This window comes from Coenobita brevimanus, chromosome 33, assembly GCF_032717465.1.
Source record: "Coenobita brevimanus isolate Jiangsu-jjx chromosome 33, ASM3271746v2, whole genome shotgun sequence".
Classification (NCBI taxonomy): domain Eukaryota; kingdom Metazoa; phylum Arthropoda; class Malacostraca; order Decapoda; family Coenobitidae; genus Coenobita; species Coenobita brevimanus.
In genome coordinates this window covers 32608612-32680700 of record NC_136986.1, presented here as the reverse complement: position 1 = coordinate 32680700, position 72089 = coordinate 32608612, and positions in this window count along the sequence as shown.

Here is a 72089-nt window from a genome sequence, read left to right as displayed (position 1 = left end):
TCTTTGAGTATAACAGGTCTTTGAAGAATTTTAAATACCTACCCTTTACGTAGCCGGTCTCTTCGTTGAAGGTACAACAGAAATGGGTTAATAATGGCAAGCTAAAAGAAAAAGTTAGAAGTTATTATTTCTTGCAAAATCCTGTAGCAATCGGAGACATATCATCGAAGCTTCGCCAAAATTATCAACAAACAAACGATATATCCCGGGATAATGCTCAGAAAGTTTGGATACAATTTGCCCATTAGATTTTAGGATATTTTGGGAACACACACACACACACACACACACACAATTACATTATTGCTTCACTAGGCTGGTGATAATGAGATTTAACTTTTACATGGATTTAGTTCGTTTCATATGTCTAAAAACAAAATAGTATCACCATCAGCAGCAGCACCACCACCATCACCACCACCAGCAACAGCACTACATCACACCTAAAAAGTCATCTATTTACCAACTTCACTGCCATAACTACGACCATCTTCATCACTATTGCCAAAATGAGTACTAGTATCATAACAAGTCCCATAACTAGTACCATTCACAACACTTTTATCACAGCATGATTAACATGAATACTATTACTGTTAGTAGTACTGCTAATACTACCTACTACTACAACAACACACACTGCATCCCTAACAATACCAAAACTGCTACATTTACCATTATCACTACCCCCTGGGGGTAGGGGCTATATCAAGAATACTCCCCCAGTATCCCTGCTTGTCGTATGAGGCGACTAAATGGGTTTGCGGAGGGTTAGTTGCCCCTCCCCGGAAAACTAACTTAAAAGACGAACAAGGAAGCCTTGGACAAGGACTGACCAAAAAGATGACGACCAAGGACCATTGGACAAAGGACATGGTACAGATCGCAACATGGAATGTAAGGGGTGCGTAATGATGAGGTGAAAGAGAGAGAGATTGTCCAGGTGCTTGAGAGAGCGAAAGTGGATGTATGTAGAGTAACTAAAACTAAATGGAGAGGTGACAGTGTGAGAGAATGGGAGTATGGATGGAGTATATGTACAGGAGTAGGTGAGAATGAGAGGGCAAAAGGAGTGTGTATTGTTGTGAGTAAAAGATGGAAGAAGAACATAAGAGAGTATGGATGAGTTGAGTCAAGGATTGTGTGGGTAAGATTGAAAGTTGGAATATAAATGTGGGCGATTGTGTGCATGTATGCGCCAATGCATGATCATGCAAGCAGAGTGAGAATAGAGTTCTAGACAAATGTGCAAGTGTGCATGGAAAAGTTTGGAAGGAATGAGAGAGTGTTTTTGATCGGTGATATGAATGGTAAAGAAGGGAATGTGAAGGTGGATGGAATAGTTGGTGAGTGGGGTGTGCCTGCTGGAAATAAATGAGAATGGCAGTGCGTGTGGACATTTGTGCTGGGAGGGGGTTGAAGTAATAGCCAATACCTCTTCAGGCACTAATGATCCACAGGTATACATGGCGAGTGATGAGGAAGGGTGGGTAAGTGTGAAATGAATGAAAGGAGAGGCAAATGATTGATTATGTGTGTGTGGATGAAAGGATGCGCCAGATGTTTAATGGATGCAAGAGCTTACAGAGAATTTGGGAGAGAGTGGACTTTCCTGACCACTACTTGAGTGGTGGCCAGAAGCAAGATCCAAGTAAGATGGAGAAATAGAGAAAAGAATGGAAGGACGGGAAGAAGGAGTAGTTGCAAGGAGAGTGGAAAGGTTACAAGAGAGGATGAGAAAAAGGCAGAATATAAGAGAGAAGTGGAGGAACTGACTGGGTAAATATGCATTGGAGCAGATGGGGGGACGTGGAAGGTGTGTGCAGGATATTCACAGAACAAATATGTGCAGCATGTGATGTGGTGTGTGTGGGGTGAAGAGAGAAGACAGAGGAGGGTGCAAGGAACAGCGTGGTGGAATTAAGAGGTGAGACGGGCTGTGGCACAAAAAAAAAAAAAAAAAAAAAAGAAGAAAGCATATAGTGAATGTGGATGAGAAGCATGGCCATGTGGAAGAAGTTGAGAGGCAGAAGAGAGAGCTGTATATAGAAAGGAAGGGAGAGGTGAAAGATTAGTAAGAGAGAGTAAAGAAGAGAGAGTGGATATGGAATTTAGGAAGGAATTTGAGTGTAAGGTAGAGGGACTGTAAGGAATTGTTCTGGATAGAGGTGAAGAGAGCAAGACAGGGTGGCAGTGAAGTTAGCAGGGAAGTGAAAGATAAAACTGGTAGATTACTAGTGGAGAAGGGAGAAAAAATTAGCAGATGGAGAGAACACTTAGAGGAATTGTTGAACATAGAGGATGGAAGAAATGTGAGTATAAGTGACTGCAGAATGGCTGGGAGAAGGAGGGAGGTGAGAAGACAGGAAGAAATCAGTAGGATAGAAGTTGTGGATGCAATGAAGAGAGTCAAATTGGGGAAAGCCCCTGGAATTGATGGAGTGTGTGGTGAAATGCTGAAGCATGGGGGAGAGGTAGTAGTAGAATGGATGTGGAAGATGTGCAGATTGGTCTGGGAGGAAGGTAGGGTCCCGGAGGATTGGAAGACAGGTATAATTATTCCCCTGTACAAAGGAAAAGGGGAAAAAGAAGTGCATGGTAGTCATAGGGGCATTTGTCTTCTTAGTGTAATAGGAAAAGTGCATGGTAGGATACTTATTGACAGAGTTAGGGAAAGAACAGAGAAATTAGTTGGAGAAGAACAGGGAGGCTTTAGGAAGGGAAGAGGTTGTGTAGATCAGATATTCATTCTTAGATCTTTCGTGGAAAAGTTTCTAGAGAAGAGAAAGAAGTTGTATGCGGCTTTCATGGATTTGGGGAAAGCATATGTGGATAGACATGGATTGTGGAAAGTATTAAGAATATATGGAGTAGATGGGAAGCTGTTGAATGCTGTGAAGAGTATGTATGATAGTGCTAAGGCTGCAGTGCACGTGGACGGTGAACTGAGTGAATTTTTCTCTTTGAAGGTTGAGTTGAAACAGGGATGTGTCACATCTCCATGGTTGTTCAATCTGTATATGGATGGGGTAATAAAAGAGGTACAAGGAAGGGTAGTGGATGTTGGAGTGGCCCTGGTGAGAGAGGGTAGTGTTTGGAAACTCTTTGTACTGCTGTTTGCAGATGACACTGTGTTGTTGAGTGAAGAGGAAGGGAAGCTACAAGGCTTGGTGGATGAGTTTGGGAGAGTGTGTAAGAAACGGAATCTAAAGGTGAATGTAGAGAAGAGTAAAGTGATGGTCTTTGAGAGAGGCGAAGTCAGTGAATGTACAGTGAGGTTGGATGGTGAGGAATTGGAAAATGTGAGTACGTTTTAGTACTTGGGTAATGTGATGAGTAAGGATGGAAGTTTGGAGGGTGAAGTGCTTGAAAGGGAACAACAAGGAAGAAAGGTTGCTGGTTCCTTGAAAACAGTGATAAGAAACAGGGAAGTGAGCATGGAAGTGAAAAAGTTACTTTTTTTTTTTTTTTTTTATGCGTTCGACTCTGGGCATAGGCCTCACAGCCTACTCCCAAGGCCCAGTAGTCCTCCTACATATCATACACCTCCTCATGTCACCACTTCGGTGCTAACACCCACTGTCCATATTGAATACAAGCTAGGGCTGTCTCATACAGGACTGGTGTATTGGTATTAGCGGGGGTATTTTTACGACATGTTGGCGGGTCTTCTGGTAGATCGGTAAAGTCTGCTGTACATGAAATTCAAATCCTTAAACTGTTCCCCGCCCCAGCGGGGATTTGAACCTGGGTCCTGTAGGACAGCAGGCCACCTCTCTACCTATTGAGCCACCACCTTCCGCAAAGGTACTACATGACAGTATTGTGATACCAACTCTAATACATGGAAGTGAAGCTTGGACGTTGTTGGATACAAGTCAATAGTGAGAGCAGTGGAAATGAGTTATTTAAGAGGAGCCTGTGGTGTCACATGGAGAGACAGGCTGACAAATGAGGATATAAAGGAGAGTTGTGGTGTGGATGTGGATGTGATGGGATGTGTTAGGAGGAACACATTGAGGTGGTTTGGCCATGTGGAGAGGATTGAGGGTGAAAGACTGACGAGGAGAGTGTATGTGAGTGAGGTGGAGGGGGGGAGAGGGATGGGGAGGCCGAGGATGAGATGGAGGGATGGGGTGGAGTGGTATATGAGGGAGGGGAGTGTGAGGTGGAAGCAGGGCAATGAAATGGCAAGGGACAGGGCCACGTGGAGGCGATTTGTTTGAGGCCACCCCATACGGGATTGAGGCACCTGGCAATAGATAGATAGATAGGGAGATAGATAGACTACCATAATTATCTGTATCATCATCTGCTACAATGTTACCATCTACCTGCTTATCTACAGCCAGATGCATTAATCCACGAGCGGTCCCCTCCTCAAAAAAAAAAGAAAAAGAAAAGTCATTGTGTCCTTTATCATCATGTTGCTCTACCTCCAACCCATATCTCCTTGATTCACATTCCTCTCCAACACATCCCTCCACCTCAGCTTTGGCATTCCTTTCCTGTTCTTTGCATCCAAGTCAAATATGAGCGGTGCAAATGGATCATAATCAAAATTTTAAGATAATGGCTGAGTGAGTAGATAACTCCTTCTGTAGGACCAATGAGTAAGTAGGAAGAATATGGCTAGGTGGTAGTTACACAGAAAGCACTATGGGTTGATACTTCATCTCTCTGATTATGATGGCTGGGAGGGGAAAATAAACAACTGATGTGGAATGATCACTGCTGTTTGGATTCATTGCTAGGGCTCCTTTCCTATGCCCACAGGGTAAGTGTGCGGAGTCCTTTCAGGCTACGATGGACTTGGTGCAGTCCAAGCTCAAGACACCCCCACCCCCCCATCCCAGGTGCGCATGCACCTGCCTCCACCACCCTGCCTTTCCCGATCCCTACCCTGCCTCAACCCTGCCAGCGGCCGATTGCTGCCTCACAGCAACCCCTCCCCCCAGGACAACATCCCAGGTGGAAGGGCATGCCTTCCCTCTCCCCCAGGAGGCCAAGCCCTCCCCCCTCCCCCCATCGCGCTCCCCACTCCTTCCCTCCGAATATTGCAGTGGAGCTGCCTAGGTGCAAGGAGCACACTTCCCCACCTCATAGAGGTGGCTGTCGGAGAGGATGTGCTTGTCATCCTCCTGTAGGAAATGCTTCTTCCCAAGGACTCCACTTTTAGGCTTGGAGGCTTCAGGGGTCACTTTCTTCCCCGAATCCAGGGTGCTACCAGGAGATGTGCCATCCTTCTTAGGGAACACATCCCTCACAGGGAAATCATCCCCCCCATACACTGTGGTGAGGGAGTCGAAGTGCAGGGCATTGTCCTGCAACTTGTGGACTTCCCTCTCAACATCTTCAACCTGTATGGGAATCATACAGGTCTTGATCCTTGGATGAGATCTTGATCCTTGCCACCGCTGAACTGACATTTGTGGGTGGCGACCTGAATGCCCATCACTCTATCCTCTCCTCACCCCACCCTGCCAACGAAGCTGGGCGGCACCTCGCTGTTGTCATCGAGGATAAAGCCGGTGTGTCTGTACTAAATGATCTGTCAGAGCCGACTCAAATCAGAGGCAGCAGACTTGACCTTTCCTTCGTTTCCTCTACTTTTGCCAGCAAGGCTATGTGGTTCCTGTATTCGCTTCTCACCAGTGAACACTTTGCCATGGTGGCAGAATTAAAAATTGCTGCAACCCCCCTCCTCCACCACCCCCTCTGCGCTGGAACTTATGTAAGGCTTGCTGGTCAGAGTACAAGAGAGCATTGGAGGCCTTTTTAGAACACAACACCCCTCCGCCACTCCTTGAGGATCATGCCGAGGCCATCACTCATGCCTTCAGGAGTGCCGCTGCAGGCAGTATTCCCCTCTCCAAACTCCCAACCTCCCTTGCCAGGGACCACTGGTTCTATGACGAGAGAGTGCAGGAGCTAAATTATAGGCTCAACACAGCTCATAAAGCCTTGAGGAGAGGATCTTCTGATATCACCATGCAATACTTGGCTGCAGTGGCGCGACATGTTATGCAAGAAAAGCGAAACCTGAGGGACGAGGCCTGGATAGGGTGGTGTAGATCTCTTGATTCATACTCCTCGCTCAAGGAGATGCTGACAAAGAACAGGCACGTCACCCACAATGTTCCACCGAAAGCCCCCCTTTCATCCTGACCCTGCAAATGAGGCAACCCATCTTACAGCCCAATTTGCCGACCGCACCTCCCCAGCCAACTTCCCCAGCCCGTCAGGGATGTACAGGTGGGCCTTGGAGGCCCCAGAAGGGAATCTATAGACGCCACCCGCTCACTCCATGATGACACAGACCACAGCTTCACTATGGAAGAGCTGGAGAGTGCCCTTCATGGTAAGAAAGACACCACCCCTGGCTCAGATGGGTTGACCTTCTCTCTCCTTGCAAGATCAGGATAGAGGGGTAGATCTTTGCTGCTTAACCTCATCAATCATTCGTGGGAAGAAGGACTCCTCCCCAGATCTTGGAAGAGTGCCATCATCCATCCCATTCCCAGACCGCAAGACTCTTTAGCCATGCAGCCTATATCCCTTCTCAGTTGTATTGCCAAAATAGCTGAGAGATTCGTCCTCCCTCGTGTCTCCTGGAGACTAGGTTCATCGCACCTGCAACTTTTCGCCTACCTCCCAAGGAAGAGTGCCCCACAGTGCCATGCCTCGTTTCTGGGAGAGCTGATGAGTTGATGAGGAATGGCAGTCTTCCTTGATCTGGAGAAGGCCTTCGAGCTAGCTGACCCTGAAGTCGTCCTGGCAGCACTAGTTGAGAGGAGTTCATGGCAAACTCCTCTCCTGGATACAAGAATTCTTCGTGGGCCATGCTGCCTGTGTCGGCTTTCAGGGTAGGCTCTCCCCTTCCTTTCCACACGTCAATGGCACACCACAAGGGAGTATCCTCAGTCCTCTCCTTTTTAACATGTTAGTTGAGAGCTTACTGACAATCAACTTCGGCTGGGGAATAACACTACTCTGCTATGCTAACGATCTGGCACTAGTGTTCTCCTGCAGGTCCTGCAACAATCAGGCCACAACTGCTCTAACCTGTCTCCATGGTCAATGCTGCAAACTAGGTCTGAAAATCAGCTGTGAAAAGGCCAAGGTCATGCATTTTGGCCTCTGTCCTCCTGAACACCCTTTTTATCTCGGAGGACATCAGCTCAACTTCGTTTGCAGACATCAATACCTGGGGGTGTGGTCTGACAGTCGGTTGACCTTCACCACTCATGTACGTTACCTGCAGGAGCATGCTGCCACCAGACTCTCAGCACTAAAAGCCCTCTCACGCCACAGTTCAGGTGCCTCGAGCCGTGTCCTCACTACCTTTTATACCCACGCCATGCGCTCTCTAGTTGACTACAGCACCATGTGTCTTGTAGGACTCTCAGAGGCGCAATCTCATTCCCTCGAAGTCCTGCAAAACTCTGCGGTCCGAGTCATATTAGGAGCTCCTCCATGGATGCAACTTGAGAACCTCAGAGCTGAGAGTGGCCTTCCCTCTTTCCAGCATAGAACCTGGGGTCGATCATCAGTAACCACCTCTCAGATTTGCCGACTTAGTCCTCAGCTCCCCGTTGCCACTCTCCTCTGCACCATCCTTTCCTGACTTCCACATCCACATCCCAGGAAGGTCTGGGCACTCTCCCTTACTTCCACCATAAGACAACTAGGGTTGGCTGAGGCCTTCCTAGAAGACCCTGACCTCCCTAGCCCCGACTTTTCTCCTCCCCCACCTTGGAAACCACATGCCTCCAGATGCCTCACCCTTGCCAACGATTGCCCCGCGCATAATTGCCCACTCTCCTCCATCAGGATGGCCTGGAGAGAATTTCATCCCTCCATAACCCTGGTTCAGTCACTTAATTCACTGATGGATCCGTCACACCAAAGTGATCAGCAGGTGCTGCATTTGTCTCTGGAGACCTTGTTGAGACTTGGAGGCTCCCCCCAGGGACCTCCACGTACAAGACAGAGCTCGTTGCCATCCTCGGCATCTTATGACAAGCTGAACTCCACCACCTTCATCAGCGTGTCGTCATACACACAGATTCACTCTTGTCTCTACACGGTCTCTGCACAAGAAACTTCAGAGACAGTGTTCACCTGCTGACCTCAATTCTGGCTGTGGCTAACTCCATCATGCAGGAAGGGGGTGAAATTCTCCTCCCCTGGCTTCCTAGTCTCGTTGGCATAGCAGGCAATGAACGAGCTAACCATGTTGCTCGGGCTGCCACCACCCTACCGGAAGACAGCTTTCCCCTCCCAATCAGCCTATTGCGCATAAAGTGCAAAGTTAAACGATCCACCCATGACATGACCAGAACTGACCACGAAAACCGAGTGGCTGAGGGTTCACTTTCCGCCACCTGGTTTGCCAGGGCTACGGCCTACAACCCTCTCCAAATGCCAGCAATCACTCCTAATTCACTCATAGTCTGTCTCTGCAGGCTCAGGGTGGGCTATCCCTGCCTTTCCCAGATCACGGAGACTGACCCCATCCCTTGCCAACACTGCCACCCATCTGATGAACATCCCCTCTTACACTACCTTCTTAATTGCCCTGCCACCGCCTCTCTTCGCTCCTCCCTTGGATCCAGCCTCATCAATCATCCATCACGAGCATTCCTAGCTGTTGAAATAGTACTCCTCACCCCCACATCTACTTTGCTTCAAGCTGTTTCCACGTACCCCCCTTCACCAAATAGCCCACTTCAGGTATAATCACACGCCACTACTCTGACGGGCTTCACTTGCCCGTTTCCACTCTGACCTACAGGTGGATAAATCTATAACAACAACAACAACAACAGCTATCCATTTCTGTTGCCTTTCATCATTGGCTGGAAACCGGCAGAAGTTTACCCCACTTCCACTTTTCTGCCATATCATACAGCCGAAGGCACAACAGTGGAATACCATTGTGGAATCTGCAATTCTCTCTCTCTAGACTTCCGACAATTTGCCGTCCAGTATGGCGTCGTAAGCAAATGTCACATGACCCGTGACATCACGTGGGAAAGATCTATACTTCGGTATAACTGCCAACTACTTCATCCTGTTGTAAAATGTTACGTGACATATCCACTACAAGTTGGACCTTGTGTTTCAAAGACATCTGGTTGTTATCGTTAACACAGGTTATGTGTTGTTTGGGGCATCCATTAAGTCATATTAACGTGGCAATTTAAGCCTTATTTTATAAACACGTAAGGTCTCTGTTCCTGCCATTATTGCATTAAGCAAACGAATGAGCGATCGGCTCTGATGAACCACAAACTCTGCTTTAACGAATATATTCTGACTTTTTGTCACAACAGTGACACAATATCACTATGTACACGACTGAATGGGGGTCAATTGTATACATAATGATATTGTGTCACTGTTGTGACAGGAGATCGAAATATTTTCGTTAGCGCGGAGTTTGTGGTTCATCAGAGCCAATCCCTGATTCGTTTGCATAATGCAGTTATGACAGGAACATAAACCTTACGTGTTTATAATATAAGGCTTAAATTGTCACGTTAATATGAATTAATGGATGCCCAATACCACACATAACCTGTGATAACGATGAACAATCGTATGTCCTTGTAACATAATGTCCAACTTGCAGTGCGTAAGTCACGTAACAGCTTGCAACAGGATGAAATAGTTGGCAGGCATAGCTAAGTATTGTATATTATTGATATGTTGGTGCTTTTTACAGAGGTGTATGATAATATAATATGATCAATACCTGACAGATCATTTCATCATTATCTTTGTGTATGTTGGTTAACGATTGGTGGGAGTGGGTGACGAGTTGGTATGGAAGGCATTTGGTGGAGAATGAAACCCAGAGAGAAGGGTGGTGGAGGTGAGAGCAAGAATGGATGAGAAAAGACATGATATCTTTACACAGATGATTTTTCACTACACTATACTTATTTGTAACATTATATGACATCAGTAAATGGAAAATAATACACAATACATTGTGGGTCTTCTTTTCATTTTTGTACCTTTCCCATATGTTGTGGATAACAGCTCAGTTTTAAACATTAAATATCTTTGTATACTTACCCCTACTGGTTCTGATTGTCTGTATAAGCAATCATGACACATTGTAACATCACCAGCTTTGGCCATTCTACAGTGTGTGTGTGTATTGATTCGTCCACCTTCCAAAGAAGAGTGGACACGGGCAGATGATGGAAGCCCGTCAGAGAAGTGGCGTTCAGATGCTGACGTATTCTGGGAGGAACTGGCTTGAGCCAGTTAACCTACAGTGACGGAGGATTCTTGAGACGATGTAATTTACAGCAGCCACATCTTCGGGGTGAGTCTGGCAGGTGGTGAGGAGGCAGTCTGCATGCAGGTGGTCAAAGTCAGAGGGCGTATGGAGACGGTAGAGGGTCTCGATGACATCGGCGAAGTTATCCTCTAAGTACCGGGACTGCTGCTCATGAACTTGGTCCATGGTAAGGGACTGGAGGAATTCGCGAGTCCCGGTACTTAGAGGCTAGAGAGCGGCCGTCACACGTTGCCGATGATCTGAAGGGGAAGAGGGAGAGGGTGGAAGACTTAGCTGCTCAGTCTCCATCTCTTCTGCAGGATGCAGCCTTGGTTTTTTCCCTTTCTTCTTCTTTTTCTTGAGTGGTGGAGGGGGTGAGGGAGAGGGACGAGCCTCCATGATGGCCTGGAGGTCTCCTGCTGGTGCCCGGTCAGTATAGAGATCGGCGGCTCCAACAACAGCAGCTGTTGGTGGTGAAGGAGAGGAGTGGTCGCCATCGACATTGTGGATGGAGGGGATGGGAGAGGCGGCCCTCCTCTCAGCTGCTGATGGCAGGCGGCTGTTGCTGAGGTTTGAGGCGTCCATGGGCGGGGCAGAGGTGGTGGTAGACGAGGAGGCACTCGCTCTGTTTAAAGGAGCATCGAGCTGCAGCCTTTTTCGCGGTGTTGTGCGAGGTTGGAGAGGCTGCAGCTTGGTGGGAAGACGCTTCTGACTAAGGGCTGGCCGAGCATCACGAGCGAAGCTCTGAGGGATGATAAGGCACGGCAGCCCGTTCTTCTCAAAGATCTGGGGGAGTAGAACGAGCAGTGCCGCCTTATCATCGCCACAGAAAGCCTTTGCCGTCGCGATGCACATAGCCACGATCGTTTACACATCTCCCGAACATCGAGGATCCTCTGGCCGGCTTCCTCGGGCCGAGGGGCGCCGCAGTGAATGGGCAACGCCCTTCACAGCAGCACCTCATGGCCCGGTGACGCCCTTAGCCTCGGGACCCTTCGGTGTCTAGATGATGTGGAAGACGACCGTCTCGCCTTGGCCTAACGAGAGCGAGGGGAACCGTGAAGAGGGCGCAGCGATCCCAGAGCGGTGCACAAATACATCGGCACCAGTGTCCTGGCGCCAAATGAACCCGTACCCCGCCCTCACGCTGTACCACTTCACGGTCCCTTTGATGGACTGCACTCCTTCTGGCTCAGTACTGCTGTCGTTAGCCCCCCTCAACGGGTCGTAGGCTGGAGCAGTAGTAGAAGAGGCCATGGTGAGGAGAGGAGGAGATGTTGCTGCCACCGCTGCTAGACGAGGAATGGCCGTTCTACATCTCTCCAGCATGTTTATACTGGTGCTGGGGTAGGGGAGGTGGGTGTAGGGTGTTCGATTGCCCGGTAGTCGCTGGCCACAACTGCAGCTGCCGGGTGTGTGTGGGGGAAGGAATTAGTGCTTTCGGGTGTACAGTGGAGCAAAAGCAGGTGTGAGGACAGAAAGTGTGTTGAGTGAAAGCTTTGACGTCAATCTGGATTGAAGCAGGACTGGGTCGTCACCATGGATGTTTTGTGTGTATGCAAATGGAATAATGTAAATGGAAGTGCGAATACACTTGGAAACAGTGGGGGAGAGGGAGTTCAGAACAGATGAAGGAATTTATGGCAGGCTGTCTTACTTGTGCATACAGATGATACAATGCTGACAGAATTTTCTTTTAGGCATTTGACGCTGCACATAGCTGTTTACTCCATTCCCAAGCCCACCATTCCTTAGAACAACGGTGGAACTACTTTGCACCTCCCTATGCCACCATTTAGATGTTTCTATCTCAAAGCATTTCTTAAGTCTGGGAAGGTCCTTGCATTACGATGTTCTACTAATAGCAAGGATATTTCCATTGCATGTTGGTGGAATGTGGAAGAATACTGAAACTTTTACCATCCCTTACCAGTATCACATCTCCACAGTAGGCCTATCTCCCTCAGAAACAATGGGATTCGAATATGTATTAAAATTATAATATAAAAATAATTGGTCCTGGAGTTAAGAGCAAAGCAATGATGCTTGAAAGGGCCACAGGTTTTAGCGTGTGACATAATAATACAGGAATGGAGAATTTGAAGGTGTTTGTGAATAACGATGGAAGAAGAGTAAACGATGTTGAAGTGGTGTAAGTTCAGAGGGAGAGCCTTCGGTGTAAATTACTTTAAAATTGCATGTGCCGTGACAAGATATTGTTAATGAGTCCAACTCAGGCCATAGACTTGATAGCCAGTTCCTCAAACCCCAGAAGGTCTTCTATGTACCGAACACCTTCGCGTGTCACCATTTTGGCGCTAATGTCCTCCATCCATATTTAATGAGTACTAGTGCTGTCTCATTTAAGACTGGTGCAGGAATATTTGCAGGGATAAATTAATGGCGTGGTGGTCAATCTTGTGGAAGATTCGGAAAGACTGTTACATCGAAATTCAAATCATCTGATGTCCCTGTTCTAGACTGAGACCGAATTTTTGTCCCGTCAAATAGCAGATCACGCTGTCGTGGAAAATGTTGAGTGGATATGAACGTGCTGTGAAAAACTAAGACAACATTGAGAACATCTGACCATGTGTAGGGCACAGAGAGTGAGAGACTGACGAAGAGACCATGAGAGTGAGATGTTTGGGAAAAAAATCAGAAGTAAAGCAGGAACAAGATGAAGAACTAAGAAGATTATGAGGGAGTGTGGCGTGTGTTAGCAGGTGGAAAATTAATAAGAACGGGCTGAAATATCCGAAGATATGTTTTACCAAGACCATTCCACACACAGGCAGAAGTCAAGCAATACAAAGTGTATTTAGTGAGATGGATAGATATTGTAGGTAGATACAGACAGATAGATGGAGGGGTAGGTAAGTAGACTGCTAGACAGAAAATGATAATGACGATGAAAAAATAATAACCACAGTAATAAATGCAATGACGCTGATAATAATGTTGATAGCGGTAGAGGAAAATAATAATAATAATGACGATAACGAGGATGATGATGGCGTACTTCTCCAAGGCAGGCATCCTCTGGAATGTGTGTGTGTGTGTGTGTGTGTGTGTGTGTGTGTGTGTGTGTGTGTGTGTGTGTGTGTGTGTGTGTGTGTGCCAGACGGAAGGTTTAAGCAGATGAAAGAGCAAGAGTCTGGCCCAGAAAACAAGGTCAGCTTCTCCAAATAACTCCTTTAGGGTGGCTCCACTCACGATTTGCCTTTTTTTTTTGGGGGGGGGGCAGGTAAATATTGAGGAAAAGAAAGGAAATAATGAAGATATAAAGGTAGCGAGCTGGAAAATGGAAGTGCTGAATACCAGGAGGGATTCTGAGGGATGGGAGGGAGTGGAAGAGGTAAACATGAACCTAAAGGGGCAAGGGAGAGTACACAGAGATAACAAGAAACTGGGAGATAATATAAGGAGGCAAGGAGGGTAGAGATGGAGGAGAGAAATAGGGAGAGGAGCTGGGAGGGAGAAGATTTATGAAGATGAAGATATCAGAATGTGGCAAAGGGAAGGGAGAGAAGTAGTGATGGAGGAATCGAAAAAGACGAACGATTAGCCTATATGGAGATGAAAAGCCAATTCTGTGAAGCAGTAAGAAGTACTCAATAGTTGCAGGACATATGGAACTTCATCAATATCAAGCACCATACGCGTTTCGCTTTGAAGAACCTTGCGTGTAACATTTCTTAGGCTGCCAAAGCCAAGCATCATGGGGAACTTCGCTAGAGCGAATCACCTCTGTATGAAAATCCTTGGGCGATTCTGACTAACCCAACCACTCTCAGAGACGCTCCGATATCGCAGAACGAAGGAAACGGAGTAGGGATGGGAGACTATGGGAATGTGGGGGTGTGGGGGAGCGGGGTTGGGGAGGGGAGAGGGGTAAAAATGAAAAATAGGAAGACAGAGAGAATATATGGAGACAGGATATGTTAAACTTGAAATATAAGGTCGGGGGAGGAAGAGACAAATAATTGAAGCAAGGTGGAAAAGGAAGGCAAGCGAGTTAAAAGAGTAAGAAACGGGAAGGGTAGAAATCAAAGGGCTGAAAGTAAGGAGGGAAGGAAGAGACTGAGGGAAGGAAGGCCAGGGAGGGAGGAGAGGGGAGAAGAGAGAGGTAGAGAGCTATGTAGAAAAGAGGCAGGAGAGGAGAGAAAACATGGAGGGTGCTGTGTGATGAATGTGATGGTCTTGAGAGAAATATGGTAGGATGGGTATAGATGTAGGGAAAGAAATTGTACACAAACGGATTTATAAAAAAAAAAAAGGAAGGATAGCCAGGGAAGGTAAAGATGGAAGGAGGGGAAAGAAGGAAGGAGAGGAGATACGGAAGGGTGGTTTGCAATGTGACGAATATTGGTCTGTGATGGAGGGAAGAGGAGGAGTCAGGGACAAAGAGATGGGAGGAAATGAAAGCAAAGAAAAATACAAAAGAAAGGTGGAAAAGAAAGAGGATTAGAATTTGAGGAAATGGATAGTAACAGAAAGGAGGATGCGACTCAGGAGAAGACAGTGTTTAGGTATCCTGTATAGTACACACAACGTGCATGGAATGGGTAGGAACGGAAAGGTATACAGGAAAGAGAGGAAGAAAATAGGATTGGGAAAAACAGAAGAAAGATAGAACAGGAAGTACCGGTATGGAATGAAAGGCAGAGAAGATGGTGTAGATGGAAAGCAATACAAAGGGAGTATGACAAGAACTGGAATAGGGGAAAACATACGTAGATAAGAAAGAAAGAAGTTGAAGAAAAGAAGGGAAAGGGAGAGGATAGGAAAGAGGTGTATGGAGGGTAGAGGTGAAAAAGAGGAAGGAGAGTGAAGGGAAAAGAGAGTTTGGAGGGTAGAAATGACAGGAGAGAGAGAGAGAGAGAGAGAGAGAGAGAGAGAGAATGGAGAGAAAATATAAATGCGGGGAGAGGAGAGAGGTAAGAGAGAAAGAGCAGAAGGAGAAAGCTGAACGAGAAGCAAGGAGAGGATATTGGAGTGGGGAGACGCGGGGGGTAAAAAAGATAGAATTGGAAGAAAAGTGAGGGGGGGGGGAGGAAGGGAGTAGAGGGAGAAAAGAGGCAAGATATTGGAGAGAGAGAGAGAGAGAAAGAGAGAGAGAGAGGGGGGGAGAGAGAAGAATGGAAAGGAAAGAAAAGGGAAGGGAACGAAGTAAACAGAAAACATATGGACCAACGTAGGGATAGTAGTGGAGCATGGTGGGGTGACAGAGTGTAGATGGGGAAGGGAAGGTAAGGGAGGGGAGGAGAGAGAGAGAGAGCTAATGACGTTGAAGAAATTATTATAAAGTAATGGAATGGAGGGAAGGAGAGAGGAAGGAGGGTAGGAGACAGATAAAGGGAAAAGGAATAACAGGCAATAAAAAGATATGGATGTAAGAAGGTGTGGAAGGTGAGGTGTGTAGGGAGGACGTAAACGGAGGCATGGAAGAAAGGAAGAGGAGGAGAGAGAAAGGAAAGAAGAGTAGGGGAGAGAAAGTAAAGGAAGTGATAGATAGAATGAAAGGAAGGAGCAGGAAGGAAGAATATATGGAGGTATGAGGGTGCAGGAAGTAGGGAGGGTAGAAGTAGAGAAATGTAAAGGAAGGAAGGGAGGCTGAGGGACAAGATATGGGGAAGTGTCCAATGTTTCTAATGACCTGAAAGCTGATGTGGTTGGAGGGGGGAAATGGGTTAGAGAATGGAAAGGAGGGGAGGGGAGGAGGAATGATATGGTGTGATGTCTTGCTAAACCATTTTAAGGGGTGGAAAGAGGGGAGTGACAGAAACCGGAGTAGAAATAAAGGAAACGTAGGAAAGGACTAAATATAATAACTGAGTCGAGAGGAGACAGGTGCCTTGTGAAGAATGAGAAAAAACGCAGTGTTGTGGAAGCAGGGATGGGAAACGGTGGAAGAAACAAGAGTAGAGACACTGGAAATGAAGAGAGCAAAGGAAAAATAGACCAGCGAGAGTAGGAAAAACAAAAGAAGTGAAGAAAGAGAAAATGAGGTTAAGATAGGTTAGGAGGGAGAAAAGATAGGAGAGTGGAAATGGAGGGAATAAAGGGATATAAGGAAGTAATATAATTATTATTTCGAGAGATTAGAAATGAAAGGCAAGAAGTGAAGAAATACAGAAAGGGAGAGAAACTGAAATAGACTGAACTGAAAGAAACAAGGGGAAAAAGGATTTAAAGAACGCACATGTATAATTTTAAAATGAGAGATGACGGGGAGAAAGAGAACATGTGAAATTCGGAGAAAGAGGGAAACTAAAGGTACAGGGGTAGAAATAAAGGGAAGAGGGAGAACTAAGGAGGGATCCATTGAAGCACAGATAACATGGAGAGACATGAGGGAGAGAAGGAAGGAAGTCGGAGAAAAAAGACATGGATGAAAATATGGAAGAAAAAGGAGGCGCAGAGAAAATAGAAATGGTGGAAAAAAAAAAAAAAGAGATAGGAAAGGCTGAAGCAGTAGGAATGAAAGTTCAGGTGATGACGAACGTATATATATATCGTCACCTTCATAAAGAAAAACTGCCTAAGTCATTCTTCGGCGATTTCTGTTTTTTTGCCTAAATCAATCCTTCATCACGTGGCGCACCTATTGGTATAGCTGCCTTTGCCAGGTCTAGGGTGTGAGTGGTCTAAAATGCGCCTCAAGTTTCTGCCAAAGTCACTGAAAGTTAAGAAAATGAGACTGGTTTTTCTCGATTTCCCGAAAAGTAGAGAAAATTACAGTTTCTTTATGAGGGTGACGATATATATATATATATATATATATATATATATATATATATATATAATGTAATGTAATGTAATGAATATAAAGAGAGAGAGAGAGAGAGAGAGAGAGAGAGAGAGAGAGAGAGAGAGAGGGAGGGAGAGAGAGAGAGAGAGAGAGAGAGAGAGAGAGAGAGAGAGAGTGTGTGTGTGTGTGTGTGTGTGTGTGTGTGTACAAAGTACAAAGGAGTACAGAGGAAAGCAAACAGCAACAGACCTTTTGGTCCTCTCGTAGGGAAGGTTATAACTAACAAAACTAACTTATCAGATAAATACAAGGAAAGAAGAGCAGGAAGGTTCCCCCTCTGGCCACCAAACTTTCCAGCTGCAGCCGGCAGGAAATAGTGCGAAGGCCCACCACGCACCATAGTAAACCTGTCGTGGGAATTTCATAGGAGGGAGGGAAATGAAAAATTATTCAACAGTGTCTCCCTAAAAGTATGGATAACATTAAGTCACCAGTGCTCATCGATGTTGTTCTGCGATCGCATCTGCCAGGCTCTGAAAAGGAAGAAGAAAAAAACAACATACACAATAATGTGTTGTTCAGGAGTCAACATACTTAGCTGGGAGTTAGATGACATATACTTATCCAAACGATTTTCAAAGGTTAGTACTGCATCACAGTTTACTACATTTGATGGCAGTTTGTTCCATATATGTACAGTTCAGTTCTATCAAGGGAAAAATACTTAGCTTCATGTAACTAAAATCGTTTGCCAATAATTTTATGCCCATTACATCTAGTATAGCTTGAGGAAGCAGCTGTGAAGTATTAATCAATGGCCATATTATCGTGTCTTTTGAATATTTTAATACTTGAATTAAACCTCCTTGTAACCTCCGTTTAGTTAAAGAGATTCTGGGCATCGCTCCTCGTATGGTGTATTTCTCAGTCTAGGTATGATCTTTGTCACTCTTTGCTGTACTCTCTCAAGTTTCTCCATATCTATATCTACATTATAATGATCTGATTTCTGTTTGTTTGTTTGTTGGTTTGTTAACGTAACACAGCAAAACGGGCGCAACGTAGCACATTTTTTGTTAGAGCAAGGTACTGTTAAAATGCTTTAACTTGAAGAATAAAACAATTTCCAGTCCAATCGGGTCACTGGTTCCCCAGTTATGACTCATTTCTGGCCTTTTGACATAGAGCAGAGGTCGCCAAAGGCAATAATTAAGCGAATACTACTAATATTCCCATTCTGTTAACCTTTTTGTCTGTTTGTACCCTCAGATTAGACGAAACGGTGCATTACAGCGCAAGAAATTTAGAATCAACGTACCTAAAATGCGCCAACTTAAATAATGCGTTAGGAAACCGGGTACAATCGGCCTACGGTTACAAAAATGTTGTAAACTAACACACGTCCATATCGTATATGACACTAAATGCTGTGGTGCATTTCCGTGGAGTTTCATATCTGCACAGAGAGAGAGAGAGAGAGAGAGAGAGTTTGTCTGCCTGTCTGTCTGTCCTCTATGGAAATCAAGGGGGATGCATATAGAACTCTTTCAACAGCTGTGACTAGTGTCACTTCCCACAATGAATTTAAACGTTTTAAACATGTACAGTACATTACTTAAGCTAAAGTGGCTCCTCTGATGGCCAAGATTATAATTAATCAGAAATACCCAAGTCAACACGGTGAAAAGATGGTAGCCAATCACCGTAGAATATTGTTACTTCTATAGCCATATTATTTGCTGCAGCAGGGCAGATGGGTAGATGGAATGGTGGGATGGGTGGGCAGGGTTGGTGGGTGGTGAGAATATAGGTCCACGGTAAGAATAGGTCCATGGCGAATATAATCCTTGGGAAATGGGCCCAAGGATAAAATGGGAACCTGAGGGTCTTCTCCCACAAGGAGTGGCCATCTAGGGTCATAGGTAATGCACGATCATAGTGTTTTACCAAGGCAATGCCGGGTACCCCTTCTACTTTTTTTTCATCATACAGTGACCAGAAATGAATTCAATACCCCAAATACGGGCTTAATAAGGAATTATAGCCTGCAAAGCAAGGACGACTTTTTCAGATTTATATTCAAATGCTCTACCTATAATACAGTCAGTTAACTGGGTTTTTAAACAACTTCTGTACATTGCATGCTTGGTTTCCAATTATTTGTTATTATAAGTCATAAGGCTTTTTCATGGTTTACCCTAACAAGTAGGACATAATTCACATTATAACTGGTCCTTACGTTTTTACTGCTTGTGTTTAGCATTATACATTTGTCAATACTGAAATCCATTTGCCATGTTTGGGCCCAATTAAACAGTTGATCAAGATAACTCTCGACTGCCTGCCCCTGCAGCGCTGTATCTGCCCTGTTACCGACATTAGTATCATCTGGAAATTTTGAAATCTTACAAAATAATCCTTCATCAATATCATTAATATAAAAAGAATAAGACCTAACTCTGAACCCTGTGGCACTCAAACTGTAATGTTTATCCAGGCTGATTATTTTCCATTCATAACAGCTCTTTGCTTTCACCCGGTGAGCAAATTTTCGTTCCACCTGAGCACACTGCCACTGAAATCACATGCCTATAACTTCTGAAGGAGTCATTTGTGTGGAACTCTGCCAGAAGCCTTTAGAAAATTGAGGCAGACTACGTCAACAGATTTAGTCTCGCGTTCATGTTCAATGTATCGTTCAAAAAGTCCAACAGATTCGTGAGGCAAGAGCGATTATTCCGAGAACTACGTTACGAATCTTTGATGAGATTTTTTGTTTCTAAGTGTCTCACAAACTTGTATCTGATAATAGTTTCAAACAAATTGCAAACCACTGATGTTAAACTAACTGGGCAGTATTCTGGCTATGCTTTGTTACCCTTTTTTGAAAATCAGGGTTATGTTTGGAAGCTTCCATTCCTGTGACACCTTACTGCTCTTTAGTGGTAAGTTAAAAAGTTCCGATAAAACTTTGATAACCCCTTAATACTCAAAGATATATTTTGTCCGGTCCCGGTGTTTTATTCTACTTTAATTTGCTAATTACAGGTAGTACATTGCAATCACTAACTGTAATAGAGTTGATTATGTTGCCCTCTACTATAAGAACTGGGGAAACTGCGGGAACCATATGTTTATTTTCTATTGCAAATACTGACGTGAAGAAAGTATTAAGAATGTTCATCAACTTAGTTTCATCATCACTGTGCTCTCTGTTATCTGTGATTGAGAGTCCGCTTGTTGGCGTTGTCTTTTTTCTTATATAACTGAAAAATTCTTTGAGATTTGATATACTGATACTGGCAATATAAGCCTCAAGGTTTTTCTTACTGATTTATTTAATTATTTAGCTTTCCACTGAAGAGCATTATATTTGTTTTACTGGTTTTGACTCTGTGGTATTATAATTATTGTATGCAAGATTTTTTTTGCTATCAGACAATGTGTAATATTGGAGTTCCACCATCTTGGTTTAGAATTTTGGGCAGGCCTTCTGTTGCACACTGCAATACATAACTTTACTTTGTTGATAATTTTGTTAAAAATTTTTATGCATTATTGATATCTAAAGTTTCGACAGTGCGATAACAGTCACGCACACCTACAGCTGCCTTTAAGTGGTTAAAATTAACCATCTTATACTTGGCCACTTTCTAGTAATTAGTGTTGACATTGTCTTCACTGAATTTAATGTTGAATGTAACTATGCTATGGTCACTTGTACTTAATTCTTCTCCCACAATAATGTTATGCACTAAATTTTCTGATGTGACTAAGACATGATCTAGGATTTGAGGTCCACGTGTCTGGTAATTTACAAACTGATGCATTGAACTTTCCTGCAAGTTTGTATATAGATCTAACCCTGTGTGTGAGGATAGGGCTTCTCCCCATTTCAGAATTGGTATTTTAAAATTACCAATATTACGGCGCTTTGCATTAAGAGATTTCGGCGATTTGACTGTAGATTTCATTGTCAACGTTGAGTTACTGACCAGGTGGACAACAAATTAATGCAAGTGTGATATTATGACAAGATTCATTTCCAAGCCGAATTAGTGTCAATATTTTCAATACATGGCATGATAACTGCAGCTGGATGAAATCCTGATTTAATATATAACAACCACTGCTCCCTGCTCTACTCTTCCCTTCACTACCGAAAATGTGATAGCCTGGTAAATTAAGCTCCGCTAGAAAATAGCTTTGCTCAGTATTTAGTCACAATTCTGTTATACCAGTTACATCATAAGCTTCAGTAAAGACAAGAGCATCTAAACCAGAAACTTTAAATAGGCATACAACAAATATTTACAAGACGAACTTCAATTTGTTTCCTTTCTGATGTGGAGAGCTTCCATTACCTATTGATTTATCAGATAGTCTGATATCTACGTTCGCCTCAAGTGAAGATTGCCTTTTCTCCAGCTAAAGCGTACTGCATCACTAAGTAAACGACCGATACGGGCAGAGAAGACGGCGTTCAGATATAGTCCATCATTCGCAAATAGCGTTTGCTGCTCGTAAAAGTGGTTCTATGTATTGATGAACTTCACGCAAGCAAAGTGATTTGACCTTTGTTATGTATACTGCCTGCTTTACTGAAGATGACATTTGCTGCATCAGTCCTTGAGAGTATGCCTGTTGTTAGTTTCCTCCTTGTATACCCGAATCATCTTCCTGTATTTCTCCATCAGCTTCTCCGGCTGGGTTTGCACAACATCATTAGTACCTGTATGAATAAAAACAAGGCTGTCATTTTCTGCATTCTCAAAAACGTCATCCTCAGCCTCTGTTACGCCATCTTCTCCTGCACTGGGAATATAAAATCGCTTTCGTGTAGAGGGTGCCCTGACACAAAATTCCGCCAACTGACCACGGATGATTGAGTCCTCCACAACCAGTGCTTCATGGGGCTCTTATTTTACTTCTCCAGTAATCTGAAATTTATTGTATGTAGTTACTGCAGTGATGCTCCTTTTTCTCGGAAACCTTGCACCATTCCGCACTGGCTGGAGCTCAGTCTGTATGGTGGATGGGGAAGTAAATACAGAGAGGTAAAGGAAGGAAATGAAGAGGAAAGTCAAGGAGGGAAGGAAGATGCACGATACAGGGCTGTGAAAAAGGAAGAGAGAGAGAGAGAGAGAGAGAGAGAGAGAGAGAATTACTTGGTAAAGAAGAAGCTCTAAAGAACTTACGGTCCATACTTAAAGGAACTATGAAGATGCCAGCTCTCCTAATGAAAAAAACAAAAGGTTAAGACTGAAAGCTTCCTCCACTGACATTTCCCACTTACAGAGCAACCAAACACAAGGAAGTGCATTTAACCACAGGGAAAATAGTCGGACTAAAAAGGATGGAGGTTTGGAGGGTGAAGAGCTTGAAAGGGTACAGCAGGGAAGAAAAGTTGCTGGTTCTTTGAAAGCAGTGATAAGAAACAGGGAAGTGAGTATGGAAGTGAAAAAGTTACTACATGACAGTATTGTGATACCAACTCTAACGTATGGAAGTGAAGCTTGGACGTTGTTGGAAGGACACAAGTCAAGAGTGAGAGCAGTGGAAATGAGTTATTTAAGAGGAGCCTGTGGAGTCACATGGAGAGACAGGCTGACGAATGAGAATATAAAGGAGCATTGTGGTGTTGATGTGGATGTGATAGGAAGCGTTATGAGGAACACACTGAGGTGGTTTGGCCATGTGGAGAGGATGGAGGGTGAAAGACTGACGAAGAGAGTGTATGTGAGTGAGGTGGAGGGGGGAAGAGGGAGGGGGAGGCCGAGGACGAGGTGGAGGGATGGGGTGGAAAGGTATATGAGAGAGGGAGGTGTGAGTTGGGAGCAGGGCAGTGAAATGGCGGGGGACAGGGCGACTTGGAGGCGATTTGTTTGTGGCCACCCCAAACGGGATTGAGGCGTCTGGCAATAGATAGATCGATAGAAAGTAATATTTAGCCTATAACTACGTTAGGCCTAAAACGGAGTAGACTGTAGCACCAGCCAAGCAGGGTGGTACTCCCGAGGCGAATGGAATGCTGATGACAGGGAGGGCTGGAGCTCTCGTTTCATCAACCCTCGGGACTTGCTCCTGACCATCCCACTTTGCTGAACTTTTTCAGTGTTTCAGTAACACAGAGTAGGCCAGCCTGCTCTCCAATACAAGTTTCTCCGTCAACACCAAACTACATAAACATTACACACTTCACTTCCTATTCAACATCTCAACAAAACACAAATAATAAATAAATAAATGCCATCAACAAACCAAGCCTCGGAGTCCCAAAGGTGGGGGGGATGACCATCAAAACCCCACCACCTGCCCCTCTCCCGGTGACGACCCAGCAAAATGCCTGGAACACTGTCTGACTCACTTCTTCATTTCTGCAACATTCACGGGCTTTCCTATACTTTTCCCTCTGTTGAACACCACCTCTCCTCCTCAAAACCTCACCTTCTCTTCCTAACTGAGACTCAGCTGTCTGAGGCGACTGACAGCAAACCCTCTCTGTATCCTCCTACTTTCTCTTTGCTCATTTCAAAGCCAAAGGTGGTTGTTGTGTATACTGTTTGTACCAATGACATATCTTGTTCTCGTGTTCCTGAACTTGATTCTTCTGAAATTTCTACTCTCTGGCTTCGGTTTTCCTATCATTCTGTGACTAATTATATCTGTGGTGTATACTTATCCCCTAATTCTACAAACTATGAAAAATTCTTTGACTATCTTACTACTAGGATGGAACACATCCTATCTATTTCTCCTTTCTCTGAAATCTCCATTCTAGGAGATTTCAATGTTCACCACCAACTTTGGCTCTCCTCTCCCTTCACTGATCCACCTGGTGAACAGCCCTTCATCTTTCTATCCTCAGTGGCCTAGAGTAGCTTTTTCTACAGTACCCTACATATATCCCTGACTGACTTGGAGATTTCCAACATACTTGACCTTTTACTCACAATCAATCCCTCTATGGTTAGCTCCTCCAATCACGGCCTTATCACCTTATCTGTGTTCCTTCAACTTGCATTTTTTGTAGCTTTCATGCATATTTAGTGTTTTAACCCTCAATTAAGCGGTTTTTAGCATCACTCAAATGACCTTCTTAATCCTATTGCTCAAGGAAGGCCTGTGGACCCTTTTAAGAAGCAACAGGTGTGACACTTTGGAGCTGGTGATTGGGAGGCCCTCAGACAGTACTTCTTTGATTTTCCCTGGAATCATTATTGCTTCCATGACCGAGAGCCATCTGAGTGTGTCCTGCATAATATAGAGGTTACTCTCTCAGGCAAGGAAGCATACATTGCTTTCTGTTATCCTGTGACCTATGCAAAAAAAACTTGGTTTTATCTGGCTTGTTCAAATGCTGTCCACAAAAAAGGAGAGGGCCTACAAAAGGAACCATGGCCAACCCTGCCCTAAATCTCATCTCATTTATGTCTCTGCCCGGAATTTTGCTAAGTCTGTAGTTCGCTCTGCTAAAAATAATTTTATTTGTACTAAAAGCTCTGAAATCTCCAATTCAAATTCTTCCTGTTCTTTGTCAGAAACTCTTCCAATAGCTTTAGTTCATCATCCTTCCCTCCTCTTTTCTACTCTAATGGCTCTGTAACTGTTTCTTCTAATGATAAAGTAGAACTCTTTGCTCAGACTTTCTCTGATTCTACCTTAGATGATTCTGGTGCTGTTTCTCAATCATAACCCCCTCTGACTACCCTATGGGTGACATTAAATTGTCATGTAATTTTTGTCATCACTGGCCTCAATACTAACAAAGCATATAGGCTTTATGGGGTCCCTCCTATCCTCAAGAACTGTGCTTCTCTGCTTACACCCTGCCTAGATAAACTATTTCGCCTTCGGCAACTTGTACCTTTCCTTCTTGCTGGAAGTTTGCTCTCGTTCAGCCTGTCCCAAAGAAAAGTGACCATTCCCAGCCCTCTAGCTATCGCCCAATTGCTTTAACATTCTGTATTTCAAAACTTTTTGAATCTATGCTTAATAAAAAAAAAATTTAACCCTTCCTATCACAACCTTCCTTCCAGTCGTTAGTATGGGTTCCGCCAGGGAAATTCCACTGGCGATCTTCTCACCTACCTTTCAGACTCCTGGTCATCCTCCTTTCTGGACTTTGGTGAAAGCTTTGCCAATGCACTTGACATCTCTAAGGCTTTCGATGGAGTGTGATATAAATCCTTAATTTTCAAGCTGGCTTCTTACGGTTTCTATCCTTCTGTCTGTGCCGGTATCTTTAGTTCCTTTTCTTGTAGTTCTGTAGTTGCTGTTGTAGACGGCCATCACTCTTTTAGAGCCATCAATAGTGGTGTGCCTCAGGGTTATGTCCTATCACCAACTCCCTTCACTCTATTGATCAACGACCTTCTAAACTGTACATCTAACCCTATCCTCTCATACGCTGATGATTTCACTCTTTACCTTTCCATTCGCTTCCTGTAGCGTCCATCTCAGCAGTTACTTCAACAAACAAGGGATGAGGCTAATGGACACCTAATGTCTGACGTGGCTTAAGTATCTGATTGGGGGGAAAGTAATCTTGGTGTTTTTAATGCTTCAGAAATTCAGTTCTTACATCTTTCTGCCATCAGAATCTCCCACGGGAATATCCACAAATATTTAACAATGTCCAACCAAATCCTGCATCATCTTGAAACACGTGGGGTTTCATTCTCTTGGAATTTATCTTGGAGAGATCATATTATCTCTCCATTAATATTTACGTCCAAGCTATTGAGTGTGCTAAGCCAACTGCATGCTTTCTTTACCTCTAAAGAGCTGTTGACATTATACATGGCTATTATTTGCCCTCGTGTAGAGATCAACTCTCATATGTGGGGAGGAGTTCTTCTCATCAAGGTGGAACCAAAGGCTTTTCGTCTCATTAATTCTCCCCCTCTTACTGGCATCATTCAACCTTTGTCTCCTCTCCACGCTGTTGCATCTTTAGCTCTTTTCTATCGCTACTTCAGTGATCACTGCTCTTCTGAACTGTCTGCTTGCATCATTCCACCACTACAGCGGGCACATAGCACCCATCTTCTAGGAACACACTGTCATCCCTTTCCTGTCCCATTCTCTATTGCAGAAGTTAACCATTTCTCCCACTCCTTCATTTATGCAACAGGTCAGTTCTGCAATTGTCTCCCTCTGTCAGCATTTACCACTGCCTATGACCTACAGTCTTTCAAATGCAGTGTGTCCAGGCATCTCGAAATGAACAGATGTTGAATTTGGCTCTCTGTTATCTTGTTTTTGTTTTTTCTTGGCGGGAACAATCTTGCTGGTTTCTGGCCTTTGGTTCCTTCTTCCTTGCATTAAAAAGGGGGAAGGCAGGGTACGCTAAGGAAAGGTAAGGCATGGCAGAGCTATACTTGCCTACCCTTTACTGCCCAAGTGGACGAATAATAATAATAATAATAATAATTATTATTATTATTATTATTATTATAATCATCATCATCGTCATCATCATCATCATCATCATCATCATCATCATCCGGACCTCCTTTCCTACCCAAGGGCAGGATGAGGAGTAGCAATGTCCAGACAGCACAAACTTACCCAATCCAAATAGGCCACACTTCCATTCACTCATCATTCAAGCTCCCGGAATCCTGGCTCTACCGGATACGCAAAAAAAACATTCACCACATTCTGCAGCTTCACACAAACGTATCCGATTGAGTCAATCCGGACGCTGCCACGCTCACAAGGGGTGCCAAAATCCCTGATCATGCACTTCTCACAACATTCATCCAGCCAGCTCGATCTCTTGTCAGTTCCCTAGCCTCAGCGACTTCCAAACCTCTCTTCCTCACACACTCATCCACCATATCTCTCCACCTTCTCCTTGGCCTACCTCGCCTCCTCCCTCCTTCAAATTCGCTCAGGTATACCTTTTTCACCAGTCTATTGTTTTCCATTCTTTCCACATGACCATACCATCTCAGGACATTCTCTTCGATTCTGGTGTCCACCGACTTCCTCACTCCACACCTTTCACGAATCACATTATTTCGTATCCTATCCACCCTCTGTACTCCACATACATTCCTCAGCAGTCCCATCTCCACTGCTGTTACTCTTGACTTTTCATTTTCATGCCACACCATAGTCTCACACCCATATATTAGAGTTGGCACTAACACTCCCTCATGCAAGCCTCGTGCGGCTGCAGCACTCAAGCCTCTGTTTCTTATCAAGGCCTTCATTGCACCAGCCACTTTTCTTCCTTGTGTCACTCTACTTGCAACTTCTTTTGCACATTTTCCTCCCTTTTCTATCACTGTACCCAGGTACTTGAGCTCTCTCACCAATTCCAGTCTCTCTCCATTCACTGCAACATTATACTGGGAGTCACTTTCTCTCTCAGTAACCATCACTTTACTCTTTTCTACATTTACTCTCAAGGCACGACGCTCACAGACATCAGCAAAATTCTGCACTAGCCTACCAAGTTCTTGTCTAGTACTTGCAAGCAGTACTGCATCATCAGCATACAACAAATTTGAGATATTCCATCTATCACCATTCATTACCAACGCCATCCCTCTCTCCATTACTCGTGTTTTTAGTTCTCTCATCACCCCATCCATATATAAAAATATTGAACAGCCATGGGGACATCACACAACCTTGTCGCACACCCACACTGATCATGAACCATTCACTTAGATGCCCATTAACCCTTACACATGCTTCACTACCATCATAAAAACTCTTGACAGCACCTAACAGCTTACCATCTACACCACACATGAGCAAAAATTTCCACAATCCCTCACTGTCTACTTTGTCGAATGCTTTTTCCAGATCCATTAATGCCATAAACACCTAATGGTCCTTCTCACAATCCTTCTCTGCTATCTGTCTCACTGCAAATACTTGATCCATACATCCTCTGCCACTCCTAAAGCCACCCTGTTCATCACTCACTAGGACTTCTGATATCTCTCTTACTTTCTCTATAATAATTCTTCAATATACCTTCCCTACCACACTCAACAAACTTATGCCACGATAATTCTTGCACTCACTTCGCTCACCTTTATTTTTGTACAGGGTACAATCACAGCCTTTTACCACTTTGCAGGCACAGTTTCACTCATCTATGCGATCTTACATATCTCCAACAAGCACTTTATTCCACTCTCTCCACTACACTTAAGCATCTCTGCATACACCTCATCAACCCCAGCTGCTTTCCCATTTTTCAGCTGTTTCATAGCGCTCTTCACCTGTGCAAGTGTCACGTCTCCAGGCACTGCATTCCTTCTCTGCACACCCCCAAAACCAATCATGTTTACAGCCGCTCTGCTCTCTCTCTTCCCATTCATCAGTCTTTCAAAATATTCTTTCCATCTGATCCTTACTTCATCTCCATGGATTAGTAACCTACCACCTGCATCCTTCACACTATCACATTTCTTTTCGCTTTCACTTCTACATTTCCGCACCTCTTTCCAGAATAACTTCCTATTTTCAGAGTAGTTCGCAGTCATTTTTCATCCTAGATCATCATTTACCTCGTTCTTTTTCCTCTTCACCAGTCTCTTTACGTGCTTCTTGCTCTCGATATACTCAGTTCTTATTTCAACTGAACCCCTATCCTGTAACCACTTTAGACACTTCTTCCTCTTTTCCTCCATTGCTCTCTTAACCTCCTCATCCCACCATGCCGTACCCTTCTCTTTTGTTGATACTCTTGCCACACCACACACCTCTTTAGCATTCCTAACTTAGCAGTCCCTATATGCATTCCACAGGTTGTCCAGATCCCACTCATTCCAGTTCACTGATTCTAACTCGTCCTCTACTTTGGTCCTGTACTCATCTGCCACTTCTTTGATCCTCAGCTTTTCAATTTTCAGTCTTTCACCCTGACTGCTCCTCTCTCTCTTGATCCACCTCACTCCTCTGAGCTTGATCTGACAGACCTCCACATTGTCCTCTCACAGCCCTCGTATCAGCAACCATTCCCATCATCGACCTCTCTACGAGCACATAATCAATCAGGCTTCTTTCAACACGATCCCTGTTTCCTCTATACCATGTATATTTATGTCCATCTTTTTTTTTTGAAATACGAATTACAAATGCACAACCTCCTCTCCTGACACATATCCTTTAGTCGATTCCCATTATCATTTTCTCCTGGTACTCCATAACAACCCATTATGTCATCCTCTGGACCAGTGCCTACTCTTCCGTTCATATCCCCCATCACAATCATTTAATAGCTCCTGGGCATTTCTCCCACTACTTCACCCATCTCATCCCAAAACCTGTCTTTCTTTCTCTCACTCCTGTCCTCACACGGTGTATATGCTACAATAACTGCCACTTTCACCTTCTCAAACTTGAACTTGACATACACCTCGAGCTGACACATTTGTGGTCTCTCATTCCACTCTGCCACACTTCATTGATCAACAAAGCAACTCCTTATTTACATCTTCCTCTCCCATTCATTCCCAATCTTACACATTTCACACCTTCCCACTCCTAGACTTCGCCTCCTTTCATCTTCGTTTCACACAGTGCCATCACAGCATATCTCGCACTCTTGGACACATTCACTACGTCCACCCTCTTCCTCTCCTCATTCACTCCTCTCACATTCCACATGGCCACGCTAGTCTGCCCATTTGTTTGGGCCCCTGGGCAGGTATTGGGCCCTCTGAGGCTGTCTGAAACGACTGCCATGATTAAATGATTTTAGATAGGGGAATCTGGGGGACACTTAACCCTGCCAGAAACCTCAGTTATATGATTACCACCCAGCGTAGTAAATGGTTTCCTGGGTACAGGAAACCATTTGGCTTGTCACTCAGTGTAGAGCTCATATGGCATCACTCTACATTGAGTGAGTGGATGATGGATAATCTCATTTGGCTTTTCTTTCAGTGAGCCATTTTTGTTTTTTCACAGGTTTTTCGAAGACTTTGTTCTATGGCATTGGACATCAGAAACTACATCATGCTAATGTACAAGTGGTAGCGCTTGATAAAGTAGAGAGTGACTTGGAATCTGATTAGGATCCAGATAATCCAGGTTCTCAGCCAGAAAGTCTTACAGAAGGTTGTGCTGAAGACGGTAGGTTTATGTTCGTGTATCCTTGTAGCAGCCGTAGAACCGGCAGAGAAACAATTGATTATTTATAGCTATCATAAATGAATGATTCTTCATGCAATGTTATGTATTTTCATACTGCAGTACCGTTGTCACCATACACTTCTAGTCTCAACTTTGTGTTTATCCACAGACACCGAAGTTGATGCAATACTCTTCAGTGACAGATCCACTCTTGATGAAGCAGCTGTTAATATTTCACGGTCCTTTGATGAGTGACTTTGTTGTGCTACAAGTTAATGCTATTCAGACAGGGATGAAAGTACATCTTAACCCGCCCCGTCCCGTCGACGTATGGGTACGTTGCAACGATTTGCATTTGCCAGTCCCGGCGACGTACCAGTACGTCGTGCAATTGCAAGGTCCCTAATTTGCACAAGTTTCAAGTTTCGAGCGTGATTTTTCGTATGTATACAGGGGACACCTTCCTCTATTCCTCTACAAGATGCCAAGCAGGGACAATGCCTTACACCACATAACCTCCCCCCTCCCCCCCTCACGCCATTGTCTTGGCAAAGGACCTGTTACCAGTGACCTGGCTAGTAAAGATATTCAGGGCCAGAGTGATTCCCCAATCGATGACAGTGTGGAGGACAATGTTTACATAGCATTAGAAGAAGAAACAGCCAGAAATAATGATCAGGTAATGTGGCAAAAAAAGGTCAGGTATGGTGATTAGTTAGTGAGTGAAACAATGCTTATAATGCCTTTATTACTGCTTGAAAACCAATATACTCTCATACTACATATACATTCGTACCAAGTAAATAAATAAATACCGTTTATGAGTGGATAAAATAGTTACCCTCCCATAGAACTCGTTTTCTTTGGTGCCAGCATGTTAGAAAACCCAGTCAGATAAGGAGGAACTCCTACCTGGATTGGGTATTTTAAACCTCAGGTGAGCGATTTCTCTATGAATTTTCGATGTTTCTCACCAAAAGCAAAGGTTTTAGCCAAAAAAATTTTTTTCAAAAATACCTCGGGACTGGGGGATGTCGGAGGTGCGGAAAACCTCGGGGCGTGACGGGTTAAGCGTCTTCAAGGACATCTTGGGCTGCATCAAGGAGGACTGTATCAGTATAGCTACATGTTGACACTGATGATACTACAACAATCCACGAATATCTTGGTCCTCAACTTTGTTTTACAGATAATTTGCATCAGCCAGTTGAATATGTACGTAGGTTCCTTGATAATGGCCTCCTAGATGTTATTGTGGCACAGACAGATCTTTGTTGTTCTGATCAATCCCAAACAACCCATGAACTTATATCGTAGTGCATTGGAACGGTGGCTAGGTTTATGCATTAATTTTTCCATTAGTAAGTTGCCTAATGTTAGGATGCATTGGTCTAGGGAGTTAAGTCCCCTTAGAGATGTTGTAGCCGATGTGATGAGCCGTAACTGCTGGGAAGAGATCAAGACCAAGTTTCATATGGTAGATAACACCAGACTTGATACAAACCCTGGCGGTAACACTGATAAGCTTTTAAAAGTGCGTTCATTGGTGGATCACGTTGCTAAGTATCAACCAATTCCTGTGATACAAAATTTATTCATTAATGAACAAATGGTACCCTTCAAAGGGCACAGTTCTCTGAAGTATTATGTCCCAAGTAAGCCACACAAACGGAGCTATAAGTTGCTTGTTTTAGCAGACAGTGAGGATATGACTTAAGATTTTATGCCCTATACAGGAAAGATTGATCATGTAGATGATCCTGCATTACCAGACCTCAAGACAATTTCTAACTGTACTACATTTATCCCAAGTAATTCCTTCACACTTTAACTATTTATTATTTTCTGATAATTGGTTTAACTCCTTGCCTTTGATAACATACCTTGTGAGCAGAGGTAGTTGGTGCTGTGGGACAGTACTTTTACCATGCTTACCTGGCATAAGGAAAGGGGTAGATGCAGAAAAAGAGCTAATGAAAAAGGTCAGGGGCTTATGTGCAGCAGTAAAAACAATATTTTCTGATGCTGATGTTACCTATGTCGAATTGTATAACAGAACAGTCAATCTGGTGACAACATTTGACAGTTTCCAGGTATGACAGCAAGCTCTATCATAAGATTGAAGTTCAATGTCCAGACGTTATCAGCCGGTACAACAGCTCAATGGGAGGTGTTATTTGGCAGTTTGTCTAATAGCTCTGTACAGAATAAACATAAGGTCAAAGAAAAATTACCATCGGCTGATATTCCACTATGGTAGATATGCTTATAGTGAACAGATGGCTCTTGTATAGAGGAGATGCAGGCAACCTTCGGTTGCCAAGATCAGAAGTCCTACCATTGGCGTCCTTATAACTCAAAGTTTCATTTCTATTCATGAAAGAAAGAAAATTTTCAGACTCAAAAGAGGGGGGCCATCCCTTTCAGAGAGCAGAGGCAAGAATCCCAAAGTAGGAAAGCCAAAGCAAACCCTGCCCAATAAACCCATTCGATGTGATCAGGTTGGTCACTGGCCTTCTGAGGGAGAAATAAGAAGGATGAGCAAAAGGCCAGGGTGCAGGGATACAACAAAAATCATGTGTATAAAGTGCAAGGTAAACTTATACCTCAATAAAAAGAGCAATTGTTCTGTCACTTTCCACATTTCTTAGGTGAAGTAGTCTACTACAGTATGTTACATTTACATAATTTTTGTAACAAATTTTTTTGGTATTACACTAGCAATAGTTATTCAAAACTTTTGGGTGTATGAAAATAAGAAAGACTGAGCTGAGTTTCTTTCACTGGTTTCGAAAAAGAATAGTTGTTCCTTTTTGTCAAGGAATAGTATATTTTATCTTGAAATATTTTGTACGGAAGGCAGAGTTATGTTGAAAGTCCCATGTATGGGATGGTTTGGCTTATTTTAGTTACCTTATGAGATCAGCGGGCAGCTTACAAAAGAAGGAAATGTAAAAAATAAAGTTGAGGACAACTTGAATAAAGTTTAATTTCGTTTTCCAATATTTATGCTGAACACCTGGGGGGAAAAGAACATGGTGCGGCCAACCTCTCTCACGCCCAAATGGATAAATTAGTCCTCAAGTTGTATATTTTATGTAAAAATGAAAATTACCTAAATACCCCAATAGTCACTCATATAGACATTTGTTGCCAAATACAAGTAGATATATTTCTTAAGCAGCTCAGTAATACGCCACGTGAGCGTAATTGTAACTGTCGTGGCAGAAATCGATTTCTTTTTATTCCCAGCTGTTTCTAAATAATACATCACTTATTATCTCTTTCTACTACAGTGTCACTTATAATATAGTGAAGTAACATAATTATGCTGAGATGCCGCATGATAGAAAATAATGGAACTCTTAACACCCAAGTAGTCATTTATTTACTTAGTTTCTACCACCAGTTAACAACATAGGATATTTTCTTTCTCTATCCTATAGCAAACCAGAAGAGTTTCGTACTGAGCGTCACATATCATTTGCTAGTGTGTAGCGCACTACTATGTCACTTGCCATTGTCACCAACAGGGTCTTTATGCGTATTTACTTTATCTCGTGAAGCATTCGCGTTTGCTTTGTATGAAAAAGACAGAGTGGGGTGGGTGAAGGCAAGGCATAGCAGGGGAAGCCATGGGAGGGTAAGGAAACATAGAGCAAGGCAGGAAAAGGCAATGTAGTATAGGGAAAGGCAGGATAGAGTAAGGAAATCTAGGGTAGGGTAGGGAAAGACAGGACAGAATAGGGATATGTAGTGTCGGGTAAGAAGATGCAGGGATGGATAGGAAAAACCAAAGCATGACAGGGAAAGGGAGGGTAGGGTATATTAGGGAAAAGGAGGGTAGGGTATGACAGGGAAAGGCAACGTAAAGTAGGGAGATGCAGGGTAGGCTAGTGAAAGGCAGGGTAGGCTAGAGTAATGCTGGGTAGGGTAGGGAATGGCAGGGTAGGCTAGAGTAAGGCAAGGTAGGGTAGGGAAAGGCACGATAATGTGAGGAGATCCAGGATAGGTTAGGGAAAGGCAGAGTATGGTACAGAAAGGCAGGGTAGAGTAGGGAGATGCAGGGTAGGGAAAGGGAGGGAGATGCAGGGTAGGGTAAGAAGAAAGAGGGTAAATTAAGGAAAGAAAATGAATGTCAAGGAAAGGCAGGGTAGGGTAGGGGAAATCAAGGCAGGGTCCAGAGTGGCAGGAGGATGTGCTCCAATTATTGCAGTTTTCTCCTCACTCCTACCTCCCTTTTGGCAAATGTTGTCAGAGTTGTCACTAGAGGGTATGTGGCACCACTCAGGCAGCTAGGCTTGCTTCCTGCCCTGTTAGGTAGTGATGGAAGTGGGATGAGTGTTTGAAAGGGGCATGGCTCTATCCTTACTCTGTGAAGGACAGTGACACTCGGACGGGCGCAATGCAATACCTTATGCAGCCCGGGAGGGATCCAGGCGACCACCTCAGCGAGCGTAACAAGAGATAGGCAGAGATAATCTTGTAAAAAATTCAAAATATCCCACCATCTTCCAGAAGGTCCATCACAGTTGCACACACACTCTTCCTGAAGGTATACTGGAGTCTAAGGGTTAGTTTGGAATCACACCACACTAACAGGGACGGAAAAAAAAAAAAAAAAAAAAAAATTATTATATGCAGTTTTAAGAAAATGCACTTTCAACTACTTAATGAATGAATGAATCTGTGTGCGTGTGTGTGTGTGTATTGGGGATTTTAAATAACAAGGTTATGGCTGGCTGACTTGCATTTATGACTGTCTTGCATTTTTTATTTAGCAGGGATATTTTTTTATGCGAGGAAGAAGGAACCAAAGGCCGTGAGCCCGCTATTATTGTTCCTTTCAAGAGAAAAATAAAATACAAGAGAGAGACAAATTCAAGATCCGATCATTTCGAGATGCCTGGACACACTGCGTTTGAAAGACTGGAGATTATAGGAAGCAGGAAATACAGACAGAGGGAGACAGTTCCAGAGTTCACCTGTTGCATAAATGAAGGACTGGGAGTAACGGTTAACTCTTGCATTAGAGAGTTGGACAGAAAAGGGATGAGAGTTTGCTGCTAAACAGGTACTATGCGCCCGTCATAGAGGTGGAGGAATGCATGCAGACAGTTCAGAGGAGCAGTGACCACTGTAAAATAGCGATAGAAAAGAGATAAAGATGCAACAGTGCGGCGAAGAGACAGAGGTTGAAGGGAGTCAGTAAGAGGAGGAGAGTTCATGAGACGAAAATCCTTTGACTCCACCCTATTGAGAAGATCTGTATGTGGGGAGCCTCTCCACACATGAGAATTGTATTCCACACAGGGGTAGATAAAATCCCTGTATAGAGCCATCAATTGTGCAGGGGTAAAGAAGGAATGGAGTCGGCTTAGCACAGCTAATCTCTTGGAAGCAGATTTACAAGAGATGTAATATCATCTTTCCAAGATAAGTCCCGAGTAAATGAAACCCCAAGCATGTTCAAGGATGATGCAAGATTAAGCTGAATATTATTAAACGTTAGTGGGTATACCTGTGGAAGATTTTGTCGCGTTGATAGGTGTAAAAACTGAGTCTTCGATGCATTAATAGCAACCAGATTATGTTTACCCCAGTCAGAGATACAAGCCAAGTCAGACATTAGGTGTGCCATAGCCTCATCCCTTGTTTGTTGAAGTAAATGCTAAGATGGACGTTGCGGGAACCGAATGGAAAGGTGAAGGGTGGAGTCATCAGCGTATGAGTGGATAGGGTTAGATGTACAGCTTAGAAGGTCATTGATGAATAAAAGGAAGAGAGTTGGTGATAGGACAGAGCCCTGAGGAACACCACTGTTGATAGATCTAGGAGAAGAACGATGGCCGTCTACAGCAGCAGCTATAGAATGACCAGAGAGGAAGCTAGAGATGAAGGCACAGATAGAGGGATAGAAACTGTAAGATGGCAGTTTGGAAATTAAAGATTTATGCCAGACTCGATCGAAAGCCTTTGAGATGTCAAGTGCAATGGTAAAAGCTTCGCCAAAGTCCCAAAAAGAGGATGACCAGGTGTCTGAAAGGTAGGTGAGAAGATCGCTACAGTGGAGCGTCCCTGACGGAACCAATACTGACGATCAGAAAGAAGGTTGTGATAAGAAAGATGCTTTAAAAATTTTCTATTAAGAACTGACTCAAAAACTTTTGAGATACAGGATGTTAAAACAATTGTACGATAGTTAGAGGGTTGGGAATGGTCACCCTTCTTTGGGACTGGCTTCTAGCAAGAAGGAAAGGTACAAGTTGACAGACAAAGGCGAAAGAGTTTGCCTGGGCAGGGTGTAAGCACAGAAGCACAGTCCTTGAGAACAACAGGAGGGACTCCATCAGGCCCATATGCCTTATTAGTACTGAGTCCTGTGATGGCAGAAAATACATCAGCTGAAGATATTTTAATGTCACCCATAAGGAAGTCAGAGGGGGGGAAGTGATGGAGGAACAGCACAGGAATCGTCTAAGGTGGAATTGGAGGAGAAAGTCTGAGCAAAGAGGTCTGCTTTATCTGTAGAAGAAATAGCTACAGAGCCATCAGAGTACAAAAGAGGAGGGAAGGATGATGAGGTAAAGTTGTTAGAAAAGTTTTGGCATGGTGCCAGATGGAGCAGAAAGAATTCGAGCTGGAGAGTTGAGAGCATTTAGTACGGATGAAATTATTTTTAGCAGAGCGAAGAACAGACTTAGCACGATTCCAGGCAGAAACGTATAAAAGATGTGATTCTGGGGTGGATTTTCTCCAGTACCTTTTATAGGCCCTCTCCTTGTTCGGACAGCTTTAGAATAAGCGTGGTTAAACCAAGGCTTTCTTGCATTAATCAAAGGAAATGAGAAAGGAATGTATGCTTCCATTCCCGAGAGAATAACCTCCGTAATGCGCAAGGCACACTCAGATGCCTCCTGGCCATGGAAGCAATAATCATTCTGTGGAAAATCAAAGAAGTACTGCCTGAGGGTCTCCCAATTCGCAGTTCCAAAGTGCCACAGACGACGTTTCTTTGGAGGGTCCACAGGCCGAACCAGAGCGTTAGGACAGGTTAAGGTGATAAGGTTGTGATCGGAGGAGCCCAACGGAGAGAAAAGATTAACAATGTAAGCAGAAGGATTAGTTGTAGGGAAGAGGTCAAGTATGTTAGAACTCTCTCCAAGGTGGTCAGGGATACGGGTAGGGTGCTATACAAGCTCCTCTAGGTCATTAAGAATAGAAAAGGTGTAGGCTTGTTCACCAGGTGGATCAGTGAAAGGAGAGGAGACCCAAAGGTGGTGGTGAATATTGAAATCTCCTAGAATGGAGATTTCAGAGAAAGGAGAAATGGATAGAATGTGTTCCATCGTAGAAGTAAGATAAATAAAAGATGTATATACCTAATACCTGGTTAAAAATACAATGCTCAAATGCAGCTAATTTTACCATGGAATGTTCCATGTTGGAGCATGCAAATCCTTGCTCAAATATACTTAGCTGGGCTTACCATTCATTCAGTGCTCATACATGTGTCATAGAAAGTTGATAGCATAAAATACAACCTTTACTAATCCATCCAGAATGAAGAAAAGCTTTCGGGAGTCGAAAGGTAATCCCCTTCCAGAATATGCTGTTGGTCAGTCCAAGATTTAGGCCATTTTTTGTTACCCTGAAGGTTTCATGTTGATAGGTCAAGCCGTTCATGAGATATAATGGTGCTAAAGGAAGGCGATATAAACTAGCTGACCTTTGGCAGCCATTTTGGTGGCCTTGCCTTTGACCCCAAGTGCCCATTTTCGAACTCGTCCAAGATTTTGGCCATATTTTGATACCCTGGAGGTTTTATATTGATAGCTCAAGCTGTTCATGAGATATAATGGGAACAGATACACACACACACACACACACGGCATCGTCGGAGGTAGACGTCGGTTACCGGCGCTCCATACCAGCTCAACACGGCCAGAGGCATTACCTAAATAAGTATCTTTGAATGAGTCAAGCTCTGTACCAGGTTAGACTAAATAATTTTTCATTATTAAAAGGAAAAGAAATAATAAGTTTAAATAAGACTGGGTCAAACAACAAAGAACCACGATGCGTTGAGTCAGCTGGGTTTGTTTATACTACAGCAACACGGGGAAAGCGTGCATACTTTGTAAGTACACACTCTGTTCATTTAGTATTACAAAATGGATCCATACTTCAGTAAAACAAACTTGGAAAAGAAAAGGGATAAAAGTAAAAAGCAAAATGATGATTTCTACCAAGAACTGGTTGAAGTGGAGACTCACAATAGACTGGTTGAACGTGTACACAAACTAGAAATGGCTTTCAAAAATGAAATTGATGAAATAAAGAAGCAAATGCACTTGCAAAAGGAAGAGATAGAAAAACTGGGAAGGGAGGCCAATAAGAAAGACACAACCATCAGTGAACTAACAGTGGAATTGAATACGCTTAGGAAGAAAGTGAGTGAAATGGGAAGTACAGTAGTTAATCACGAGAGTGTTATGGAAGAGTTAAAAAAATGACACAGAGACAATTAGACAAGCAAGCAGTCTTATGGACCAGAGCAGTGATATTGAGGAGAAGATAACACAGGTGAATGAAGCTGTGCAAAGCTACAAAAATGATGTAGAAATCACGTATGCTGAAATGGTGAAAGTAAAGAAAGACTTAGAAACAAGGGTGGAGGAAAAAACATTAAAAAGGAAGTGAAAAGAATAATCCAAAACAATCCAAAGTTAGTCAGAGATTCAGTAGAAATAAATAAATCAATAGTAATCACTGGTATAGAAGAGGAAGAAATTAAAAACAAAATCACTAGAGACAAAAAGGAGATGGCAAATGTAATGAGCTTACTGAAAGAAGTATCAGAGGAAATCTGTAGTAAAGACATAGAGGAACACAAAAGGTTAGGGAAATACGAGAAAAGCAAGACAAGACCTCTAAAGGTGACTTTCCAGAGTGTAAACACTGTGGAAGAGATACTAAAAAATGCAAAGAATCTTATGGAAAAAGAGGAGTTCAAAAATGTATGGATAAAAAGATGTCTAACACAAGAGGAGCTGGAATTACTGAAAGAGAAAAGGGAGGAAGCAAAAACAAAAAATGAGGGAAGATCAGAAGAGGACAAGAAGAAATTTTTTTTACAAAGTAATAGGATTGCAGGTACGAAAGTGGTACACAAACAGGATGGAAGAAAAACTAGGAAGTTAGTAGAACCATGTCATGACAAGTATATAAACAAGATGATAAAGTTGATGTACTCAAATGTGGATGGAATGGTATCTAAATTACTAGAGATGAATGATTATGTCAGAGAAAATGAACCACATATAATATGCCTAACTGAGACAAAATTAACACCAAGGATATCCAATGACATACTAAACTTAGAGGAATACAATATATGGAGAAGAGACAGAAATTTAAAAAAAGGAGGAGGAATTATAATAATATTATTAACTAAGAAAAATCTAAAAGTCAAGGAAATAAACCTAGATATACCATCACAAGTAGAACTGATTGCAGTAGAGATCGACACATCTGAAGGTAAAGTAATTGTAGCCAATTTGTATATGCCACCCAGATCAAACACATGGGAAAGAGACGAATATGAGGACCTGGCAGAGAGTACAATTCAAAGTATAAGATCCTTGCTACATAAAATGGAAGAGAAATCGGAAAGAATTATACTAACTGGGGATTTCAATACAAATATAAATTGGAATACTCTAGATATAAATAGCCAAGAAAGCTGTTGGGACCAAAAGCTCCTGGATCTCGTACAAGAGTTTTTCTTAACGCAATATGTGAGGGAAACCACTAGAAAAAGAGGACTTGATGTACCTTCAGTGCTAGATCTAATATTTACTAGGCAAGAAAATGACATTGACAGTTTAATATATCACCCTCCACTCGGCAAAAGCGATCATGCAGTACTAAATTATAACTTCAGGATAGCATATGACATACACACATCCATGCATATGAACATACACACTTTCATGCACACGTACATTATATATATATGTACGTGTGCATGAAAGTGTGTATGTTCATATGCATGGATGTGTGTATGTATGTATGTATGTATATATATATGTTTGTATATATATGTATATATGTGTCAATATATATACATATATATATATCTGCCTTAATGACCAGAGGCTCCGGCCTCAATGGTCGATAGGCAAAAAAAAAAAAAAAAAAAAAAAAAGACATAGTAAACAGCAATGACAGTTACAAAAAGAGACTAAACTATAAATAGGGAAATTATCAAGACCTAGAGAAGTATTTCTTAGAAGTTGATTGGGAAAATAAGCTTAGAGGACAAGATTTAAATGCTGTATATAAAAAAATTTGTGAATTTTATGAAATAGGAGTCCAGAAGTACATCCCACAGCTCAAAGAAGCAGATAAGAAAATACAGAAATGGTTCAATACAGAATGTAAAAAATCAAATGAAAGAAGAGATTTGTTGTGGAATAGATACAGAAGACACAATAGTATAATAATTACAAACAGGCAAGAAACGACTATACAAGAATAAGGAGGGAAGCCCAAAAACAGTTTGAGGAGGATATAATAAATAAAAGTAGTGATCAACCAAAGCTGTTTTACAACTATATCAGAAGCAAAACCAAAGTAAAAGATATAATACAATCCATCACGGACGAGGGAATCACTTATACACAAGAGAAAGATATTTGTGAAGCACTAAATAAGAATTTCCAATTAGTTTTTACAGAAGAAAAAAATTTTGAGAGGGAATATGTGGAACACGCATGTCCACACATAATACCAGATATACAAATAGCAGAAAAAGTAATACAGGAGGAGTTAAGTAGATTAGACAAAGGAAAAGCAAGTGGTCCTGATGAAATTTCATGTTGGGTGTTAGGAGAATGTGCAAAGGAGTTAAGTAAACCATTATTTTTAATTTTCAAGAAATCCTTGAGTCAAGGGAAAATACCTGATATTTGGAAAAAGGCAAATATAGTCCCCTTATTCAAGAAAGGAAATAGACAAAATCCTCTCAACTACCGACCAGTATCACTGACCAGTGTTGTAAGCAAGGTATTAGAAAAACTTATGAGAAAAGCTTGGGTAAATCATCTAGAAGAACACAGTATGATAACAGAAAGACAGTTTGGTTTCAGAAAAGGAAAATCATGTGTTACTAATCGGTTGAGCTACTATGACAGAGTAACAAACACAATACAGGAAAGGGAAGGATGGGTGGACAGTATCTATTTAGATTTCAAGAAAGCTTTTGACACAATACCACACCAAAGACTTTTATGGAAGCTGTACCATCAAGGAGGAATTCGAGGCAAACTGTTTTGTTGGATGCAAGACTTTCTCATAAAAAGAGAAATGAGGACTGTACTAAGAGGAAACTACTCATCATGGAAAGAAGTGACTAGTGGAGTACCACAGGGTTCGATGCTGGCAGCAATCATGTTTCTAGTGTACATAAATGATATAAACAGTAACACTGGAAATGAGAGCTATCTGAATATGTTTGCAGATGATGCAAAAATACAAAGGAGAATTACTAGCACAGACTCTTGTAGGGAGCTACAAGAAGAATTAAATAAACTTCATGAATGGAGTAGTACATGGCAAATGGAATTCAATGTGGACAAGTGTCATGTAATCAAGTTTGGTAAAAGTGGAAAAAGACCTGATTGGGATTATAAGTTAGGAAATAAAACCCTATACACATCAGAAAGAGAGAAAGACCTAGGTGTGATCATCAATAACAGACTATCTCCGGCTGACCACATCAGCGAGAAGGTACGGAACATGTATACACTGCTTGCAAATATGAGAATAGCATTCACATACATAAATGAAGACATGCTAAGAAGGATAATAACATCATTCATTAGACCAACCCTGGAATATGCATCAATAGTCTGGAGTCCTCATCTCAAAAAGCATATAGACAAGATTGAAAAAGTTCAAAGGGCCGCTACAAGATGGATACCAAGCTTAAGGGACCTAAGCTATAAAGAAAGACTAAATAAACTGAATCTACCAACACTACAGGAGAGAAGGAAAAGAGGTGACATGATAATGCTATATAAGTGCATATCAGGAAAGGAGAAAGTAGACATAAATGATTACTTAACATATGGAGAAGCATCAGCAAGAGGACACTGCAAAAAACTGCATAAGAAGAGAGGTGATAAAGACGTGAGGAAATTCAGTTTCCCAAACAGAGCAATTGATCAATGGAATGCACTACCGAATGAAATAGTGTGTGCCAAAACAATTCACAAATTTAAGGATATGTACGATAAATATGGTCTAAGACACGGGACAATACGAGCTTGACTCATTCCTGTAAAGATACAATTAGGTAAGAACAATTAGGTAAGATAAGAACACACACACATACACACACACACACACACACACACACACACACACACACACACAGAGGCATGCAAAAACATCACCGTTCCGCCATCTAAAGGCGGTTGATAATAAGAATCAAACAAGGAAAACTAAGGAGTAAAAATACAGAGTCAAGGATGGCTCTTGAGTACTTCTTAGGGTATCGATATAGGCATTCACATGGTAATACAGTAAGGTAAGTCTGCTTAATACTCGTCAAAATATCAACTCAGTCAGATGACACAAATAAGGTTTGACCAAGGCGTGCTACATTTACGACTGTGAATACTGAAACAGTTCAAAATATAAATAAGTGATATACCATTATGAACAATTGAAAAAATTTCCTTGAAAACTGAGAAAGGCAATTTTAAATCGTGCACTAGGGCTTTCCTATAGGCTAGTTTCACCTGAAAATATGTTGAGTTCTGATAGGAAGTATTTTGAATCAATCGTGTGAACACATGGTGCTAGTGTAGACCTACCCAGACTTTCTAAATATTCTTTCAGGAGCAGCACATGGCCTAAAGAATTAATATAATGCGTTACCTGACCTATCTATTTTTTATATAATACCAGCTCCTCTTCAGCTGTTGTGCTGTCTTCGGGTGGGCAGCGGGAAAAAGCAGTACTGAACTGCTTTGCAACTTGTTCCCAAGCTGTTTTCTTCGAGACACTGGCATTGCCCGTTTCTCAAACTAACATATCTTTATTTTTCTTGGTTTTAGCTGCACTAAACACAGCTTTTGCTCATATAACAGTGGCATGACTTTCGTTATGATAGTGATGATACCATTGTTTTAATTTGCAGTGTCTAGACAATTGTTCTTCACTTCCGAATGCTACACGTGCTTGTTGTAGATTGATGTTATTGTTTTGGAGGCACAGAGCTTCACCATAATTACCAACCCCGCTGCATGACAAGTACTGTATATAATCAGCAAAAACTTATGGGATTAAAATTTCACGTCATTAGTTCGGCATCCAAGAACTGAGGAAGAATCTCCGATTGACACGAAAGAAGCAGGGCTCCCTTAAGTTTCTTAACACATGTGAGCCACCAAGTCCTGGACTGGCGAACAAATATGCGATCAGTTTCCTCTCGTAAGGAAGAACTGTTTTCGCAGGAAGGGCGAGGAAAAGGATGTGCGGAATCTCCCCCTTGCTCTTGTCCCTACTGCAAAAACTAGTCTTAGCTGCGAGAGGGAACTAATTTTAGGTTTCCTTGTGAATCTTGGTTCAGTATTGTATAAATAATATCAGGTAGTATCATCAGCATTCAGATTGCTAATTAATTGTATAAGCTTGGGTTATCAAATTTACCTAGGCTCTCTGTCGGTTTGGGAGGCTTTTCTAGTGCCTCCTCCTTAATGATTTACTTCATATATTAAAGCCTATTATGCTCTTTTGTATTAAATGCATGTTTTTATATAACATACAGTTGCGAATGTTGATTCCATGTTTAACTGTTTAGTTATGAATCATGTACATATCAATATGATAAGTTTGTTTGAAAACGAGTGCCGCGTCACTGGGCTTGCAAGGTCATTGATCACTGTCTCTTTGTCATCAAAATTAAGTGAGACGGTGTTCATGCCTCGTAATTAGATAAATAAACATACAAGAAATTGTCAGTGCGGTAAATGTCGAGAGGAATAGGTAAAAACGGGCTGTAGTTTACATTACGCAGTTGAAAGTAATATTCTCTTCTAAACTTGATAAAACTTGGAAGATTTTGCATGGAGAGTCCTTCCATTTTTCCTACTTTTCCTGCCTACGTAATTCTTCTCAAAACATTCTTCCATTGTCTTCTTTGCGTGACTTAAACACCTTATTTTGTACTCTAGAGATTTCCTTAGATATGGACAGACCTCTTGTTATGGAGAGGTTGATGGTTTTTATGCCTGCAGATTGGTGAGGCTAAACTTGCCAGAACATGTGGATGACAAGATAAAAAGGAACACATGGCTATTGCTGCTGCAGTAGCAATCGGAACCTTGGTCGGAATCCTGTGCCTCGCTCTCTTTTGTCGATGGCGTGTGTTGGGTAAGTGTGGCCGCACCCCGAGAGTAAGGGTGGTCTCTTCACGGTAAGGTCGGAATCAGACTTATTTTGACCTGAACTATGCGATTGTGTAGGGCGGAGTAAAAGCTTGAATAAGAACACCCGGTTTCTTTTGAAAAAGTTCTGGGCACTCCGTTTCACAGTGTCATCTGCGTCTGTCTGGCACTGAGAGAGAAAATGCCCCATACATGGCCCAGTAACTTTCTTATTTTTAGTTTCGACCTACACACACGGACACAGCGTCAGAATATGTTCAGGTCCGTCCTCAGTTTGACAGGGCCATCAGTAAATAAGGTAGACGAATAAGAATGTTTAGGATCAAATGCCTTTTAACTGCACTAGGGCCATAAAGGTAGAGAGCCAGTGTATGTTGTCCTAATCTTCTCCTGGAAGACTTTGGTAAATAGTCGATATTACGCCTGGGTAGTGAAATATGAGCAGGGATGAGGGGACCCCCCCCCCCTTTTTTTTCCCACGAATCTGACCAGCAAGAATTTCTATATCGGTTCTTTCATTTGCAAATTGGACATGTTAGCTCATGCACCACCGAATGCCAAAAGGCGAAGTTCATTTACATCTGCACGAGGGAAGGCTTATCCCAGCGATAGTTAATAAATGCTTTACAAGTTTAGGTGTCCGAGCGTAAGAAGTGAAAATCACAGCCAGTGAAACTCATCCAGTATGATGTCCTTCATTATATTTTATTATCCATGTTTTGTTTAGGTTATGGCAGGCTTCTTATTTTGAAAGCAATAAAAATAATCTGATACATCGATTTTGCTTTTAGCAGTTTGTATGATGGCATGAGTTGAATATTCAGTTACTCACTAGAAACGTCAGTACAGATGCTAAGAAGCACACAGCCTAAAAAACTTAAGCCATTACCATGTCACTGTGACGAGGTTGACCAAATTATTTCATAATGCCAAAGTTCAACATCATCAGCTACAAGATACCACTATAAGAACGCTTTTAATTGTTGTAATGGAAAAAAAATATATTAATAAAGTCGCTTCTTAGCCTCAGTACCAACTAAATTTCTAGACATGAAAACGCTTAACAGGATTACATACAGAGAGAGAGAGAGAGAGGGCAGCAAAGTAAATCTATTTGTGAAGATCCTAGCCTTCACCCAGAGTTATGTGCAACCCGCCTCAGTTATGTGAGAGTGGGAGCGGGTGGCCTTGGTTATTTTGTCCCCATACAGGAGGAGACTATAGCACCAGTCGAATAGAGCAGTACTCCTGAGGTGGATGGCAAATTAGTGATAGGGAGAGCTGGAGCTCCCGTTTCACCAGCCCTCAGGACTTGATCCTGACCATCTCCCTTTGCTAAACATTTTCAGTGCTTTCATTTACACAGAGAGTAGGCCAGCATACTCTCTTAATACATCTACCTTCAACTGTCAACACCACACTACATGCATGTAAGATATCACACCTTCCATTCACACCCTCATTAGCAATGGCCGCTGCAGTATTACTTTCTAGTGAGCTGGTACCTCAGATTGTCACCATGGGCAGGGTAGGGCTGGCGGTACAGGGTCGTCCTGGTTGCCATCAAGGGACTGTGCCGGTGTCATATAGAAATCTGACCCCATGGAAATCTGACCCCCGGGTCACTTTTCTATCGTAGAAAACTGTCCCACCCTATACAATATAGACCCCTTTTGTGAAATTTAGGTTAGGTTAGGTTAGGTTAGATTAGGTTAGGTTAGGTTGTTAAGTTAGGCTGTGGGTCAGTTTTCCATAAGGAGGATCAGAATTCTATAATAGAAAAGTGACCCGTGGGTCAGTTTTCCATAGGGGTCAATATTCTATATGACACCGGCAGCGACTAGTGCAATTTCCGGTTATGCTCGTCAGCCGAGAAGTGAAGGTGCTGCTTATTCTTCATCAACATCCGTGGTCTTAGTACCAATTTAAGTTCAGTTCATTTTTTCCTACAGTCCGTATCCCCTCTGGCCCTATTCCTCACAGAACCACAAATCTCACCCTCAACTGAAATATCCCCGTTTTGTTTTTCCGGTTACCATCTCTTCACAAACTTCCGTAACAAGGGGCGGCACCTGTTGTTATATCAAATCCCAATATGCAGTTGACACTGTTTTAAACTTCATTTCATCCAGCTTTGATTACTCAGTGTATAAACTAAACTGTCAAAATATTATCAAATATATCTGTGTAGTCTATCGCTCCCCCAATGCTTCTTTGGAACCCAGTGTATTCCATATCCACACAGTTCAGTAACCTTAACCTTGCCCTTAGCACAGAAATTACCATTCTGGGTGATTTTAACATACATAATGTTGAATGATTATTGCATTCTGCCAGGACTGACGATGCTGGTCTAGAGTGCGAGCTGTTTGCAGAATCGTTTAATCTCACCCAGTTGGTAAAGCAACCAACCAGAATACCTGATAATCCTGACCATAATGCCCATCTTTTAGATCTGTTCCTGACAAATAATAGGATCAATACAGGATAGAGGTACTGTCTCCACATGAATCCTCCGACCACAATCTCATCAAAGCCTCATTAGTTAGTCCCCCAAACCTCCCCCTTCTGAACCTGTCAGGGTGACCCGATATCACTTTGACAGGGCAAACTGAGATGGATTTAGAAATTATCTTGTTGACATTCCATGGCAGTCTCTCTTCTCTAGTGATGCCAATTCTACCCAGTCCCACATTTGCGATTTAATACTAGCTGGTATGGATTTATTCATACCAAGTCAACAGTTCACTAAAAGATCGAACTCTCCAAAATCGTTTGATAGCACCTGTGCCAGAGCAACAGCCCAAAACTCATTAGCATATATCCCTTACTTAAAATAAAAAACATCTGAATCACTCTCTCAATTTAAAATTGCTAGAAACCATGCAAAAGCTGTAATAGATCTCGCTAAATCAAACTTTCTTCAAAATCAAGCATCAAAACTACTTAACAACTCTAATGACAATAGAATATTCTGGTCAACTCTTAAATCTTTCAATAATAACTTTAACAAGTCATTATCGATTCCCCCACTAAAATCTTCAGGTGGCAACATTACAAATGACTCGCATGGGAGAGCGAATATCTTTGCAAGTACATTTGCCAGAAATTCTACCATAGCGAATCCCAGCCAGTACGTCCCAGTACTAGAACGTGACTCTCCCAAATTTTTTCCATTTAAAATACAGACAAGATACTTCAGTCCTAGACAATTCACCTACCAACAAAGCTCCAGCCCCAGATGGTATTCCGCCAATTATTTTGAAAAAGTGTTCCCCAGAACTTGTCCCTGTTCTTGCTAATTAATTCAGACTATGCATACGTACCTCTTCATTCCCAATTTCATGGAAAGAAGCCAATATCCACCTAATACCTAAGAAAGGAAGTTCCCCTGACCCCTCTGATTACAGACCAATAGCTGTCACATCTTCTCTTGGTATGGTATCTGAAACTTCAATTAATAAGCACATAGTCAAACATTTTGATTCCAACAACTTACTTAGTGATAGACAATATGGTTTTCGCCACGGAAGATCCACCATTGACATACTCAATCTCCTGACTCATACCATCCATCAATCAATCGACCTACGTGGAGAAACTCATGCAGTAGCCCTTGATATTTCTATGGCTTTCGACAGAATATGGCATCGTTTCCTGCTGTCCAAACTCCCTTGCTCCGGACTAAAGTCTTTTGTTCCTTTGATTTCCTCATATCTCACTGACCAAAAAAATGAGAGTAAGAGTTGATGATGTATATTCCAATTTCCACTCAATTAATGCCGGCGTGCCGCAGGGATCAGTTTTGGCGCCAACCCTGTTCCTGGTTCATATTAATGATCTCTTATCTGTCACCCAAAATCCCATCCATTCATATGCAGATGACTCAACACTTCATAGTTCATTCACACTAACACACCCATTTACAAAGTCTGATATCTCTAACTCTCAACTCAGTACAGCCACCTCCATAAATCAAGACTTGTCTACGATCAGTGAATGGGGACAAAGCAACCTTGTCTCATTTAATGCTAGTAAAACTCAATATATACAATTTACTAATAGACAGGTATTATATTCCCATCTCCAAAAGCATTGAAATTCTTGGTGTTTCACTTAACAATGCCCTCAGCTGGACCTCTCATGTCAGATCACTTGCTAAAACTGCCTTAAAGAAACTTGGATTATTGTACAGAGTCCGTAACTTGTTCACTGACGAGCAGTTAGCTATAGTTTATAAGAGTCATGTGCACTCTCAGCTTGAATACCACCCACGCTTGTGGAATGGATGTGGAGAGTTTGCATTAAAACAACTTGACAAAATTCAGAACAAAGCTGTTGGAATTATTAATAACCATGCTGTTACTAATTAACTATCTCCCCTACAAGTAAGAAGGAATGTTGCCTCCCTTGCATTATTTTACAGATATTTTTATGGCAAGTGCTCGGACGAGATTGTGTCCATCGTGCCACCTCTCCATGCCTTCCCTCGTGCTACACGGGCATCTGGTAGCACTCGCGACTGGAGTGTCACACTACCATATTGCAGAACTTCTGCCTATCAGAATTCTTTCATTCCCCGAACTGTATCTCTCTGGAACTCGCTTCCCCAGAGTTCATTCCCTGAAAACTTCAACCTACAGCTGTTCAAGTCCAACTGTTACAGATATTTTATGAACAGAGGACACTAATAATCTAGTGTATGGATTAGTTTTTTTTTATTCATTTGATATTCCTTCCTCTCTTCCGTTATTGAAAAAAAAAAATACATGTCAGTATGTGTGTGCTGCCCCTGAATATTTTTTTTTTTTTATGTATACGTAGTATGTGACAGCCAATGTACGATGGGATAAGGACATTAGAGTGTACACACACACACACACACACACACACACACACACACACACACACACACACACACACACACACACACACAGTGTAAAAATGACCAAACATATCAGTCTAAACAGTTCACTTTTAATAATACCAGCTACTAAATTGCAGAGTTCAAGAAGTGCAGATTGGAAATAATATTTCCTTTTTTTCAGCATTTTCGCAACAGAAACGAAAACCTAGAATAAAAGTTCAACATAAAATTCTCAGTGTAAGCAACAAAGAAAATTTTTGCGAAATGAAGTATTTTAGGGATGAAGTAATTTTGTGTGTGTGTGTCAGTGTGTCACTACTTGGGTATTACATGTCCACCAAATTCTTTTGGATTGGAGAATTCATAAATTATCATGCATTTGCAAGAGCAAGGGTCTTTTTGACATGTGAACACCATATTTACAGTTTAGCTGAATCGATCAGACGCTTGTGACAATCAAGAAACACTTTTAACAATTGGTTTTCTTCCTTCCTTTCTTTCCTTTCTTAAAGAGTAACGTATAATTTTCGTCTCATTTTGTTTCCTTTCATATGTGGGTCCCCTAAATTGGCATTTACGCATATGACTCTCACTTTCTTCTACTGCAACAGTGCTTTATTGCACCATGTCTCTCTATACGCACTTCCTTTTTCACGCTTCTCTTTTATCACTGAACCAGAGCACTCAAAGTCATCCAACAGTTCAGGTCTTTCTCTACGGGCCTTCACTTCACACTATGAATTCCTTTTTCTCTTAACGACCATAGCCTTTCGCGCATCCAAAATTACTTTTAGTTTTTAGGTCGCCAGAATCGGGAAGAGCTAATGCAGTTTATTGCTCTCCCTCAGAGGAGAAGGCCTGGTCCTTCAGTACACCTAATATGAATTATTACAAATACAGACACAGGTATTTCTCTTCGCTGACTTAATCAGATTAATATCAAAAGATACATAAGTGTGTCGCTGGATTGAAGAGGTTACTTGTTTTAATCCAGTGATGGGATTTTTTATTATATTCTCGCTATCTCCAAGTACTTTTATTTAGCGTTAGTGAGGCCTTTCAAACTGTGAGGTTAGATGTAGCCTTCATTTTCCCTTCACGACAAGACATCTTTCAAAAACTGAAAAAAAATCGATTACTGGTACAGAACCAAAAATATAGATCAATAAAGTAGTTGTCGATTTTCCTCCTGTGCATTCAGAGAAAACATGGAAACTGCTTATCCAACCCTATGATAAGTATGACAATTCCTTTGAAATCCATATTCTCAGAGTCCACTATTTCTGAGCGTTTTTATTTTTCGTAGGGGGCTTACCCCTCCAAAATTATGGAAATTTGGGCACACTTCCAAAATACTGCATTAAGGATGAGAGTTCATTGAACAGATATCAAAGCTGTATCTGCCTGCCTTTCACTGTTTCTGAGAATGTTAAATATGGTGAGGGGGATTGGCCCCCCTAAAAATCTTTATTGCAAAACCGCATTTCATTGAAATTCACTGAGAACTTTTGGAGACATCTTGCGGTATTATCCGGATCCGGATCCGGATCCGCCCCCAACTTTATTTTTCCTAGGCCCATGTCCCACACTTCCACAAAATTTCATCAAAATCTATTCATAGCTTTTTGAGTAATCCCGCTTACAAACAAACAAACAAATAAACAAACCCGGGGTAAAACATAACCTCCTTGGAGGGGGTAATAACACTGAAGAAGAGATACTGTTTGAAGTTAATCCAGGGCTGTTCATCAGCCTCAGTGTATGGTGATGAAATAGGAAATTATGATGTGGATGAAGCAATGAGCAAGCACAAACCTCAGTATATATTTGTGATGGTAGACTTCACTGCAAAGGTAGGTAACCAAATAGTAGAACAGACTGCAATACGAAATTTTTAGAATGGGTATGCAGAATGCGAGAGGTGAAGTGCTAGTGGAATTTTCTACACGAAACAGATATTGCGAGAGATACACGTTCTTTCAGGAAACTATAATTATGGGAAGTAGAAATGAAAGGGACCAAATAGTGAAGTAAAATGAAAACAGATTTCATCCTCATTGACAAATAATACATCGATGCATGAACGACCTAAGTGCACCGGGCAGAGCAAATGTAAGAAGCAACCACAGAATGGTGAAATGCGGAGTAATACTCGATCTCAGAAAAGAGAAGGAGAGGCTAATGTAAAGGAAATAGCCAAACAATGCAACAGAGAGGGTGAAGGCTGCAGAATTCAGCTTGTTAGCTGAGAATAGATACGCATAACTGATGTATGAATTAAATACCTGCAGAGAACAAAAGAATGAAAACTTTACGAGAATAGTAAACGAAGTAGCTCTAGAGGCAAGAGGTAGATAACGCAGAAGCGACAACAGGAAGATTTCAAAGAGCACAAAAGACTTTAAAATAAAAGAACATAATTGTAAGTGCAAGGAGAGATCACACTGAAGCAATTGAACTAAAGAAAATTTTATAAAGAAAAAAAAAAACGAAGACATCTGAAACCATAACATTAACACAAACAGAGAAAGTTTAATGAGTGGATAAAGTCTGAAGGCAAATACAGTATGCAGAAAATTGGTAAGGAAATAAACAGATGTTTGCTCTAAGAGATTACCAGAGAAGTAACAAACAACAGAAAGGAAATGGCCAAAATAGCAGGAAGAATATTATATAGAATTTTACAATAGGGATACCGTGATCGAAAATCTGTGCGGAATAGAGAAACAGTCGACACAGTCATACCATTGTCATATATAACGAAATAATGAAAGCTGTGAAAGCGGTGTAGAGGTTTGGCAGGAGGGTATAATGGTATCAGTGCTAGTTTTAATAAGGATGCCGACGATTTTGTATTAAACGAAGTACCAAAGGTGTTTACAAAAAATTTCGAAATTAAAGCTGCAGTCATATCTTAGAGGGCAAAGGAAAGAGTATGTATAGTTGTGAGTAAAAGATGGAAGAAGAGCATAAGAGAGTATGGATCAGTTGGGTAAAGGATTGTGTGGGTAAAGTTGAAAGTTGGAATACAAATATGGGCGATTGTGTGTGTGTATGCGCCAACGCAAGATCGTGCTAGAAGAGTGAGAGAAGAGTTCTGGACAAATGTGCAAGTGTGCATGGAAAAGTTTGGAAGGAATGAGAGAGTGTTTTTGATCGGTGATATGAATGGTAAAGTAGGGAATGTGAAGGTGGATGGAATAGTTGGTGAGTGGGGTGTGCCTGCTGCGATAGATGAGAATGGCAGTGCGTTAGTGGACATTTGTGCTGGGCGGGGGTTGGTGATAGCCAATACCCTCTTCAGGCATAAAATGATCCACAGGTATACATGGCGAGTGATGAGAAGGGTGAGTGGTGAACTGAATGAAAGGAAGGCAATGATTGATTATGTGTGTGTGGATGAAAGGATGCGAAGATGTGTAATGGATGCAAGTGCTTATAAAGGTTGGGAGAGTGGACTTTCTGACCACTACTTGGTGGTGGCCAGAATTAGGATACAAGTAAGATGGAGGAACAGAAGAAGGGAAAGGCGAGAGGAAGGAGTAGTTGCAAGGAGAGTGGAAAGGTTACAGAGGATGAGAAAAAGGCACAGTATAAGAGAGAAGTGGAGGAACGATTGGGCAAATATGAATTGGAGCAGATGGGGGACGTGGAAGGTGTGTGCAGGATATTTACAGAAGAAATACGTGCAGCATGTGATGTGGTGTGTGGGAGGAAGAGAAGACGGAGGGGGGGTGCAAGGAACAGCGTAGTGGACTGAAGACGTGAAACAGGCTGTGGCACAAAAGAAGAAAGCATACAATGAATGGATGAGAAATAGGGGCGTGGAAGAAGTTGAGAGGTGGAAGAGAGAGTTATATGTAGAAAGAAAGAGAGAGGTGAAAAAATTAGTAGGAGAGAGTAAGAAGAGAGTGGATGAGGAATTTGGAAGGAATTTGAGTGTAAAGTGGAGGGACTAAGAAAATGCTCTGGAAAGAGGTAAAGAGAGTAAGACAGGGTGGAAGTGAGGTTAGCAGGGGAGTGAAAGATAAAAACGGTAGATTACTAGTGGAGAAGGGAGAAAAATTGAGCAGATGGAGAGAACACTTCAATGAATTGTTGCACATAAAGGATGGAAGTAATGCGAGTATAAGTGGCTGGGGAATGGCTGGGAGAAGGAGGGAGGTGAGAAGACAGGAAGAAATCGGTAGGATAGAAATTGTGTAAGCAATGAAGAAAGTTAAATTGGGGAAAGCCCCAGGAATTCATGGAGTGTGTGGTGAAATGCTGAAGCATGGGGGAGAGATAGTAGTAGAATGGATGTGGAAGATGTGCAGGTTGCCCTGGGAGGTAGGTAGAGTCCCGGAGGATTGGAAGTCAGGTATATTTATTCCTTTGTACAAAGGAAAAGGGGAAAAAGAAGTGTGTGGTAATCATAGGGGCATTTGTTTTCTTAGTATAATAGGAAAAGTGTATGGTAGGATACTTATTGACAGAGTTAGAGAAAGAACAGAGGAATTAGTTGGAGAAGAACAGGGAGGCTTTAGGAAGGGAAAAGGTTGTGTAGATCAGATATTCATTCTTAGATCTTTAGTGGAAAAGTTTCTAGAGAAGGGAAAGAAGTTGTATGCGGCTTTCATGGATTTGGAGAAAGCATATGACAGGGTGGATAGACAAGGATTGTGGAAAGTATTAAGAATATATGTGGGCCTCTGCATCCAAAGGGGGTCATGCACCAAAAATAAAATTTTACAGGAGAGGCTTGTAAAGGTCAAGAAAGTGTTTGCAACTGTAATTTCGTTAGTTATTGACGTCCAGTGCTCATTTTGGTATCAAATTTCGGCTTAACACCTGAAGTGTATGAATCTGATAGATGATAATGAATTTGGTGGAAAATAATGTATCTATTGCTTGTTGTTACAGTTGTATAATGTTGCACCGTTATTGAACTTTACAAGCATCTCCTGTTGCGAAATATTACAATAATATCAATATTAATAATGTTAACAATAGTCGATAGCATGGGCAGCATAAAAGCATCATAAAAATACCGGACAAAAATGATACTATTACTACTACTACTACTACCACTACTAGCAATAATACAGCCCCACACAACAATCCTCCTCTTCCCCCACACACATTAACACTTACAGCACCACACAACAATCCTCCTCTTCCCCCACACACATTAACACTTACAGCACCACACAACAATCCTCCTCTTCCCCCACACACATTAACACTTTCTATATCTCTTTACACAAAATTAATGCCCACAGTCACCCATTAGTAGTGAAGAATGCAGTACAGTGCCAGTAGTGCCATGTAGTGCCATAGTTTTCCTCCGTTATCCATACTCCATCTTCCAATATCCAGGCCAGGGTCGTCAACTGGGGTGGTCAGGGCAGGTGAGGTGTGACACTATTGTGCCATGTAGTGCCACAGTCGTTCTTCATTATCCATAATCCGTCGTCCATCCAGGCACAATGGGGATTTTCCTTGTTACAGCCGATGCTATAACATCTGCATAATCGTTAGTACTTGGCAGGTAGTTCGTCTTCCTGATCTTCTTTTCGATGTTGCTGAAGGCCCAATCACAGGGCATGTATGAGTGGCCGAACTTCAGGAACACAAACTCCACCTGCACAGACACCTACCCCACCACCACCACCACCTCCGCCGCACTCACTACACTGGACATGCTAGCCTTTGGACGCGGAGTTTGCCTTAAGCCAAGGCAGTTGCGTGCAGGTTTGGACGTGGCAATGTTGAATGAAATACGACTCTCAACCCTATGTCCAGTGTCGGAAGGGGGTCATTTCCACATTCAACCATCAGAGGAAGGGTTAAACTAGTGCTCTCTGGTGCTATCACAAAACTGGCAGGGCCGGCACTTGACCCCCTTTGGACGCGGAGGCCCACATATGGAGTAGATGGAATGTTGTTGAATGCTGTGAAGAGTATGTATGATGGTGCTAAGGCTGCAGTGCGTGTGGATGGTGAATTAAGTGAATTTTTCCCTTTGAAGGTTGGGTTGAAACAGGGATGTATCATGTCTCCATGGTTGTTCAATCTGTTCATGGATGGGGTAATAAAAGAGGTACAAGGTAGGGTAGTGGATGTTGGAGTGGCCCTGGTGAGAGAGGATAGTGTTTGGAAACTCCCTGTACTGTTGTTTGCAGATGATACTGTGTTGTTGAGTGAAGACGAAGGGAGCTGCAAGGCTTGGTGGATGAGTTTGGGAGAGTGTGCAAGAAACGGAATCTAAAGGTGAATGTAGGGAAGAGTAAAGTGATGGTCTTTGAGAGAGGTGAAGTCAGTGAATGTACAACGAAGTTGGATGGTGAGGAATTGGAAAATGTGAGTACGTTTAAGTACTTGGGTAGTGTGATGAGTAAGGATGGAGGTTTGGAGGATGAAGTGCTTGAAAGGGTACAGCAGGGAAGAAAGGTTGCTGGTTCTTTGAAAGCAGTGATAAGAAACAGGGAAGTGAGCATGGAAATGAAAAAGTTACATGACAGTATTGTGATACCAACTCTAACGTATGGAAGTGAAGCTTGGACGTTGTTGGAAGGACATAAGTCAAGAGTGAGAGCAGTGGAAATAAGTTATATAAGAGGAGCCTGTGGAGTCACATGGAGAGACAGGCTGACGAATGAGGATATAAAGGAGCGTTGTTCTGTGGATGTGGATGTGATAGGAAGTGTTATGAGGAACACACTGAAGTGGTTTGGCCATGTGGAGAGGATGGAGGGTGAAAGACTGACGAAGAGAGTGTATGTGAGTGATGTGGAGGGGGGAAGAGGGAGGGGGAGGCCGAGGATGAGATGGAAGGCTGGGGTGGAGAGGTATATGAGAGAGGGTGTGTGTGAGTTGGGAGCAGGGCAGTGAAATGGCAGGGGACAGGGTGAAGTGGAGGCGATTTGTTTGTGGCCACCCCAAACGGGATTGAGGCGTCTGGCAATAGACAGATAGATATCTTAGAAACCTGCGTCTGTAATTATGCTTTTGAAAAGCGTAATCTAAAAGACCTACACGTAAAGAACTACCGTACAATTAGTTTTCTCCTGTTGAGAACTTGTCCTATCTTAGATTGAAACCGACCAACAGAGCAAGCAAGACTTCAAAACAATTACTGAACAACAGACCATGGTTATTACTATTAGTCAAAAGATTATCTTTTTAAACAGAACAATATGTTAAAGTCAAGGTCTTATGGTAAGGTCAACTTAAAAGTTTTTATTCGATTTAGACGAAACTTTGTCGAAGGGTTCATGGTGAGCCTCGGATAAAGGGATTCAAGTTTGAGAATAATTAGTGAAACGTCAATCGCACAGAGGAATTTCAAACGTAAATTTCACAGGGAAAGGTTAACTCAAGCAATTTCGATAAGATTAAGATCCAACTTGGTGGATGGGCCAGGCAAGAATGAAAAAAAAAAATCGATTTTTGAGAGCAATCGGCTGAAAGTCAAAATCGCAGGGCAAAGTTAAGATAATGCCGGTGCATGACGTCAGTTGTTGGGTCCGGGTATTGTACTTTTCTTTAATGCCAATCCTAAGTGCTCATACTACTTCCATTGTGTGTGTGTGTGTGTGTGTGTGTGTGTGTGTGTGTGTGTGTGTGTGTGTGTGTGTGGTTTGAGTCTGCTACTCTGCGACTCCAAACTACATTTGAACCATCGAACTCTGTCGAAGTCTTTGGCATTGGATTTGACATGTCAAAGGCTTTCGATCAAGTCCAGCACAAGCCTTTAACTTTCAAACTGCATTCTTACAGTGTTTATACCTCTCTGTGCCTTCATCTCCGGTTTTCTTTCTGGTCATTGTATTGCAGCTGTTGTACAGCCACCGCTCTTCCCCTACAGCTATCAAGAGTGGTGTTCCTCAGGGTTTTGTCCTATCACCAATTCTCCTCCTTCTACTCACCGGTGACCTTCTAAGCTCTGCATCTAACCCTATCCACTTATACACTGATCCACCCTTCACCTTTTCATTTGCTCACCACACCATCCATCACAGCAGTTACTTCAACAAACGCGGAGAGAGGTATGCACACCTAATTTCTGACCTGGTTCATATCTCCGATCGGGGTCAAAGTAAATATGTTGTTTTTAATACATCAAAATTTCATTTCTTACACCTTCCAACCCTTCAAAATCTTCCACAGAAGTATCCGTTAATATTTACCAGTATCCAACCCAATCCTGCATCATCTCTCAACACACTTGGGGTTTAGTTCTCTCGGGATTTATGGACAGATCCTATTTCCTCTCTTGTAAAACTTCCTTCCAAGAAATTAAATTTGCTAGGCTGACTTCGTGCCATTTTCACCCGTGTACAGCAGTTGACATTATACAGGGATTTTATTTGTCAATGTGTCGAATACAACTCTCATGTGTGGGGAGACTCCCCACACACAGCTCTTCTCAATATGGTGGAGACAAATGTCTTTCGTCTCATTAACTATGTTTCTCTTTAACCTCTTTTAGCCGCACTGTTGCATCTTTATCTCTTTTCTTTTCTATCGCTACTTCAGTGGTCACTGCTCATCTGAACTGTCTGTCTCCCTCCTCCAATACAGCGGCTACACAGCAGCAAACTCTCACCCTTTTTATCGAACTCTAATGCAAGAGATAACCGATACTCCTACTCCTTCATGTATATAATGGGTCAACTCTGTAATTGTCTTCCTCTGTCTGTTTCCTAGTATCTATGACGTCCAGTCTTTTAAATACAATGTATCCATGAATCTCAAAATGAATGGATCGTGATTTTTTTCCTTGGAAGGAACAGTTTTGCGGAATCTTCGCTTCTGGTTTCTTCTTCCTCGCATTAAAAAAGGGGCTTTTGTTTTCAGCTGGGTCTATGGTGGTGGCTTTTTGTAAGTAAGTAAAACGGTGGGATTGCGTTCCTGATTTGAGACTGACGAATTAAATCCAGCAAACCTGCTGAATTGTGAAGGGCTGAGTTGTGGCTCAAAGTTAGATTTTTTTAAAATATATAATCCCTGAGGACAAAATCAGGTAAATTCATTTAAGCTGCAGACCTTGCCACCTCAGTAGCTATAGAGCCGCTCTGAGGCTGTGTAGCTGAAAAGCAATAAAAACTTTGGTCGTACTTTATAGACTACGAGTAAACCCAAGTCCCTTCTGCCCGGTAGCTCCATTTTAGTCCTTTGAAGAACACAGTCCTAAGCGATACTTAGGTACGAATGGGATGGTCGCCGTTTGCTGTATGAAAGATAATTATATATAAATGGGATGTGGGCTTCTGCTAAATATAGGAATTAGATGCTGGGCATTTCCTTAATAGAACAATGATATGAAGACCCTTCTCATCGTCGGTGCAACTCTTGAAATGTCGTATATTCTGTTAAACCCAAGCTATTTGATTCAGCGGAGAATGAGAATTAAAGCTGGAGCGTTTCTATGGTTGTCAGTAACTATTTTATAATCGGGACAACTTTCTGGTCCAGACAATGCCAGATGATTCATTCATATGAAAGAGTAACAGGGACCTCAGAGTTTTAATTGCTTTTATCTCTGAAAGGAAAGAATTATAATCAGTATGTCCTTCCAGTTCTGAAGGGAGAGACAGGAATGAATTAATTGGATTACATTTGATATCAAGTAAATCAAACGACATTTACTGTTGTTGGTTGACCCCGGAATGTCTGGCATGGCAAACTCGTCCACTACAGGTAAGTAACTGCTTCTCTGGAGCCGTCCTACAGGTACAATACAGTGTTTACACCTTGTCGGGGGCAGACACCCCAGTGAGGTAGACGGCGACTAGCCAGGGGTGAACCAAAGTACAAGGAAATATGAGGTTTCTGGGTGGACGCCACAGAGCTGCACTCCACCCAAGGTAAACAGCGTGATCATCACCTCACACCACCATGAGTCACCAACATCCTTACCATGGACTGGTCACTTAATTTTTTCATTTAACGCTAATTGGTTCCCGTAACTCTCTCTATGCATTAAGTGGAGTAGAATGCTAGATGTATTCTAATTATGGTAGGAATAATGGTGGCATCCGTAACACTTTCAGGCTGAAAGAAATCTCTCAGTTGTATAATCTCGTCTGGTGCTACCTGAATGACGGAAGTCGTGACTGTGAGAGAGATAACAGAATTGCTAAGTAGAACTTATGGTTAGCAACCCAGATAAGGAGCGAGAAAAAAATATACAGAGAATTACTGTCGCTGAAGAAATAACACCCGTATTGTAGGTGTGGCAGTTTGTGATGAAACGACTAAAAACGATTGTCAGAGTGGAGACATTTGGGAGAAGTCTTTGTTCTGCAGCGGAATGGATGATGACGTGAGGATGATGACGATGACAACAAAGATAATCACGATGAAAACGACGCTGACAACGACATTGACGACGATGATGGTGACAGTAAGGATGATTACACCTAGAATACCACAGCGGTTAATAAACACAAATTTCACTGTTTTGAGATAAAATAATGTTCATTCCCACAAAACCTTACCCACAACCACACCAGGTTTTCACAACAATATCCCCAGTTCAATTCCGCGAGTGGTAGTTACGATGTTTGTTGTTGTTTTGTTTACCACTTTTGCCGGTATCCAATTGATAAAGTCTACAAAGGCACTGCTTTCAAACAGTAATAAATCAGTGGGAAAAATATCTATATAACTATTGCCAGACGCCTGAATCCAGCAATGAGTGGCCATCGTCTAATTGCCTCCATGTCACCGTGTACTCCACCGTCTACTGCTCTTTCTCCAGCTCACACCCCGTCTGTCATACACAACTCTACCACATCCCTCCATCTCATCCTCGGTCTTCCCCTCTTCATACCCATCCTTCACGTCACTCACTTAAAATGTCTTAGTCTCCCATCCTCCATCCTTTCTACATAGCCAAAGCATCTCAGAATAGTTTTCCTTGTGTTTTCTTGCATATCCACATCAAAGCCACAGCGAGCATTCACATCCTCATTTGCCTGTCTGTCTCTCCGTGAAGTCCACATGATCCTCTCAGATATATCATTCCCACTGCTCTCACTCTACGTCTGTTTATATATTGGAGAGAGAGAGAGAGAGAGAGAGAGAGAGAGAGAGAGAGAGAGAGAGAGAGAGAGAGAGAGATTATTGTTTTGCATTAGTGAAAAAATGTCGGAATGTATTATGTCTGCAAGTAATTAACGATCACACTGTCATTTAGAACAAGCATGTTTCATAAATAAACAGTCCTCTTGTTCTGAAGTGCGACAAGAGAACCACCCTTTTAAAGTTTTACGGTGTTCAGCTTACAATTACTTAGATATTCCACTTATCACATTCCTTTTTTTTATGTATGCAGGACAATAACAAGCTCTAGACTAAAAAAGTTTCCATTATATATGTTGAAATGGATAAAAAGAACGCTAATCTTGAACTAAATGGGGAATTAGCCTTCAAATTTTCCCTTATATTATTCTAATTATTTGTGGTAGGTGGTGGCTACCATCATCCACTCACTTGATGCAGAGCTGCCTACTTTTTCCTTAGCCTTTATCATTCTTTTTCTGTGTCTGCCCTCCTTTCTTCATATTTCTCCGATCTTTCCTGTCACTTCTTATTGCTTTTCCTTCATTTACAGGTGGCTTTACATTGAGTGACAAGCCAAATGGTTTCCTGTAATCCAAGAAACCATTTACTACGCTGGGTGGTAACCATATAACCAAACCATACGTGCTCCTTACGTGTCAACAAGTGGGTTGGTGGAGGATTAGTGCCCCTCCCCATAAAACAAATAACTCAAAGTCAAATGGCCACCCCTTACGGGATTGTGGCGTCTGGCAATAGATAGATAGATAGATAGATTTGATCACCAGTGACCATGAAATCTTGCACAATATTGAAAGTGAATATTTCAAATGCTAAAGAAAAAAAAGGTGATACAGGCCAGTGAACAAATGACTCAAGTCTCTGATATCAAAGACATAACCAAGACAGTGCTGGGCTTAATGCACGGAGGAAGCGTCCTGCACCAGCTCGTCCATAATTAATGTTTGTACATATACAGATATATCCATTCACATAAGAATTCCATCCATCCATCATTGCCCCATGAGGAGTGTAGGAGCCCGGGGCTAGACAAGTTGGTCCTGACATTTAAGATGAGTTTGACCAGCCTCACTCATCCCTGAGTGGCATTAAGTGAGCAATAAACCCTAACCACCCTTGGATATTAACCTTCACCGGATCAATTAGATTGGGACGGCATAATTACCCACTAAACCACCAGGCGCCAAAATTTGGTTATATGGTTACCACCCAGCGTAGTAAATGGTTTCCTGCTGTACAGGAAACCATTTGGCTTGTCACCCAGTGTAGAGTTACCCACAGACAGAAGGAATAGGAAAGATTGAAGGAAAGACAGAAGAGGGAATGTAAAGCCACCCGTAGGGAGAAGGACGAGGAAAGAATGAAGGAAAGAAAGACAGAAGAGGATGGAAGGAAAGAAGAATGGAGGATAGGAAAGGGCAAACACCCGAGAGCATCACTACATCGTGTGAGTGGATGGTGAGCGCCCCCACCTACCACTACATAAGAGTTACAGTACAATAATATAGGAGACAAGGAAACATACAGTTAATTACCTCCGCCAAGCAGGTTATGTTTCGGCCCACGTTGGTTTGTTTGTCTGTTAGCAGGATTACTCAAAAAGTTATGAATGGATTTTAATGAAATTTTGTGGAAGGGTGGGCCACAGGCCAAGGAAAAAAAATGATTACATTTTGGAGCGGATCCGGATCCGGATCTGGAGTATCCCGCACAATATCTCCAAAAGTTGTCAATTAATTTGAATGAAATTTTGCCGAATGGTGTGCCATCGACCAGAGGAATTGATTAAATTTGGGGGCAGATCCGGATTCGGATCCTATATCCATGGATCAGAATTCGGATCCGGATCCTTTTTAATGGGAATAGCACTGACGGAGGTATGCGCTCTCTGAGTGCATTCTAAGTACTAAATATGTCTCATGGCAACAAAATTCACAAACATTTTACCATTTCAATAAAATGACGTTTTTCATACCACGATGGTGATACCTCTGAACGATTTTAACTTCAGAATTATGCTTGCGGTGAAGGGCATAATAAGGAAGGATATATGTTCCACCCAGTACATGTATTCCTTCACAAACTGAACAAAATCGTCTCAAAACAGCATGGCAGAGGCGAAAAAATCGATAAAAAAGGGTTAAATGTGTAAATGCTCTCTTTAAATGCATCTTATACCCCAACAATATTTCCAGGGATGGGTTCAGAAAAATCGCTATATTTTCTGTAAGACTGCATCATATCATCTTTTAACCAACAAAAACACAACACATAGTCAGCCCAAAACGCTCACCATTAGCTCTCGAATTGTAGGAAAGCTCCACCCGTTTTGCAAAGACTGGAACGTTAAACCAAAGAGAGAGGTAAAAATGTTCCTGGAACTTCACACACACACACACACACACACACACACACACACACACACACACACACACACACACACACACACACACACACAGAGTCGGGGAATGAAAGTGAGGGTGAGAACAAAGGTAGTGTGGCTGAACTTTTTACGCCATTTTCCTGCACGATATCACAGTGTCTGTAAAAAAAAAAAAAAAGAAAAAAAAAAAAGTTGGCAAGCTGCAGAAGCTTTCGATATCTACCATTTGCTTTTCCACCATTCCAATAATCCTCTGTATTTCGTATCATTTGCTAATCTTCAGACGTGGTTCCTGCAGTGTACATCTTATATATTTCTCAGTAATTTATTAGCTTCAGATCAGCCAGAAAACATTACGAGAATAACTTTGAGACGATATGGCTATGTGGATAGGATGGAGAATGAGAGACTGACTAGGAGAAAGTATACCAGTAAAGTGCTCTTTGTGATAGCGTGAAGAGCGAGCGAGCGTTTGTTATCATAATTTCATCTTGGTGTAAACTTTAAGCATTTCTGCTTAGGGAGTTGAACAATAACAGGAGAATAACCGTGCGAAAATTTTTACTTTCTCGCGTGTTCTCTCTCGTCCACGTTTTCTCTCTGGCTGTGCATATGGCAAGGTGCCGTAGCATTTATCACACGCAATGTTCAGTTCTCTGCTCTCGACGTGTCGTGTCAATGAAATGAGTCGGTAAACGCTTGGCTATTGATCAAATGATAAAACCATAGAGAAAACTTCTATGTAAAATTATGAGCGCAATACCCAATATTTAATTGTTAGATTTCATGCATGAAACATAGTGTTGCCACGGGAAATCTTTTATAACGATTTCATAGTGGAGCATGTCACTTGACGCTCCCAGTACAGTCCCCTGGAAAGCTGGGATTCCAGTAAATATATACCTAAAAAAAAATGTATTGAATGTATCAACTGCCTGCTGAAAGCTGAATCTCATCTCTATTTCAAATACTGTAGTAGAAAACTTATTAGCCTCTGAAAACCATCGTGGTTGGGTCGTGTTGTGTCGGGCCGGGCCGGCTCGTGTCTAGTCGCTCATTTCTCAGCTGAACATAGGGTAAACATCGTTTTGCTACGTTTGCTCGCTTCGCTCGCTACTTTCGCTCGCTCGTAATGAGTGAGCTGAAAGGAAAAGGGAGAGGGAGACCAAGGATAAGATGGCAGGATGGCCTGGAGAGGTACAGTACATGAGGTCTGTGAATTGGAGAAAGGGGAGCCGGATGGCAGAGGACAGCTGGACATAGAAGTGTTTCGCTTGCAGCCACCCCTTGCAGGATACAGGCGTGTGCTGATAGATAGATAAATAGCTTGACCAGCCACCTTTAACCTGTTGGCTGCGACATAATCACTAAAGGGGTGCCATTCGAAGTCTTTGCACAACTCTTATGAGCAAGATTTCTAAAACAAACAGTGCCACACACATTTTATGGCATATTAGGGTATTTGTCATCTCTCATCCACCCCCTCCCCCGCAGTTTGAGCCTGAAAATGAAGGAGCAGTACTTGTTTTGAACGAAATTCATATAATTCCTGACATATTTACAGTGGTGTTATCACTGGACGAAGCGTCAAACCTGTCTAAAAAAAAAAAAAGTTCCAATCACCTCTTTGAATATGACCCTCTCTAGTCAGTGATGGGTCCAGGTTCTCAAGAGTAGTGCTGAGTGAGTAGGGATGAAAGGTATACATAATTTAACCATAATCTGACGCACCGGAAATCTGACGCAGCTTCTTCCAGGTGCTATAATAAACATACAGAGTTATGCATCACCTGTTTGCCCGGAGTGAAGTTAGGCATTTACACCTGAACTACAAAAGACGAGTCTCAGTGATAACAATAAATGCTGTACAGTTTGGGTTTCCAAACGCAGGAAGCGAAGATCCCAGCTCATGAAATAAGTGTGATGGCGTCTATTATAAAATGTTTTCCACACAATTATACTCACCCTGGAACATGCTTCTCGTTGTGAAAGGAAGACAATGAATTTCTTTTATCCATTTTACAGTTAGTAGTCCACAGTGACGATTTTGACAGTTTCTTGTTATTAACTGACGATTTTATTCAACTTAGGAAAGACCTTTCACATCGTGTGAGTTATTTATGGTTTGGCTTTGACTGTTTTGTGAGCGTAAATGAGCTATTGATCGCATCTGTTTTTTTTAGTGCTCAAACATGGGCGCCAGAGAACATGATTCTAATGTGTGTGTGTGTGTGGGGGGGGATTTCAATACAAATATAAATTGGAATACTCTAGATATAATTAGCCAAGAAAGCTGTTGGGACCAAAAGCTCCTGGATCTCGTACAAGAGTTCTTCCTAACGCAAAATGTGAGGGAAACCGCCAGAAAAAGAGGACTTGATGTACCTTCAATGCTAGATCTAATATTTACTAGGCAAGAAAATGATATTGACAGTTTAATATATCACCCTCCACTCGGCAAAAGCGATCATGCAGTACTAAATTATAAATTCAAGATAGCATATGACATAGTAAACAGCAATGACAGTTACAAAAAGAGACTAAACTATAAAAAGGGAAATTATCAAGACCTAAATAAGTATTTCTTAGAAGTTGATGGGGAAAATAAGCTTAGAGGACAAGATTTAAATGCTGTATATAAAAAAATCTGTGAATTTTATTAAATAGGAGTCCAGAAGTACATCCCACAGCACAAAGAAGCAGATAAGAAAATACAGAAATGGTTCAATACAGAATGTAAAAAATCAGAAGAAAGAAGAGATTTGTTGTGGAATAGATACAGAAGACATAATAGTGAAAGGGCGTATAATAATTACAAACAGGCAAGAAACGATTATACAACAATAAGGAGGGAAGCCCAAAAACAGTTTGAGGAGGCTATAATGAATAAAAGTAGTGATCAACCAAAGCTGTTTTACAGCTATATCAGGAGCAAAACCAAAGTAAAAGATATAATACAATCAATTACGGACGAGGGAATCACTTATACACAAGAGAAAGATATTTGTGAAGCACTAAATAAGAATTTCCAATTAGTTTTTACAGAAGAAAAAAATTTTGAGAGGGACTATGTGGAACATGCATGTCCACACATACCACCAGATATACAAATAGCAGAAAAAGTAATGCAGGAGGAGTTAAGTAGATTAGACAGAGGAAAAGCAAGTGGTCCTGATGAAATTTCATGTTGGGTACTACGAGAATGTGCAAAGGAGTTAAGTAAACATTATTTTTAATTTTCAAGAAATCCTTGAGTCAAGGTAAACTACCTGATATTTGGAAAAAAACAAATATTGTCCCCTTATTCAAGAAAGGAAATAGACAAAATCCACTCAACTACCGACCAGTATCACTGACCAGTGTTGTAAGCAAGGTATTAGAAAAAATTATAAGAAAAGCTTGGGTAAATCATCTAGAAGAACACAGTATGATAACAGAAAGACAGTTTGGTTTCAGAAAAGGAAAATCATGTGTTACTAATCTGTTGAGCTACTATGACAGAGTAACAAACACAATACAGGAAAGGGAAGGATGGGTGGACAGTATCTATTTGGATTTCAAGAAAGCTTTTGACACAGTACCGCACCAAAGACTTTTATGGAAACTTTACCATCAAGGAGGAATTCGAGGCACTGTTTTGTTCGATGCAAGACTTTCTCATAAAAAGAGAAATGAGAACAGTACTAAGAGGAAACTACTCATCATGGAAAGAAGTGACTAGTGGAGTACCACAGGGTTCATTGCTGACACCAATCATGTTTTTAGTGTATATAAATAATATAAACAGTAACACTGGAAATGAGAGCTATCTGAATATGTTTGCAGATGATGCAAAAATACAAAGGAGAATTACTAACACAGACTCTTGTAAAGAACTACAAGAAGAATTAAATAAACTTCATGAATGGAGTAGTACATGGCAAATGAAATTCAGTGTGGACAAGTGTCATGTAATCAAGTTTGGTAAAAGTGGAAAAAAACCTGATTGGGATTATAAGTTAGGAAATAAAACCCTATACACATCAGAAAGAGAGAAAGACCTAGGTGTGATCATCAATAACAGACTATCTCCGGCTGACCACATCAGCGAGAAGGTACGGAACATGTATACACTGCTTGCAAATATGAGAATAGCATTCACATACATAAATGAAGACATGCTAAGAAGGATAATAACGTCATTCATTAGACCAACCCTGGAATATGCATCAGTAGTCTGGAGTCCTCATCTCAAAAAGCACATAGACAAGATTGAAAAAGTTCAAAGGGCCGCTACAAGATGGATACCAAGCTTAAGGGACCTAAGCTACGAAGAAAGACTAAATAAACTGAATCTACCAACACTACAGGAGAGAAGGAAAAGAGGTGACATGATAATGCTATATAAGTGCATATCAGGGAAGGAGAAAATAGACATAAATGATTACTTAACATATGGAGAAGCATCAGCAAGAGGACACTGCAAAAAACTGCATAAGAAGAGAGGTGATAAAGACGTAAGGAAATTCAGTTTCCCAAACAGAGCAATTGATCAATGGAATGCACTACCAAATGAAATAGTGTGTGCCAAAACAATTCACAAATTTAAGGATATGTACGATAAATATGGTTTAAGACACGGGACAGTACGAGCTTGACTCATTCCTGTAAAGATACAATTAGGTAAGAACAATTAGGTAAGAACACACGGCAAAAAAAAAAAAAAAAAAGGATAACGAATCCCATGTCTATACAAATCAGTTCCAATCATGCGAGAACCTTTATTAGCTTGGCAAGCCAGGTGTGCAAATTGGAAATAATTGCGTTTTCAGTATTTGTACAACATAAATATAAACCTGTAACTAAAATGTATCACAGTATCCTCACAATCAGTTAAAAATAGATGGGATAAACACCAAAATACATGGACTCACATAGATGGCATAAACACCAAAATACATGAACTCACACAGTTCATCAAGCAACAGAACATACACATTGCCATCTTACAAGAAACAAAACTACACAGAGCACAGAAAACACCGACATTTCATAACTTCACCACCATTCGACAAGACCGGGCCGACGGCGGTGGTGGTGGACTCATCACCCTGATACACAAATCCATCAACTTTGCAGATACCAGTGCACACACAAAGTCACTTCTCCCCCCACATGACACCACAACAGAAATACAATCAATTGAAATACGCACTGGTAACAAATCACACATAACAATCGCTAACACATACATTCCCCCCCAATCGTCCCCCACAGTACCACACAATTACTCTCCACAGATACACCACATCACTCACATACCCAACATCATCCTGGGTGGTGATTTCAATGCCAAGTCGTCGGCCTGGCATGTCAACAACCCTGACACAGACAGAGGGCTGGTACTACAATCTCAGACAGATCATCTCTTCATATTAAACAGTCTAGACCAACATACCCATATCACACACCAAGCCATCTTCCTCCCATCATCTCCAGACATCACCTTCTGCTCCCCAAACCTCACCCCCACTTCATCATGGAAAGTGGTCAAAACCCTAGGTTCTGATCACCTCCCAGTCATCATCACTACCAAAACCAGAATCACCCCAGCTGGCCACAAACACACATACACTAATTATAAGAGAGCCAACTGTAGCTGAAACAGAACAACATTTCGAAACACTAAACAGTACACCCATCACAAACATCAACACTGCTGTGAACACTTTCAATACAATCATACAAAACGCAGACAAAAGACACATCCCTAGAGGCAACAGAAAGAAACACAACCCCAACTTCACACCAGGAATTCAAGGCCTCATCAGACAACGGGACACACTGCGACACTCCCCAGCACCCCATACACAAGACACCATACAACAAATACAAGAACTCAACACTCAGATAAACAATAAAATATCAGAACAGCAAACACTAAACTGGAAGAATTACCTCCAAACACTTGACCACAAAACAAACATCAGTAAACTCTACAAAACACTAAACAGCATCACACTTTCCAACAGCAACACCACACAATCACACGCTGCTATCACAACAACAGCACCATACCCTCAAACAAACAACAAGCAAACACTCTCATCAATCACTTTTCACAAGTCAGCCATCTAAACCCTCATCCCGAAGACCGACGTATCATCCGATGTAAGAGACAGTTCCCCACAGACCCAGACTACGCACATTTCACTTGCAACCAGACGAAGCACATCATTAACAATCTCAAGCATTCATCTGCCTGTGGACCAGACAACATAAGCAACGTTCACCTTAAACACCTAGGACCACAAGGCATACAATCACTCACCAACATATCAAACTACAGCTACTCACACAACATAATACCTAACATCTGGAAGCATGGCAATCTCATCACTATCCCTATATTAGGACTCCATATTATAATTACAAATCATAATCGATAGATAGATAAATAGATAGATAGACAGCTCTATGCGAGCCTGGGAATGGGAAATGATCTTGCAAGTTACACTGAGGAAAAGCTGACGACAGACTAGAAAGTAGGAGTCAGGAGATGATGCAGTTAGTTGGTCAGCGATCACCAGGTGAACACACATACACACATACTCACACACAGGCTTCTAGAACTTTCCAATCACAAGGAACATACGTGATACGTCTCCTGCTTCACCAGAATTTAGGAAAGAGAGCTCAGAAGGAAGCTAGCCATAGAACAGACAGGTCGCAGGGAGAAGGGCTTAGCAACTTGAGAGAGAGAGACAGAGAGAGCGAGACAGAGAGATAGCTAGCGGGACTCTACTTTATACTTCGCTCTGTGTGAGAGACTTGTTAATATTTCCAAGACAAATAAAAATAGTCCCATACTATTCTTTACCTCTCCTGTCATTGCACGACAAATGGGAAAGAAGATTATCTACTTACAAAGCTACTCAAGTATAACAACCGCTCGTCCACAAGTCTAATATATATATAACTCCACTACAAGTAACTACAAAGTCTTTTATGACATTTGGTGGCAGCGAACGTATACGAACCTCGTCTACGAATCAACATTGAATTCCTACAAAATATCAAGATTGAAAACAAGAATACCTCTCACAACCAACAACTCACAAATAGCTCCAGACAGTTCTCTCCAACCCCCCCTTCGTCTCCCCGAGCATCACTCTGATGTAGAGGCAGTGAGAGATTAGGACGCCTTGCAAGTAGTTTAACGAAGTACTGATACAATCTTGAAATTTCTACGACGAACCAACGAACTACAACCATCTACAATCAACTACAAGTAACAACTCTACGAGTCGTCTGTATAATCTTCTACACGCACCTACAAGTAGAGGCAGTCTTCATCTCACAACGAGTAAATCACAAGAGAAAAGGACAGAGAAGACATCGACAAAGAAAAACGGAACAAACAAACGAAGAGTGAGACACGACTCATAACTCATAACCACCAGACCTCACCCTCCTCTCTCTGCTACATCCACCCAACTTCCACTGCTGACGCAGGAGTCAAGAGGTCAAGACGACGAAGCAAATACCAAGTCCATATTCACAACTCATCTTACTCACTCATCTTCACTCAAGTTACTCATCGCTACTCATTTACTCACCACAGCTACCAGTGTGGGAGGCCGACGTCACCATGTGCTGAGATGACATCACAACGCGAGTCTGCCATGCCAAGCAACGTGTGACTGACACCAGGCACCTCTCACCCACTACTCATTACTCATTATTCACATAGCTCCTACTCATACTCATTTATTTTCACAGTTGAGTTGGAAATTCTATGCTGAGGTTTGCCTGGGACAGCTGTTAACCACCACAAGCACCAGGCCATGGAATTTCCTGAGTAATATCATCCATCAACACACCACTAGAATTATCAAGAGATCTTCAATCAAACCTGCATTTTTCTTCCAAGATCGACTTTTGTATCGACACACCTCTACGATCTGTATCAAGTGGGTAAAATTATACTTACTCATTTCTTCTCAGTGCTAAAATTAGCTATATTCAACTTTTTTTTTTACTTATTTCCATATATACACTTATACACTCACTATCTATCATTTATTTCAACTTATTTACTCATCTATTTTATTAGGACATAAATAAACAAGAGGCGTATTTCATAACACCATATCTTAATGACAGGAATATTTTCGCCACCACCCACGTTAATACCAGATGACACACAATTTGCCACAACAACAGACTCACAATTAAGAGAGCACCAAGGCAACACACCAGATGACACACAAATTGCCACAACAACAGACTCACAATTAAGAGAGCCCCAAGGCAACCCACCCCTTGTACAAATCTCACCACATACTAAAGATCAAGAAACAAATACGGCAGTTTCAGATGATAAGTGGGAAATCCCCTCTGACGTAGCAAGTGCGGACTTTGTCGCTGACTGGCACACGTATGCCAATATACTTAACAGGGTTCACCGGTCCGGTCGTACATATTCCACCATTCCCTCACACAACGATAAACACGTCCAAGTTGAATTAACGAAGCAAACAGTGAAAATGAATCAAGAAACAAATACCGCTGATCTAACAACCACACCTCAAGTGTTTGTGTATCACGAGGATAAAACTGCCCCAAAATTCTCTGGCACAGACAAAGATCGCATTGATGTCATTTCATTAGTCAGTTAGTGCGAACAAATGTTCATCAAGCGCCACATACTAGATGGACAAGAGAAAATTGCTATTTTTTCATCTTGCATAAGCCAGGAAAGATGTCCAGAGAGCAACTTGCTTCGCTCAGACAAGCTCCATCGTGCTAGGACATGTGATGAATTTAAAACTGAATTTTTGAAGAAATTTTCTGGACGTATGAACTTCTTGCCAGGTATAATTCCAGAATTACATAAAATTGTAGATCTTGTAAGGGAGCACACTACAAACCATGTGCTCAGTGAAATAACGCTGATGTCTCCACAATCAAGAGAACATTGCTAGTTACTTTGGAAAATTCTAATTGGATAACAGATGATGCAAAGATGTCCCCAGACCTCGTCATGGACATCATTGGTTATGTAGCTGCCTTGTGTAAATTACCTGATAGGACCCTTAAGATCGCCAAGACGATCGCGTACACCCCAGGAATGTGTTTGCTAGACTTAATGAATGAGGTAGAGATGCAGT